This window comes from Schistocerca americana, chromosome 3, assembly GCF_021461395.2.
Source record: "Schistocerca americana isolate TAMUIC-IGC-003095 chromosome 3, iqSchAmer2.1, whole genome shotgun sequence".
Classification (NCBI taxonomy): Eukaryota; Metazoa; Arthropoda; class Insecta; order Orthoptera; family Acrididae; genus Schistocerca; species Schistocerca americana.
This window is the reverse complement of record NC_060121.1, coordinates 352,668,992-352,741,080: the sequence shown is the minus strand read 5'-3', so window position 1 is coordinate 352,741,080 and position 72,089 is coordinate 352,668,992.

Genomic DNA, 72,089 nt, shown 5'->3' with positions numbered 1-72,089 from the left:
TGAAAAAGAAATATTAGTTAATTCTGACATGTTGAGTCATCTCGATATGGCAAAAGCTTTTGCATCGGTCCGACGCATCGTCTACAGGGATCGTTGTGATGCTGTTTTAACCAAAAGTACTAAACAGTTAGGAAGATATCAGTATCGATTCAATCGCTACCCGCACCTTATCTGACTGTGAAATAGCTTAAACAACCACTTAGTGGGAAATTTTAGCAGTTTTACCGGTCCTGCGTAAATTCAGGTATTTTGCATATTGCAAGCGGATCATTGTATTAGGCGACCATAGGGATATCACAATTTTAATGACCTGTAAACTGTTACATGCAAGACTAATGAGCTGGAACAGCTATTGCAAGAATATCAGATAGATATTAGATACATTAAAGAGAAGGGTAATGTTGTAGCCGATGCACTAACTCGATTACCACAAGGAGTAACTGACTAAGACAATATAATAGAAAATAGCCAGAATTTTAGGGTAATGTTGTTGTAAAATGTGCCTTACCGAAAGGACTACCAATATATGTGCAAATCTTTGCAGTCTTACAAGAACAAGATATGAATAGGAATCGTATAATAAATGATTTAAAGACCGGTGAAAAGGATAATCGATTAGTAAATTATAAATTGCATTCAAGGGTTGTTTCAGCAAGCAAATATCAATAAAGGAAGTTGGAAAGTGTATATACCTGAAGCATACATCTCCAAATACATATGGTATACACATTACTCGTGTGGACCTTTAGTGCTACTAAGTGTAACGATAAGTTCAGACAATATCATTGTTTTCCTGAAATCAAACGGAAAATACAAAATATTCTTTAGGAGTGCACGCTATGTCAAAAGGTAAAAACCTATTAATTACAGCATAGGTTTGTACTACTCACATTAGAACCTTTAGCGATAGTATCTTGTGATGTGATCGGATCTCTTCCGACTGCAAGAGCTATATTTAAATATGTAACTGCCTTTTTTGCCTTGTTTTCAAAATACATTAAATTGTACGCAATAAGGTCCACTAACGTTAAGCCTATGTTGAACCACGTAATTAAAGACAACATACATAAGGTTGGTAAGCCGAGTGCTATTCTGTTAGATAATGCATCATACTATACCGGCAAGGACTGGAAGCAGTGTATGTTAAAATTAGACATAAAGGGTATCTTGACATCATATCACGATATGACGCAGAAGCGTTGCCAGTTGAACGTGTATTTTGAGGCTTTAACAGATTTATTCGCAATTACGCTGGAACACAAAAATATAAGTGGATAGAGTACGTGTCGGTCTTTGAAGAGATTTCCAATAACATGCCGTACTCATCCACCAGGTGTACTCCAGCGAAGATAATATATAACATTCCCGAGTCTAAAGATTGGATTTACCGATCATAGCTGAGCAAAACAAAGATAGGAAGTCGTAGTTGGACGACGTGCGTGAATCACTAAAGCCCCCTGCGCGACTGAGGAAGGCTAAATTCGATCGTAAATTGTGTAGAACTGTGACATATACCATAGGCGATAATGTCTAATTAAGAAATCAACCTAAGTCATCGGCTCTTAAGAGGTTAAAGAAGAAATGGCAACATGTTTATGCCAGACCTTACCGGATTATTCGCATTCCGCATGAAGGAAGCTATTTGTTAGCAAATGAAGACAATGGGGGAAAACCGAGGGTTTGTTACCTCACGAAGATTTGAAGAAATGTTATGGATAAATCTTTTAGTAACAATTAATGAAACACGGAATAAGAAGCTTCGCCAAATAGTTTTTATAGTTGAGTAGTATTACGATTTATTGTTTTAATAACGTTATGATCTGAGCGGGTATAAATGCATTGTTTGTTTAATAGTATAGTAATTAATGACAAAGCAATTTTATTCTGTAATTGTTTGAGAGCCTGACATGTAACTGTTAGTGAACAGCGGTCTAACATTAAGAACAAACACACTGAGATATGGAATTTACTTGCATATAAAATTGTCGCGGTGCTGGTTGCCCAGTGTCAATTATTTCAGTAGAGTTGCGCCCGGAACTGAATAGGACAGAATCTCGGCATAACCTGCGGAAATGAAGGTGATTTTAACATTAAGAATAACCATGAAGCAATAAAATACCAAATGTGCAAACACTTTGTATCTGTCATTAGGTGGAAAATGAATGCTATGAACTATTAGAAGGGCTGCAAGACTACATACATTAGTGAACAAGAAGACTGACAGCTGGGGATAAAATTTAATGAGTGACACTAATCGATGCTGCTTTTATATGTCATTACTATATGTCATGTCTGTATGTGTTCTTTATGTTCTATTTTCGTCATTCTGGAGCATGTGTGGGGACATCTTACCCGTCGCTGAGGTCGAAACCCAAACAACCGGAGGGATTGCTGCTGTAATCTGATGGGGCGAGTCATCTTTTGGCTGCACGGCTCCAGAAACGGTAACTACGAGCTACGAAATGTTCCATGGTGTAGGCGGAGGGCGTCGACGTCGGGAGTTAGCTCGCCTTTCAACCTATAGGCGGAAAGAGAACGAGAAAACAAAACCCAATCGCCTGAAGTTCATCACTCGAAGACTTTACACAAGAAGCGAGCTGCCTATTGCTGTCAATCGGAATTTCGAACGTCAGTTTAGTCAAGAACATCACGGAGATCTAGAAGCAGCATCGGTGTAAATCAGATGAAGAATTTGAAGAAGAAGACGGCCCTACCGAGGAAGATCGGCAGATATAGGCAATCCGAAGAGCGCATTACGAAGCTTAACAATACTGACGAAGAACTGGCAGATGGAAATTGAAGAGAACCAAAAATCTAAAATCACACGTGGTAGGGCATAGCAAACCAAGGAGCTCTACAATGTGGAGGCAAGAGGATCGACCGTTACGATGGGCATGTTGCAAACTATAAGAAGAGGCAACATGAGTCAAATAATGAAAACGTTGTGCTGCTTAACCACTCAATAGGCGACAAAACATACACAATCACGTTGCGAGCTATGAGAGGAGGCAACATGAGTCAAACAAAGAAATAGTCGTGTTGCTTAACCTCTGAAGAGGCGACACGACAAAAGATGATGTAGATTATCCACATGCCTATGTCCCTCTGTTGCAACCACACACATGGCCTGCAGAACGCGAACGATCAATCTGTGCAGTGGCATCAGGGACGACGAAATTAATGAACATCGTAGACCTCGAGAGGCAAAACAGCGGATAAGACTATATTCAAATCCTAAAATTGTTAATGAAATATTTAGGACTGTACATAGATCGGAATGTGTAACTAGTATAAACTGCTCTGTTTAGTAACAGACATAGAGTGAACATTTATGTTGTGTCTAGTATCTAAAATGAAATTTGTAGTTAAGTTTAAACTTATTCAGTATAGATATTAGATGAATGAAATATTTAATTACTGTTAAGGAAAATGGAAATATCTAAGATTTAGATACTACTTCGAAACACTTAAGTTAGTCCGTAATGAAGAATCTAGCACTTAAGTTAGTCCGTAATGAAGAATCTAGCATATAAGGAACATCTCAAAAACACATATTGTACAATTTTTGTATTCATGTGACATCGCCCCCGCCCCCTCCCCCCATCACACACACACACACACATACACACACACACACACACACACACACACACACAATATTAGTACAGAAAAAATATTAATATATTAATAATGTCACTGAATCATAAAAAGGAAAGAAGGAAAAAAAAGTAAGGTCCCAAGCAAAGATCCAAAATTCTACTCCTAAGTCAAACATAGCTAACGAAGAGCCCTAACCCTCTAAAAGACAATTTAAATAGGCTAATGTTAGCACATCTCGTGGTTAACTGAAAAGATGAGAACTTGATTAAAATAATCATCATTGGGGGCTGTGAAACCCTTAGTTTCATATGTGGCTTTTTTTCAAAATACAATTTGTTCGAACTGCCCATGAACATTTCCCATATTTCGTGTAAAATGACGATTTCACATTTTAAATTAGATAAAATTAAATCGAAGAATTATAAGAGGCAATGGAATAGAGTATTACATGCAAAGTAGCTAGGTGCTTTATGCAAATAGTTTCTGGTGAACGTCTCTTGTGTTGCATAACTACTATATATAGCCAAAGCACGTATTTATAACGTCTGTAGCGTCCGAGAGTCCTTAACGACTGGGAGTCTTTGCGTTAGAGATTTCAGAATCCGAGCTTTTAGGAGTATTAGCGTCTTAAGTTTATGAGGCAATGCTGAAATAGTTAAATTCATTGGAAGCCGGGATAATTACAAATTCTGTTCGTTTAATTTATTGTCAGAAGTACGAAAACTAACAGAACTGAGGAAACGCCAACAGCCAGTGAACATATCAATCGATAAAAGACTGATATCATTTGCTCCAATTTAAGAACTTCAGTTGTTGCCGAAGCTGATACTCAAACTTCGCGTCGCAACTTCACTTTCTATTACAGACCCTGTTTGGACATTTATGTCGGTATAAAGTGTGACCATTGATAGTAGTGAATCGTATCAAAGAAACTGTATTAAAGAAACTATAGTGTTCTATGATTTGGAACAGAGTATCATGAAAAGTGAAAATTGTATTGGATAATGATAACAATAATTGTTTATCCCACATTAATATTAAAGCGAATAATTTTCAACTCACACAGCATCGTGCTATTTTAAACGGACCCTGTGATTCGGTGTACGCGTGCTATGTAAATCAAAGATATAAGTTCATTTTGAAACGCGATTCGGCTGCGTAGTAATTGTTAATAAACATTCTTTGCTGGCAACCGCTAAACAACACAGCATGCGAAGAGTAATAATTTGAATCTGAGCTTATTAACGAAAGAATCTGACGAAAATTAGTCCAATGAGGGGACGTAATCAATAAATATTGAGTGCAATAACAGATAGTGTCATGTTGCTGCGATTTCACGTATCCCGATGAGGTGAAGAATACAGATTGGGCATAGAAACTGGACATCACACTTTTGCTGATTCTGTAAGTGCCAGTACAGAGCAATAGGAGGCGGCACAACGACTGTGGGAGAAACAGGAGCATCGTATACGAAAATTAAAGCCACCCTTTGAGGAAAAACAAGCAGCTGTGAGAATATAAAGAGCACAGGTGGCAAGCTCGTAGTGAGCAGAGAACGTGAGGCTGAAAAGTGGATGGTCAACGTTAGGGAAGCGAACATGAAGCCTGTATTATAGAAGGAGAAGAAGAAGTAAATGAAGTTAATATTGAATATATGATACTGGGGAAGAACTTGTCTGAAATCACAAAGACATAAGTGGAAACGATGCGCCCTGAACAGACCATTTTCCCTCAGAATTATTGAGAGCGTTGGGAAATACAGCCATTGCAGAAGTATTCTATCTTTTTATGTATGACGTACCAAACGGACGAAATATCCTCAGACTTGAAGATGAATATATCAATTCATACTCTGGAGAATACAGTAGTGATAAGTGCGAATATTAGCAATCTGCCAGCTTAATGAGTCATTGTTGTAAAATACTGACGAGTTATTTACAAATGAATGGAAAGACTGGTAGGATCCAACACCAGAGAAGATAAATTTGAGTGTCGTAGAAATAGAGGAAGATGCGAGGCCATACTGGCTCTACAGTTATCTTAGAAAGTTTAATGAACAAATTCACACCTAAATTTATAGCAGTTGTATAATATCTCTAACTCCCATATGTTTCCCACTTGTGTTTTTCGTCCTCTTCTAGAAGCTTATTTCATTTCTGACTTCGCCATAATCACTTCTTATGTTCGTTTTGACTTTGTAGATAGTTCACCATAAATCATCAACAAATGATCAACAAGTCCTACGGAAGTATTATAAAATGTCTTCCATTCCATCGTTGAAGCTGATACAGAAACAAGTGTAAGGTTTGAAATGAAAGTACAGTGGAGGTTTCTATTCTGAAACTACAGTGATGGATTTCGCCTATTGTAGGCATCTTCAGATTAAACTGGTCACGGTGAATGCCGTCCATAAAAATATTACACGATGCGAATACATCGATTGTGATTAGTATATCAAAAAGTATTTGGAGAACCCACTTTACAGGCACTGGGGATTTTCAACTTTTTAATGCTGTAATCCCATTCTGCAGACATGTTCGCATCGTGTAATCGTTTTTCTGGAAGGCGTGCACCGTGACCAGTTTCCTACAATCTGAAGATGCCTACCACAGGTGAAACACGTCACTGAAATTTGAGAATAAAAGCCTCCGCATCAAAAACTGCAGTTTTATCTAAAAGTATTACGAATTTTTTTATTCTTCCTCCATTACTAAATAAAGAATCGGTACCGGACCTCTGATACTTTTTCCATCATCGAAACCAGAATCATGTTCGTCTGTTAACTCATTAATTATAATTTATATTCTTCTCTCTTATTCTAACCACCTACGAAATAATTCGTTTTTCATTTCCTGAACATCTAACGGTAAGGCTTTGCTACGTACTTAGCCCCTAATATAAAATTATCTTTTAGTTTCTATAAGCTTCCTACACTCTCAATATTCCTAATTTTTTCACCATGGTTCTTCCTAGACAAAAAATGTATTGTATAAAATGATCATTTATAGTTCTTGAAGCACATTCGTTAGTTTTCAACTGTTGTGTTTCCAAATTCTGCGTCAAGTGAGCGATATTTAGCGCCTGAATCAGCTACAGCAAAAGATTTGGTTATAAATTTTACTTTAGAACTGTATTTATGATACTGATAATGACAGGAAGCAGCTGTGTACTAGTTTTGAATTTATTTGCGTTTACCTTCCCCGCTATTATGAAAAAAAAAGACACAGCCAATCAAAGTAAGAACGGAAACGGATACTACCGTTTTACGCTCAGTTTACATGAAACGTATAATCAAGCACTTCCGACGGTGCTTCCAGTATTTTGATATCAATCATTCGACATGATCTGCTTTAGTCAGACCTGTTTGACTATCTCATTGCCGAAGTCATAACATCTTTAATGGTACATATAGCGTACAGAGTAACACTTCACCGATTACGCAAATAACGGGTGGTCACACGAAAAGCAAATACTCTGGCGCTGTGTTCAGAGAGCGCATAGGAAACTACGTTAATCTAGATTATTGACACTAACTTTGTATGCAACGAGCACCAGGTTACAAAATTTCGTGTTTGCCGTAGCTAACGGAAAACACATCGAACCGCATACAATTACGTAATGGAGCAGCGTGCTGCCTCTCTCACTGCTACTCGAACTGACAAGCGGGACTTGTCCAGACTCTGTTTGAACTTGCTCACGCAGTGGGAGGAACACGTATCGGTTACTGCTTTAGCAGTGGACCACACCATACCCTCACAGGTATTAAAACTGCATATCACAACAATAACAACAAATGTTAGAGGGCTCTAGATGAGCCATAGACGTAACAACCTGATTGTGGGAAGCTGCGTCATTGTACCTGTTTAACTTACGTCGGGCTCATCATATTAATACTGCTGCATACTTCTTATGAAGCAGTTTCCTGAATTTCACAGGAGGCTGCACACTACGTATCATAGAACTACAGAAAGATCGGTGATGTCTGTCTGAACTTGATATGGACTGAAGTTTTTTTTAGGAATGACTGTGACACTGTATGAGCACTCGATTGTCTGACATTTTACGCACATTCGAACCAGATGATTGTGACAACTATCTGGTTGTTACACTGCTGAAAACTGGGTTGCATCGGTATTTACTGCTTATATATGCAGGGTGTTTAACCCTTTCTGTTACAGGTTTCTAGGTACTGTACAGCAGATTTAGTGAATAAGGCTTTCATAAGGAACCGAGAAGCGGTAAATTTGAAAGTGAAGCGATCATTATACTCATTTCACATCTAAAATGTACCTCTTCGGACATGGCTTCCTTATTTGTCTGCTACGTCACCTGTACAAGCTCTAGAAGCTCAGAATAGGAATTGTGAAATACACATCACGTTATTTTAATTTCAGTGAACGTCTATGATTATTAAAGTATTGATGGAAAAAACTAATCGAATCCTAGTATATCCATTACACTCTTTGTTTTACTATGATGTATGTATGAGAGACATAGTGCCCTTGCCTTCCTTTCACCTAATAACGTGCTTAATTACCTCATTTAACAGAACTTCTAGCGCAGTTTTGGTTTTCTAGCCATTAGACTCAAACCTTGTTGCTTGTTCGGACGATAGGGCGACCTCGGAAAATGATCTTGGCTGCACAGCGTAATGCAAACATCTGCCTTCCCCAAAAGCTGTATAAAAATTGTGTAGTTTGCGCAAGATACGGCGTCCGATTCACAGTGACCAATTTTCGTCCAAACCGCTGGCCGAGTTCATTCATTAGTTTGGAAGGGGCAGCCGATAAGTGTTTTCCATCTATCTGAGCCTACAATCTTTCTCAGACGATTTTAGAGAATCTATTAGGTAAAAAATTTCACCTTTGCTTTACTTTTAACTTTATATATCAGGTTCATGATGATGTGCCCATTATTTTGATAATGGTCATAGCTACTGTGATATTTCAATGAAAGTAAGACACTGCGTGCAATTCAGAAAAGCGTGCAATGAAACACAGAGGTCGCTATGATTTTGCGTTTGGTGAATATTACATAATATTTTGTTGAGTATGAAATTTAACGAACATATTGAATTATTTTTAGATTTTGGTAGAGGTATCTATCTGTCACCAACCCCGAGAAAATTGATCTGATGTAGCGCATTCATTTTCGATCGCACCACGTCAGCGACAAGGCCAGAGTGAAATATCCTAAATATTCCGAATATTTCACAAACTGTTTCAGATATCGAAATGAGATTTTGGCAAATGACAGCCCGCAAAGAGGACAGTATTTTGCCACGTCGTTGTTAGGTAAAACTGCATTATCTACCGTATTGTGCCAATAAATACAGAATTTTTCGGGGGAAGAATGTAATTTTTAAGTGCAATCGATGGGTGGTAAAACAAGAAATGCTATGGGTCTTGGAACAACGTAAGTGAAGACATTACGTGTTTATTTTGTACCAAGTATGTGCTTTTTCATAATCTACATACCATACTTCTCCTCAATTTCTCATTTAACAAACTTAATAATCCACTGTTTCAGAATTCTCTAGCAATTGCGTCTGCATGACGTGTTAGTGATGTGAAAAAGATCAAACTTTGCTGTATTTTGGTACAAGAATCAAATTCTGAGATGGTAACCAGAGAAATGTTTAGATTTCACTCAAAATTCGATACTCATGACGCTGATCTGAAAGTTACAAACGGTTAACAAGCCAAGCGAAAATAAATCGTTGAATTTTCGGGGGAATTCTTATTATATACTAACGAAAGCAGATCTTTTTGAATGGTGACTATACAAGTGTGAGCGTCAAGGGGCCCAACTAAATGGTTACAGAAAATGTGAGCGTAGGCTACAGTTTAGAGCGGCATTTTCCCCTTCTGCTCTCCTACAGTGCTCTGACGACCCCCCCGCCCCCCCCCCCCCACTACTTGCACCATTCTTGCTCTCCCAACACTTCCCCAGCCGACTGCGCATCTAGCGGCCACGGCATTTTGCGCGCTCTGTACAGCCCTGTTTCACTCAGCTGAGTGAAGGCAGTTATCTTACACTGCACAAGCACATTATCAGTTATAACTTTGTTTACCTTTGACCATATGCATCTCAAACTGAAATACATTAATTTTAAGGCGTTCGACTATTTCTTTACAAAGTGTAAGCTGGATATGTTGTTCGATCAGTAATCAACAACAGACACAAATATAACACTTCACTCTCTAGATTACTTAACCTTTAGGTTTCTTGTGTGTATATTCGTAACCGTGGTTTTGTTATAAGGCTGGTTGAAACTCCTATAACTCACCATATGATAATCGCCTTGAAATAAATATTAAACTAACTAAAAACGGACACCATTTTGCAAGGAGCAAAATTTAAATCAATTCTTCTGAATTTTACTTTAAGACTATGAAGCAAAATACATTTTATTGAACTTAAGCTACTTGAAAACAAAATGTATCCAAGCTGTATAGTTCTTACATAAGCTCGCATCATTTTAAACATCATGTTTTTAAAAGGCGACCACAGCCATTGGTAATCTTGAAATTATAGCTTCTTGAGCTAGTGAACGGCTTACGAAATTTTATTTCCTTCACATAATGAGACAATATTCCGATACGACATTTGAAATCGTATATTTGGCGCAAAACATCAAATATATGTATACGAGTATAATGACCAATGATTGAGAATAAGAAACGCCTTTAGGTAAATGAACAGTAGAAGCTACTGAAAATATAGAGCACCGTAGTCTTAAAATCGTGAGCATAGCTAACCCATGAAATACCAACACATTTTTCATAACGCAGGTTACTAGGGAACACTTGGGATATTTTACGCATGTCCTAAAAGACGTTAATTTCGTTTTACCGACTACTACTGACGCCCAACTTTTTAAAGAGGCATTGTTGTAAAGTATATTCCAGAGCGAGAAAATATCTTTTAGTGCACTCTTAAGAATACCATGAATTTTTGACAAAGTGTACTATCAAGATGGAAGGGTACTTTACGACAACCGCAAGAAAAATGTGAAAAATGCAGTTTTCATTATGGTTGTGGATTTTAACCTTCTGAGGATATACTGATGTCTAAATAACGCCCTGAGCCCGAAAATGCTGAATACGACATTAGATATGGAGAGTAATATCAAAAACTAAGACAAATTTTTATGTTAAGTTTAAATGAAAAATTCACCACATTTATGGAGGCTAGTACAAGAATTCACTACAAACAACAATTTTTTCCAAAGTTTTAAAATATAGAGTAACGGATTAGAATACATTTTCAAAAGGTGGATGTAAAGTAAGTCCACCCCGCATGATGTTGTGATAAACATGTGGTTGTATATGACTGTAAATTCCATCTGCACTATCAAGTAAATTGCTTGTAACAAAGTTCTTGCTTTGAAAGTTTCTGTACCATCAAAAGCTGTGGTGGCAAATGAATTTACACCAGTTCTTCACTTCTACGATTATTTGGATTAACAAAGCTCACCATGATGCCTGTAGAACCCGTTGTTCATACTGCAGCTATGGCTGACGCATTCCAAATAGTTATTATGACCAGAAAAACCTTGTTTCGCCATGTGTAATTTTCTGTGAATACTTCTTTAAGTACACTCCTGGAAATTGAAATAAGAACACCGTGAATTCATTGTCCCAGGAAGGGGAAACTTTATTGACACATTCCTGGGGTCAGATACATCACATGATCACACTGACAGAACCACAGGCACATAGACACAGGCAACAGAGCATGCACAATGTCGGCACTAGTACAGTGTATATCCACCTTTCGCAGCAATGCAGGCTGCTATTCTCCCATGGAGACGATCGTAGAGATGCTGGATGTAGTCCTGTGGAACGGCTTGCCATGCCATTTCCACCTGGCGCCTCAGTTGGACCAGCGTTCGTGCTGGACATGCAGACCGTGTGAGACGACGCTTCATCCAGTCCCAAACATGCTCAATGGGGGACAGATCCGGAGATCTTGCTGGCCAGGGTAGTTGACTTACACCTTCTAGAGCACGTTGGGTGGCACGGGATACATGCGGAAGTGCATTGTCCTGTTGGAACAGCAAGTTCCCTTGCCGGTCTAGGAATGGTAGAACGATGGGTTCGATGACGGTTTGGATGTACCGTGCACTATTCAGTGTCCCCTCGACGATCACCAGTGGTGTACGGCCAGTGTAGGAGATCGCTCCCCACACCATGATGCCGGGTGTTGGCCCTGTGTGCCTCGGTCGTATGCAGTCCTGATTGTGGCGCTCACCTGCACGGCGCCAAACACGCATACGACCATCATTGGCACCAAGGCAGAAGCGACTCTCATCGCTGAAGACGACACGTCTCCATTCGTCCCTCCATTCACGCCTGTCGCGACACCAGTGGAGGCGGGCTGCACGATGTTGGGGCGTGAGCGGAAGACGGCCTAACGGTGTGCGGGACCGTAGCCCAGCTTCATGGAGACGGTTGCGAATGGTCCTCGCCGATACCCCAGGAGCAACAGTGTCCCTAATTTGCTGGGAAGTGGCGGTGCGGTCCCCTACGGCACTGCGTAGGATCCTACGGTCTTGGCGTGCATCCGTGCGTCGCTGCGGTCCGGTCCCATGTCGACGGGCACGTGCACCTTCCGCCGACCACTGGCGACAACATCGATGTACTGTGGAGACCTCACGCCCCAAGTGTTGAGCAATTCGGCGGTGCGTCCACCCGGCCTCCCGCATGCCCACTATACGCCCTCGCTCAAAGTCCGTCAACTGCACATGCGGTTCACGTCCACGCTGTCGCAGCATGCTACCAGTGTTAAAGACTGCGATGGAGCTCCGTATGCCACGGCAAACTGGCTGACACTGACGGCGGCGGTGCACAAATGCTGCGCAGCTAGCGCCATTCGACGGCCAACACCGCGGTTCCTGGTGTGTCCGCTGTGCCGTGCGTGTGATCATTGCTTGTACAGCCCTCTCGCAGTGTCCGGAGCAAGTATGGTGGGTCTGACACACCGGTGTCAATGTGTTCTTTTTTCCATTTCCAGGAGTGTATAATCTGTAGCGACACCATTGTATCTGATTTGATACTATTTTCGCCCTTTTCAAATTCACATCTTCAGACGGAAACACTATGGCTAAGTAAACAATTTGTGCTACCCTGTCTGTGACTCTTTCCATTCTGTCAGCCATATGGTGCTACAGTGTTATACAAACAAGTAGGGAAGGAAAATCCAATTGTGGGTCCTCACCAAGCATGATGAAATATCTGCAAACTTAATTTAGAAAATATGTTCTCTAAGAATATTAGAAAAATTTAAAATAATATACACAGTCTGTTATCTTGATAGAACAACTATTTAATGCACATTGACATGCCTTCATTTAGGCGGCTCTAAGTATTTACAACATTGACAGTATATTAACGCTACTAATCCGTTACATAAAGTTTTGGCAAAAGATTTTACGTTTTTCGAGACGTTAATATCTTTATTGAAGCTCTTATGTTACATGTAAGCACATTTCTTTGAGTCATCGTATAAGTATAGCATCAACGAAGTGTACCCTAGCATAATGGAACTTTTGCGACATTAGCAGTGCAACACTGGTTATAGATTCATCCAGATTATCAAATGATGATATACACACAGACCCTTTACATAATACATACAAATTCTGAGGAGTTCTTGTCAATTGTTTTCAGTAAGGCTTGTTTAAACACATCATGTTACATACTGTAATTTAGTGTTGTACCTTAATCAATGAGTTAAAGTCCTTTGGTTGATTTCAGTATCACAATTCCTTAACTATTGGAAATTTGTGATAAGTCCTATGGGACCGAACTGCTGAGGTCACCGATCCCTCAGCTTACACACTACTTAATGTAACTGAAACTAACTCACGCTAAACACAACACACACATACACCCATGCCAGAGGGAGGACTCGAATCTCCGACGATGGCGGCAGCGCGAACCGTGACAAGGCGCCTGAGACTGCACTGCTACCCTGGGTAACCCCTTAACTGTTCTGAACAAATTTATATACAGGGTGAGTCACTAAATATTGCCACTACGTATAATTCCGGAAGTATGATAGGAGCTGAAAAGTTTGTGGAACAAAAGTTGCATGAGACAACGGGGGCCATAATACGACGTCGCTAGGTGGGGTGGCTTCAGAGATATGAAGGTCGACTCTTTCTTTTTTTTCTTTTTTTTAATGGGATCCTTAGTTTGGCAACTATTTTCTGATAGCGGTTATTGAGACGAATCCAATGATATGTAACAGTAAGGTCTTTGAAGGTCAATGAAGGTCACAAAGGTGGTTTAAACGTCCGTTCACAGAAGGACTTCGAAGTGATGAGCATTGATATCAATGCAGTGCTGCAATCTTATTATCGTGCATTGACTGGTATTCCTTACCACATCGGCACTTATCGAAGCACATGCTCTGACAATTCTCTCTCATACCTTCAGGTGTAGTGGAACGTCTCTATAACCAATGTCTTTTACAAATACTCCTGAAGGAAGGAATGTTGTGGAGACATGGGTTAGCCACAGCCTGAGGGATGTCCAAACAGTAAAGCTGTTTGGACGGGGTGTGAGTCATGCTTGGGTAGCTCAGACGGTAGAGCACTTGCCCGCGAAAGGCAAAGGTCCCGAGTTAGAGTCTCGGTCCAGCACACAGTTTTAATCTGCCAGGAAGTTTCATATCAGCTCACACTCCGCTGCAGAGTGAAAATCTCATTCTGAAATGTCTGTTACAAATCCCCTCAAGAAAAAATGCAGAGACATCAAGTCCGGCGAACGAGCCGGCCCCGACGCATCTCCTCCACGTCCAATACAACGATCTGGGAACTCATTTCTAGCCATGAGTTAAAAATGTGCCATCGTGCCATCATGTTGATACCAGATTCCGTTCCTTGTACCTAAAGGTATTTCTTCCAATAAAAAAACCTAATGTTTCTTGCAGGAATGTGATGTACTTCCTACCGTTAAGATTTCCTTTGATGAACTAAGGTCCTATAATTCTGTCGTTCAGAATCCCTCACTATACATCCACCGTCCACGGTTTCTGGTGTGCAACTTGCCACAGCCAACATTGATTTTCACTTGCCCAGTAATGCATGTTGTGCAAATTAACATTTCCATGATTCATGAATGTAGCCTCGTCAGTAAATAAAATCAAATTAATAAATGTGTCATCCCTCTGAATCTGTAGTTGAGCCCATCGGCAGAATACAGTGCGACACATACAATACGTACCAGTTAATTCTTGGTGGAGACTGATACGGTAAGGGTGATATTTATGGCGATTCATAACACGAATAACACTACTCTGGCTCATGCCAGATTCCCCTTGCAATTAGACGAGAACTAAAGAGAATCTCGAACCACAGCGGCAAGAGTACCAATTTCCGTTCCCTCGTTAGTAATTTTCCTTTGCCGGCTATATTTCCGATGCGTTAAAGATCCAGTTGTTCTCAGTGTATCATACACATATTTAAATGTACGACGTATAGGATGAGTACGTTGGGGATATCTTTCAGCTTATAAGTATCTATCTCTCACTGAATTTCTTGGAATTCTCCGTAACTGAAAAGCATATCGACTTGTTCTTCGAAGGATTACATCATTCACATTCGCTTGGTTCGACGATATTGGTCTTAACGTTCCTGTTAGTGGTGTATTGCGAAACCGACGAATGGTGTTTACATATCAATGGCACATTAGATGGATACGCCGTATTCGGCGAGTATTTAATGTTTGCACGATGTACGAGAGAGAATTGTCAGAGTACGCCTATGTGCTTGAATAGGTACCGCAGTGTTAAGTAATAGCACTCAATCCATGATAAGAAGATTGCAGTACTGCATTGATACGAATGGTCATCACTTGGTATACCTTCTGTAAATGGATGTCCAAGCCACCTTTTTGAGCTTCGCTGACCTTCAAAGACCTTACTGTTGCACACAATTGGATTCGTCTCGACAGCTGCTATCAGAAAATAGGTACCAAACTAAAGCATCCCATTTAAAATAACAAAGCTGATCTTCATATCTCTGAAACTACCCCACCTAGCAACGTCATATTGTGACCCGTTGTCCTGTGCAACTTTTGCTCCACAAACTTTTCAGCTCTTATCATACCTTTGGAATTATTCTTGGTGGCAATAGTTAGTGACTGACCCTGTATATCAATTTATAAGTACACACACAGATATGTAAAATTAGTTTTAGGATGTTTTATTAACTCACATTTCTAAACAGGACCTGTGTCCTAAAGTGTCTTTCCTTTTAACTAAATGTTCATACCTTTTCACTCTTTTTGTTTGTTTAATAAGTTCTTTCTCACTACAGTTATCTTTTGGCACTCCAATGCTCTGTGATGGATCTTTCACAAATTCCATTTTTATTTACTTTTACAACTCACGATGTTTGAAAACACTCTCTTCTACTTGGTTTGAATTTCTTACATATTATATTATGTATGTTTTTCTCTGATGTTTGAAGCTCATATTATTATAAAAGGATAGTTTCATACACACACTGAAACAATACAAGAATTACAAATGAAAAACAATTTTTTTATTTATTTATATACTTTCTTTCAAGGCTTCTTTTATGTCTGTGGACTGACATATTGAACCTTGGGTTTGTACCTTTTCAGACCTACAATCATTCTTACTCTAAGTAATTTTCCCAAAACAAGAAATGCCAAGAAGTATTCATTGGTATGTGATGTGTCTACTATATTAGACCACTGTATACAAATTTAAAGTCATATATTTCTTGGTTAGTTTTGCTTGATTTTTCCTAAGTCCAAGTTACCAACATTAAATTTTGGAATTTTAAATATGATTATTTCCATGGATTCTAGGTTAAGTTTGTTTGCTCATCTGGTATTTATGTAAATGCATCTACTCACCAATAGTACCCTCATTCCATGGAGGATATTCTGTTAAATCTCCTACCAGATTTCTAGATGTTATGTTGAGCAACATTTCTTCAGGAGTAACCATATGTTCATGGTTTAGTGTCCTCAGATTCTGTCATGTAGTTGCCCCAAAACCAACGGTTATCATGGCAATATGTATAGCATAACGTCCCTGTACCCTCATGCATCTTTCAGCAGGTCTCCTGGATGTATCATTTGCTGAAATGTGGATACCATGTACTTGATTACCACCCACTTCACCTTTCCATCGCTTTGAACATAAGTTGGGACCACTATCATGTTTTACCCCATTTCTAAAGTAATCCATAAACATATTATTGTACATCGATTTTTCATTTGATTTTTTCATGGATTACAGCTTTATGAGCTTGGAGAACAGTTTGACAACTACAACAATGCAATTAGAAGTACCAGATGTCTCTGGTAAAGGACCACAGTCATCCAAGTTCACTACTCTCATTATGTCATCTGGCTTGATAATTTGCTTTCGCTCCTCATTAGTGTCATTAGTTACTTTTTTGTTTTGGACAATTACAAAAAGTTTATTTCTTTGTGCTACTGTGCTTACTAAGTTATTGAATGTGATGCATTTTAAACTTTTGTCAGGACGTTTTCCTGCACTACACTGAGTATAAGCCAAATTTGAACAATCATTTATTTAATTACTGAACTACAAAGATCAACAGGTTCTCCATATTCCTGTATCTTTTTTTCTTTGCATATATTATAACTTGATAAATCTTCTGTGATGTTCCTTTATTTCCTGAGTCAGCATTATCAAACATTTAACTCTACTGACATTGTGTCATTGTCTGCATTTCGGTGTCACCTCTTAGTTTGACAAATATTCATGATTATTTCTTTCATTTCTAATGCTTTAAAGTAATTTAGTTGGAAGTTACTGACGGTTTCCTCTAACCTAATTTCAAACTCCCCATCATCTGATACTCTAGATGGGATTCCAGCACACAATTCTAGGTATCTTTGATTTGATCTGCATGCCACTCTATTAAAGAAACCACCCACTTTGTGGGTTTGTCATGAAAATGTAAGCAATATTGTCAGAAACTTAAAGCCATATGATCAGTAGATATAATTGTCTTTTGCCCCCATAAATAATTCCTATGTTTTCTAAATCTCCAAATTGTGGCTTAACTTTCTTTCTCAGATACTACAAAATTCTTTTTAAATTTTCTGAAAGTGTGATTAAAAAATGACAACGGTTTTTAAATGACATTTCCATCCATTTACTGTCTTTAAATACTGTAATCCTTAATCCACAATCTGAAATGTCTACAGCAATATGGAATGGTTCATTTAAATTTAAGTGGTGTAACTGCATATAATTGGCTAGACTTTCACTTAATTAGTTAAATAGCACTTTGGATTAATGAATCCATATCAATCAAATATTCTTTTTTAAGCAAGTCATTCACATATGAATCGCCCAATGGCTGGTCATCTACAAGTTCACAGTTGCGTGACAGTTTATTTCCGAATCACAGTCTATAATAAACTGGTGATATGTCAGTCAATCTATACTCGGCATTGTCCTGGGATTTAATTCTTCTATTACTAATAACACATAGCTACAATCTTGTTGTTGAATCTTAAATACAATCAATACTTATCTTTATTACCCAATGTAGGCATGATTTCTACATTTAGTAGCTCTACAATCATTTCAAACAAAGCATTCTGCATGGACTAGTCTGTGCACCAGTGTTCTAATAGGACATATAAATCATTTCCTAAACTTCAATAGGTATTATGGTTTGAATATGTGTAGCTTTTTGCCTATCATCCCCACTTTCCTAAAGCATTTGTTTTCTATTGAGAAATATTTCCAGCATATCTATCCAACTTAAAGGATTTTTCAGTTGCGAAGATGATCTTCGTTGTGGAAGTTGCTATACTGTCGAAAACTGGGGTAGAGTACCTGTAGAAGCGATTGTTCATTCTGCAGCAATGGCTCAAACGTTCTAACTTTTATAATGACTAGTAAAGTCTCGAAATCCATGAGCCTTAAACTTCAGTGACAATTTGTCTTTGTATACTAGATAGCCACACCACAATTACGTGATATGATATAATTTTTCCACTTTTCCAAATTCACATCTTCATACGTAGATACCATCTGAGCTGTGCATGGAAACAAGTGCTTGATGCAGAGAAGCAACAGAGACGTTCCTTCCAAGGTTTACGTTCCAACGGAAGCGGTAGCGCCACCGGCGCACACAGTGACACCGTCTGCGACAACAGAACGTAAACGCCGACCAACCATATGCCGACCAAACAGAAGCCGTCCACGGGCTGTAAAGAGGTTACCGCAGCAGCAGTGAAGACAGTCAGCTAGTGACGATGACGATGGACGTAATCGTCGAAAGCTCGAAATTTTATCTAGAACTGACACCGCAAGGATACTGAGAATGTTTTCTATATAAGTGCCGTCGCGAAAAACTTCGTTCCCGTATAGATACAGTGTCTATGTCTGCAGCCGATTCTACCCTGTGTGCAGCTATTTTATCCTGTCCTTCAAACAGCACTGGAATGTCATCCTAACAAGTGAGAAAGAGAAACCTGGCATGAGTAAATCTATGAAAACGGAATTTGAAAAATATATTGTCTAGAAATATAACTGTAATATCCGATGATATTTAGATTATATATAATGCATATTAACACAACTTCATTTAGTTGGTTCCAAAGATTCGCCACTTTAAAGGTAGGTCAATATCGATAATTCTTTACATAAATGTCTGGAAAAAGTTTTGTGACTTTGACAGTATTCGTATGGTAAATAAAGGTGCCACATTACGCAGGCACCACATTTCTATGAATTTTTCTACAAGTATTGCTACAAAAAAGTGCACCATTACACAATGTAACTTGTATAACTAGCAGTCTAACATGAGATGTACACGGCGATTTTTTCCACTGTGTACAAACTCTATGGATTGATCGACGAGAAGATACGCAACAAAAAGGTCTAATGAATTTACGTCCGGAAATGCATGGTTTCCATGACAGAGACCATTTATTCAGTCTTACTTTGTTACACAGACTGTAGTCTAATACGCGCTGTTCCGTGCAGCCACATTTGCAGTACGCATGGTCTCCTCCTAGAGGTTGGTATTTTTCTTCATAACTCATGCCGTAGAGCCATCCTATTGAGAGGTGAGGCCACCTTTACGTAAAGGGGTATCTTCAACTTTCATAAAAGTCATATATTGGATAGTATTCAGAACCTCCATGGTATGGAGACAGCGAATCATCAGCATCGGTGCAGCATCGGCTTTTTTCCACTGTGTACAAACTCTATGGATTGATCGACGAGAAGATGCGCAACAAAAAGGTCTAATGAATTTACGTCCGGAAATGCATAGTTTCCATGACAGAGACCATTTATTCAGTCTTACTTTGTTACACAGACTGTGGTCTAATACGCGCTGTTCCGTGCAGCCACATTTGCAGTATGCATGGTTTCCTCCTAGAGGTTGGTATTTTTCTTCATAACTCATGCCGTAGAGCCCTCCCCTGCCGTAGTAGTTCGTAATGTTTTGTCCGGTTAACTTCTCTTGCTGACACACTTTGTAGTGGATGTGATACAGCGTTGTGCACAATGGTACTCGAATCGAGGGCCTGCGCCATGGTATTTACTTACGGAAGTCAAACGGCAACTGGCGGCGGGCAAAAGGTTGTGTCAGGATACTTATTCCCGCCAACAACAACTATGGCATTCAATACGGTGTTTCGCCGTTTGTCCGAGATAGGGTCGTTTCAGGAAGCAGGAAATAATGAAGGACGTACCTGAAATGTTCAGACACCAGACTTGAAGGCAAACGTGATTAACCACCGTGTCAGCACCAGGCAGTTGGCCCGCCAGTACAGAGTAAAGCATACAACCGTGTAGAACATTCTCCATGACAGTCGTTACAACCGTTATCAGTTACAGCGCCTGCAGGGCTTACTAGCGACTATCTTTCCACATCAGGAACAGTTATGTCACTGGTTTCTTCATCAGGCAATCATGATTCCAGGATTTGTGTCAGCCATCCTATTGAGAGGTGAGGCCACCTTTACGTAAAGTGGTATCTTCAACTTTCATAAAAGTCATATATTGGATAGTATTCAGAACCTCCATGGTGTGGAGACAGCGAATCATCAGCATCGGTGCAGCCGCACTGTATATACTGGGATAAATAGCAGCCGTATTCTGGGACCAGTCTTCCTTCCAAGTCTCCTAACAGGCTGGAACATCGGCGTTTCTTGCGGGCGACATTACCTCCCCTGCTGGAAGAAAAGCAATTGAAGATTCGAAGGGTTATGTGGCTGCTATATGATGGTGCTCCAGCACACTTCGCCATTAACGTACGGACGCGTCTCAATCGTGGCTTTGCTGATCGATGGATCGAACGAGGTGGTCCTGATACATGGCCTGCTTGCTCTCGGGATCTCAAACAGTGCGATTTTTGGTTATGGAGCCATCTCAAAAGTATCGTGTATGCAAAGCCGATTCCAGGTGTGAGGACATTGGCGCAACTTATTCATGCTGCCTTTGACACTTTCCACATGCAGCCTGGCCGATGTGAACGTGTGAAATTTTGTTTGACTTTTCGTAAGTCTTCATGAGAATGAATTCAGTAATTTTAAATTTTTGCGATGTTCGAATTTTCGTCGTAATTACGAACGGTAAGTTTAACTTACTTACTCATCTTATTCTCGTGTAATTGCTTCTCCTCATCAATAGTACTCTCATTATGCTGAGAAAACTGTTAAATCTTCTACCAAACGTTTAGGTTTCTTGGTTACCAATATTTATTCAGGACTGGAACCTCTGCTCTTATGATTTTCAGTATTCAGGAGTTTCTCACTCATGTACTTGCCCCAAGACCATTGATACTCATGGCAATATACTGCATACTGCAAACCTGCCTATATTCCATAAGTATCTACAGCAGGACTACTGGATGTATGATGCGCTGATAAGTGGGTAACTTGTACTTGCTTAGCACTCATTCCATGTTTCCGTCTCTATGAACATGACTATTTGTCAGACAGTACACTACTACTTCTTTCTCCATTTTTAAAGTAATCCGTAGCCCTCATATTCGATTTTTCAGCTGTTTTTTGCAGTGAATTTTGAGAACAGTTCTGCTATTACTGAACAGCAAGTAAAATTACCAATTGGTTCTGGAACAGGATCACATAAATCCAAGGTCACAACATTCAATATGTTACCTGCTTTGATGGTTTGCATTCACCCTTCATTAATAGGCGTAGTTACATTTACTTTTTCACAAATGTCACAAGATTTAATTCTTTGTCCTACTATCCTCATTAACATATTGAATGTGATGCCTTCTAAAATTTTGTTAGTACCGTTTTTGGCACCACAGTGATTGTAGGCAAAAAGAAAATATACTATTTCATTAGTAAACTGATAAGGCTAACAGACTCTCTACAATCCTTGTTCTTTCTCTTTCTTTATGTGTAATACAACTTCATAAAAATTGTATGCTTATCTAAGTCTTATAATAACTGTGTTCGCATCATTAAATTTGAGTTTACCAACTTCAGAGCATCGTATGAATTTTGGTATCACCTCATGTTTTGCAGGTATCCATAATTACTTTTTTCAGTTACACTACTTTAAGGTAATTTAGCTGGAAGGTACTGTCATTTTCCCTAACGGATTGCTCGCTGTGAGATTGAATGCTCCCTCGTGGTGTGGTAAGCACGTGACATATATAATCGGTGCACAGGCAAAAGGAGAATAGTTCTATGGTATGATACGATTTGCAAATGGAGAAAACCACTGCTGTAACTGACTTTGCCATACGGTCCACTCCCTAGAAGTGAGCACCTCCGAAACAGAAGAGCTGCTTGGCTGTTTGTATGCTACATGCTGAGCATGTATGGGAAATGATTGGAGGTTCTCAATCACTTGAGTAGGTGACAAGGCGTTGGGCGTCCATGCCTGACCACTGGACGTGGAGGGATGGAAGTTTGCTCATCCTGTGGATCTGGATAGACATCTCTCTGTGGCAGATCAGTTGACGGAGTACAACGCTGGTGCAGTGTTGAACAATGGGCTTCACAGTAGACCGTGTTCCCATGTTGACCCACCAATATCATCAGCTGTGTCGTGGGCACATAATCATCGAGATTGTAACGTATATCAATGGAAATGTGTCGCCAGGTTATATGAATCACCTTTTTAACATTATATCGATGATCATGTCTAGATATTCTGTCAGCCAGGTGAACAGCAGGTTGAAAAAAACTTCATGCCATGATAGTTATCAAGAACACTAATGAACTTTTCCATGATAGCAGTGGTTGTAATCGAAGACTCCGTGACTGCTGTGGACGTCTCCTGCAACCCTTCATGCTTGATATGCTCCTGGAAGATGACGGAATCTTCCAGCAGAATAACTGTACATCTGACTAGGACAGAATCATGGTAGTGGATTGAGAAGCATGATGGCGGACTTATGCTGACGTCTTGGACACCAAATGCGTTTGATATTAACCTGATTTAACTCAGCTAGGGTGCCATCAAGTACCACTTCCTTGACAACAACTCATGGCCCAACTGTTTACGGTAACTGCAAAACCTGTGCGTAGATTTCAGGGGCCACGTAACCCTGAAAACGTACCAAGGAATTTTCGAATCTGCTTTGTAAATTTCGACCATCACACTATTTAACATGTGGTCATAATTTTTTAGCTCATCACTGTAGATATCTTTCCTTGTTTTTCACAAAAAATTACTTACAAGTAATGACTCAGCGTCGAACGTATACTGGAAGTGCCTGAGCGAGATCTCATAGCAAGAAAAGGAGAGAGCTTAGATCTGGATGATTAATGAAGAGCAACGACAGATGCTGTACCTCGGGGCTGTGGAGAAGATAGCAAGCTGCTTTTCATATACCCATGGGTGGAGCTTTCTTCCCCATGGCCCAGTTGCTGACATTCTATCCATCCACTGTGTGAGAGCACAGCCCGACAATATGTACCATACAAATTTCTCTTAAATGCTCTGTGTACCTCACATAGTTACTAGAAGAGTACTCAAGAAAAATCTGCCCAAGTGTAGAGAGCTGACGCAGCAACTGCTCGAACAGAACTGGATAAAGCAAAGAGAACGCGAGTTTCGCGTCCTCAGAAAAACAAATGCGTATCAAAGGGAGCAGTGGGTGGAGGGTGTGGAGGGGGAGGGGGGAGGGGGGTCGTATCCACCTACAAACTTCAACGCGACATCACAGAGCCAGATTAATGGGTTGGCTGTCAAAATATTCGCATGGAAATGGGAACAACAATTCTGCTGAACATGAGAAAGCACATCTCTAAAATAATAAACAGGAAGCACATTTTAATATATTGAAAATTAATATATGTTTGGTAACGAACTGGCTTATGGCTTCTTAGGTCAGCTTCAGATGACAACTCAATGTCGTAAACACATATAAAAAATGATTTTCGACTTACACACATATAATTTACACAGACGGTACGGAAGATACAAAGAAAATGACATGTCGAGTGTTTACACGGAAACAGTTGCACTAAAGGAAAGTAAACCAAAGTCTATATGGAACTACACTTAACAACTGATGAAAAATATTTAGAATTTACAATTTCAATCTACTATCTGTAATCAAAATGTATTTTAACAGTAGTAAAATGGGAAGTTGAGCTTGATGGTATAATACTAAACTGGCAATCGGTGTCATAGTGTTTGTTGATTTGTAGTGTTTCCAGCAGGGGCATCCTTATGTAATACACCACATTATACAGCGTATTAGTGGTTTTCAGTCAAAAGATGAAAGGCAAAACTTAAATCTTTCTTTCTGAACCTCTAGCTTCTCTCATATTCAGATACACTATTTGCCACGACTCTAGATTATGGATCGAGCACCACAATATTTGCAAGTGATTTTATGTGGTTGCAGATTGTCTCCACTGTTGGATAAAATCATGATCGGCTGTTAATATTATGAAATGTAGGTCTCCGGTTGCGAGACTTCAAGCTTGAAGCAAGGTAATTTGAAATTTTCGCAGTATATGGGATGATGTACCAATTTTTGTAACTTCTGATTTTTTCTTGTTGGCTATCGTACAGAAGCGGTGTAATTTTAAGTATTTTCTTTATTTTTAGTATATTACCAGTCACGAAGAGCTGTTGCAATTACTGGAAGAGATGTGTTTGATGGTCTGTAGTCCTGTTCGAAAGGTAGATTCAGCTAACGTAACACGTATGAGGCCACGCACCACTGAGTGGAAAGTTATTCATTGTAGTAGTGTAGTTTATTTCTCTATACTGTCACTCTTCAAAAATGCAATTTTATTTAATTTGTCGTACATGTAAAGACCTGCTAGCATATATTTTAAGACGCGGCATACGTTTTACAGTTTCCATCGTGTTATAACATACATTTTTCCGTATTAGAAGCAAAATTTAGTTTACTGCAAAGGAAAGTCGAACTAATAATAGCATCACATAGAAAATTCAACGAAAAACCAAACTGCAAAACGGTTAAACAAAACAAGAGGTTGTTGAGGAAATAAAAACGTTATTAATATAGATGATAATAAAGGAAGTGAGGAAGGGACAGTCAAGGTAATCTATCTTTCTTTTACTATGTTCTACATCGCTAACCAGCCATCGTGACTGGTCGGAAGGGATAGTCTCGGAATTGCAACGAGCCTTTGGTTTCGGTCGAAATTATATGTATAATTTTTGTGTGTATTAGTAGTTAGTTTCCTAAATTAAGAACACTATTTAAATGACTCTTCGGGAAGAATGACTGGTCATTGTTTACAAAATTACTATACAACGCATTTCAAATGAAATTATCATTGTAGTTATTGCTGTCAGTACTTTATGTGGCTTGTCAGGAACGCAGATATTGAAACGTAGACGGTGACCCAAGAAGCCGTTAACATTTTAAAATTCGAATCTTCGCTGAGTAATACAGGTGGAGAGCTAAACATTGACATACATTTTTAAATGACTTGGGGTTCTATTTAAACCAAAGAAAAGTGTACAAAATGAGCAACAGACGCCGCTTACTATAATACAAAAGCAATAACTAGCGCAACAATTAATTTTTAGCAAACACGATATTCTTTATAACAAATGCCGGCCACCAGCCATCAATAATTGCTGTAGTCGATGGACAATGTTGTGAATAGCACTGTACTGCATATAAGTAGGTACGCTGAGAAATTTCCGTCGGATGTTGTCAGACGATCGTGGTAGACTTGCGACTTCAGGAAACCCCACAGCCAATAATCACGCGGACTGAAGTCTGGGAAGCTGGGAATCCAGGCATGACGGACGTCGCGACTAAGCAAGTGATCCTCACCAAACGATGTGCGCAGATCTTTCACACGTGTAGTGGCATGAGGTGGGGTGAGGTGGGGCGCCATCCTGCACAAAAGTCGTACCTACCAGAAGGTTTTTATCAGCCAGGCTTGGGGAGATATGACTCTTCCACTCACTGCAGCTCATTTTATACACGATTCACATGCAGCGTCACTGACTTGTTGCTGTCCAGGGCCATCTGCTGACCAGTTTTCACTCTCGTTTTTGGTTTCAGTAACACCTCATGTCATTTCAAACGTGTTGTAATATCCACGACACTATGTTTCAGCCACAAAATGTTAAAATGAACTAAGTGTTCAAACTTCAACAAATATTGTCGATACTACGTATAAAAAAGATTGCATCGTGTAAAAATGACGATAATAATTTCACTATCTCTGTAATAATTTAATTTCTGTGTGAATTAAAACTATTATCAGAGAACTCTACTAATGGACAACGACAATTATAAACTTTTTTTTTTGTTTATCTGTGACAATTGTGGCTCAGTAGTTCTTCCTGTGCTAACCGATGAAACTGTTCGGACGTGAGACGTGTGAGGTCTGTAAAGAGAAACCCTGTAACTATACTGTTAATTATTGTTTGAAACATGGAGTCGCTATTGTCTAGACGTGGATTTGTATTTATTTCAATTGTAATCCAATCTAATTAATGTTTTAAGTGTTAATTTTCAGCTCCGCAATTAGGAGCGCAGCCATTAGCGTTAGTAACTTACAGCGGAGTTTAATAGGAGACATAGTCAGTGCTGTGCACGGGTAGTATTTTGTGACTAAATGTTCCCTTTGCTGGAGAAAAGTTCTTCCGTCTTAAGTAATAGTTGTGTAAAATCTGATAAATGATATGCAATTAAGTGCCACTCACACGACTTTACAGACAACATTTCCACACAGCGTCAAGAGGAGATTTCTTTAGCAGAGTGACAAATATTAGCCGGGATAATCATTTTTGGGGTCAAACGAATTGTTACGCTGACAATAGGTAACTGGTTTTATATATTTTTTGATCTACCTGAAATATAATTTATAATTAATTAAAGTCACGAAATACTATAAACCGGTTCCGCCATAATGTTTGTTAATTTTCACCTCTCTATATACGTTATCATGTGAAGTAGGGAATTTTCAAACTTTATCTAACTTTTGGGTTCTCCTGTATAGCACTGGAGTATTTCACGAAAGCTAGAAATGCGAAAAGCTAGTAAGTAGTATTTAATGATCGTTCCAGGACCTTACCACTTCAGAAAATAGGTGTCCGCAACGGGGACGATAGGGGGTATTTGCTATTCCCCCCCCCCCCCCCCCCTCCCTCCTCACGAATCTGTTATTCGCTATAGAATTCTCAGGCCAGTAGTTTTCATTACTTGGATGGTCGCAGTGAGACCGTAGCATGGCTGTGTATCTTATGTTTGTTTGGTTGTCACAGTTTTCATTCGTTGCAAACCTGGCAGTTTACGGAAGTTGCCCCCTGCCCTTGGAAAACTTCGGCTGACACCCACGCTGCAGAACAGTGGTTTACCTTTCTCTAGAGCTAGTTGTGTACCTTTAAAGATGAAAAACTTGATTGTTTGCTATCGGTTTCCAATGGCTGGTGGTAGATAGATTTGACAGACGAATCCTCGCTCAGACCGTCACGGAGATTGCATACGAAACGCTGTACTAGTTGCCCGTCAATTTTTTCCGGATTAAATCAGCCGCACGTATCACATCCGCTTGCTTTGAGCTTACCGGCCGATAACAGTCACACAAAGCGACAATACCAGCTGTGGTTTTTTCCATGTTTTCTGTGTTTGTTTCCGCTAAGGCTGCCTCTTTTCAGTGACGCACGAATTTATTGCACGAATCGAACCGATCGCACGCAGAACATCTCATGCATTTTTCGTTATAGCCTGAGAGTACGTTTAATTACACGCAGAATCTGAGATTGATGCATCCTTCTGCTGTCTGAGCCGGCCGAGTTATGTGATCATGGTGTGTCAGGCAGAGAAATGTGAGCAGCTAGACTGTTCATTTAATTTATTTACCAATGAGTTATAGGTAAGGATCAGGCATTGAGGAAAGGGTGCTATAAACCCGGTTATAGGTACGACCAATATTTCTGCTGCATTGAAACATTCTCCTAGGAGAATAAATATACAGTAAAATGAAATCACAAAACGTATCCAAAAAGTTGTTGACATATTATAAAAAAAACGTGGGTCTCATATGTCACATGCCCGGATTTTCGGTAAACTCCACTCAGGTCAGTTCATATTTTTGTTGTGTTGTTCAAACATTATCAAACTGTCTAGACATCTGCATCCTAATCGTAAGAATATCCTACACTCCTATTAACCTATGCGGAAACGCTCGTAATTTGTCCAAACATATAGCCTTCCGCATTCTGCTATAATCGTAGCAAGGTCACTGGAACTGGAGAAAAGTGAGATCAAGCCACTGGCCCCAACCGTTTCCAAGAAACCATCCCGAAATGTTATTGAAGTGGCGTAGGTAAATTCGGAATATGTAAATAAGATTTATCAACCCTTAAATGAACTCCGTTCTTGCCAAACACGTGTCTCTTCTCACCAACACTACGACACCTCAGGCGGTGATCGCAATCGAAGCCTCTGACTCATGATCTCTCTTCCCCCCCCCCGCTCCCCCCAGTTCCAAACAACTAAGGATAGAAACTTGAAATTAGGAGAGAGCGTTTGCCTTATACTGTAGCGTTCTTAAAAAAGAGATATTTCTAAATTTCACCAAAGAGGACGAAAGGTATTCTGAGAATATGTCGCCATTAAAGAAATTTTGAAGCTAAAACTACGAAAATGGTATTTCGTTCCTAAGCCAGAAATAAAGAAATACGTATTTCAGCATTTTTTGGAATTTTAACCCCTAACGGGGTGAAAGAGTGGGTGTAAGTTTGGGTTGGAAATAAACCGTTATTAAGGAACTACTAAAGCATTTTTAAATCTACATCTACGAAAATTGATGTTCGAGATTCATTGTTCATGGAAATTTTTCAACTAAGGGGGAAAAATATGGTACGGTATTTTTCTTTAAAATAATTCGCGTTATTAAGACATAGTTGAAGCCAAATCTATGAAAATTCGTATTTGGTTACTAAAGAAACGTATGTTAGCAAATGAAAGTTTTTATGGAAATATCACAACAAGAATTAAAAAGGCAGAGTTACGAAGTCTCCCAGCTCCAGCTACCAGAATCTCTGTTAGTTATAAATACGTTCTGAAAACACCATGCTTCTATGGCCTTAGTTAGCGTGGAAAGCTTAGAAGATGTTGCAACTTGTGAACAACAAAAAAAGTCTATTAAAGTGAAACAAAAAATGCTATGCAGAGCATAAAGTCTACGCGAGCGAGGCAACGGCTCTAAACTAGTAGCAAATAAATGGCTTCATAAAGTGAATAACACTCTCGTTTTCCTTCGTTAAGCGTCGGACTTTTTCACGGCGACTTCTACCATTAGGTTCCGTAGTTGTCTGGTAAATATTCACGTGGTCGTGAGGTCTTCCCTGACGCTATGGGAGAGAATTTAGTTCCTGTGATTAGAACATTTCCAGTCATTCAGCAAATCTGAATTAGTTCGTGCTACATTTACTCTCTGTTCTGTACGCAGTTGCCCTTTGGATTTTGTTCATTTTGTTCTCCTATAGTTGGCATGGTAGTGCTGAGATTCAGAGAGTGATGCAACGAGTAGGGGTAGACAGAGGATCATAAGCGCCTCAAGAAAATGGTTTAAATGGCTCTGAGCACTATGGGACTTAACTTCGGAGGTCATCAGTCCCCTAGAACGTAGAACTACTTACTCGTAAACCAAACTAACCTAAGGACATCACACACAGCCATGCCCGAGGCAGGATTCGAACCTGCGACCATAGCGGCCGCGCGGTTCCAGACTGCAGCACCTAGAACCGCTCGGCCACACTGGCCGGCCAAGCGCCTCACTCGCCGGCTGAAGACTCCAGGTCAATCTTAATGGAAGCAGTACGTTTTATTTAACTTCACCGCTGTCTGTTTAGTAATATTTTTGAGCCTCAGATATTTTAAATAATAGACTGAAATCAATGCACACCTAACGATAATGTGAATCTTCACTGAGGACATAGCAATTTCATTCAGACGACAAAAGAATGTATAATGGTTTTCCGTGATTCTGCAATTTAGTATCATATTCTTTCACCTAGGAACAAATTTGCAATTAAAGGGAGAAGAGACTTTTATATGAATATGTGGAAGCTGTTCTTTCCGACAGGTCCAACAGAACAGACACGACGCAGAATCTGCAGCTTATATACTGCAAATTAAAGACTAAGTTGTGTGGGTGTGGGCAGGGTTGGTGGAAGGGGGAGGAAAGGAACATGAAAGAGTTACCAATGTACCGGTGTTAGCTGCATCGGAACTTTATGCGGTTTCAACGGCGAGGACTGAAAGTGTATGCCGGACCAGGACTCCAACCCGAAATCTCCTGCTTCCTAGGCAGTTGTGTTAATCACTACACTCCCGTACACAGATGCCTCTCGCTGGGAGTGTGGCTTGGTAGAGTGGCGTGCCGAGATAGTCTGCACAATTGCGACAAACTCTGTGTCCGGATAGCTCAGTGGTTAACGTAACTGCCTTGCAAGCAGGAGATCCTGAGTTCGAGCTGCAGTCCGGCACTTATTTTCACTCGTCGCCCTCATTCTGCATAAAGTCTCGATGCAGATGACGCCAGTAACTCTTTGCCTTGCCTTTCCTTTCCTTTCTCGTTCTCCCTCCTCCTGTGCATGCGCCGATGTCGCACAAGCTTAGAACTTACCATCAACCTTTCCTTCTGGCGCCTTTGAGTCTCTCTATAACAGAAGGACATTTCCCCACCAAGCGTTAATTTTTTTTCTCTCGTTTGTCCTCGTAATGGAACCATCCGTTTCTATTCGTAATAGTAAAGCATGCGATATATGCACATAACCTTCAGGATTTATTACGAAATTTCTTGGCTCAGTCATCTACAACTTTCTATTACACGAAAAAGGCATCGAGAAACTTTCATAATACCTGTACAGTATATATGTTGCGCATTGTACCTGTACTTAACACGTCACACGTTTCAGTCATGTATCCTGTTATGAATCAAATCATCCTACCACACGCAACACTGTGCCATACGACTGGTTGCGAGTTGTTGTAAGACAAAATGTTTGTCTTCAGAAATGTAAATTTTTACAATTTTCTTTAAAAAAATTGTGAATTTACATTTTACTTAGAGCTTATATGCGTCTCCTTTATTCTCATGGAATATACAAGAAACAGAAAATCTTAAACAGCAATATAACAGTAACACAAAAATATTGGCATGTCAGGACATTCATTCATTTCTCTTGAAAGAAATTGCTATTTTCGCTATCAGTTACGTTAAAATTTCTCGAAATTTTACTATCGTTTTCTATATCAAAAGGTAATAAGTTACTTATAATTTTACTAATAATTAGCTACATCCTTTCTCACTGGAATGTTTCAGATCTCAGTAGCATCCTCTATATCTAATATCCTGCAACTTGTTAGAGATATTAAAATATCTTTTGTCAGTTGTAAATATTTTTAAACATATGTGAGTTAATTTTAACTAAATAGTGAAAACTCGAACTGTCCCAATAACAAAGCAAAACTCAGTCACTTCTGTTATTATTCTAAAAGGATTATTACACAGTTTTACTGTATCAATTTAATTTAGCACGTTTCAGTCATTTATAGGTAAGTATGTTTTAAGTGTACAAAATCTCTTAGTCAGAACTGCGTTCGAGATTTTCGATATCAGGTTTTAATAAAACAAAATCTAATATTTAAATTTTACCACTTTAAAAGTTCCAATATGGCATCTGATTCTAGCAACTGTTTTGTTTTATTAACATGTTGTTTTAACTTTTATTTCTGTCTAAGCCGCACTCCGTAATAGGCAGAAAATCAAGAATTTAATCCAGTTTGTTTTAGACTTCCCTCCAAAAAGAATTTCTTCAGCTGTGAATTCAGTGGATTCATGCACTGATGAGTTAATTACATTTTCAAAATCAGTTACATTTTAGCCCATACACACTGATTATGATGACAATATGTTCAACATAAGCAACTTAAATCATGTACATAGTTCTCAATGGGAGTACAAAACAATACCTCATATCTTATATGGCACGATAGTCTGTTTTGTCAATCTTTATATTCTCAGGACCTTTCCGAACCAAATCCTGGCCGACCATTAGAAAAGTGGTTGACTGCTAGGGCATTGTCTGCGGGCTATTTAAGGCTTCTGACGGACACATTTGAGTGACCATCATTTGGTGCTGAGCGTGCACTAAATGAGGCAGTAGTTAATTTTTCTTTGGTTCAGTTTCCATTTCCTGTTTTTGTGCTGATCAAACTCTGATTTCTTTTCCTTTCGTTCAGTCACGATTTCCTGTTTTTGTCTGTAGCTTTGTACACATAGACACTATTGGCAGGTATGCAAATGTATAGAGGTAGTACTATTGTGACATGTGGAATGGCCATCATAGTAGATTAGTATTGTTCGTGTTTAGCCTTGTTACTAGGCCATATAAGGTATGTAAGGGGAGCAGACAGGTCGGCGTTGAGAATATCTATGAAGCACACGGACGAACCACATGTTCATGTGAGACTACGTTATCAGTAACTGTGAGAGTTTGAAAGAGGCCTCATTGTGGGTCTCCATTGAGCTGGCTGGTCGAGTCACACAGCACAATATCCAGAGCTGTGGGGCATTCGGATTTGACATCGGCCTGATATCGGGCTGCGTGAGAACGTGAGGTAAGGTGCGGGAATATTGACAGTCAAGCTTCACCACCACGGGAGAAGACTGCTGTAAAGCGCATCAACCACATACTAATCATTTCCCGCCGGCGACTGCCATCTGGGATCTAGTAATGGACAGCATGCAACATTCTGTGTCATCCCACCATAATGATCGGAGACTAGAATGAGCTGGATCGGGTATTCTATGCGTAGGTGGTCGTTAACAGCAAAATACAAACAGCAGCGTTTCTAATGGTACTGTGATCGGGAAGCATGTGTTGCTAACGCATGAGGTGACACTGTGTTTAGCGATGTATCGCGGTTCTGCCCTATCCGGGATGACCGTTGTCGGCCAATATGGGAGTGACGTGGGGAGAAGTCCAATTCTTCCAATGGTTTCGAAAGACGTAGCAGTGTTACTCACGTAGCCATGATGTGGAGAGCCGTGGGGTGTGACTTCAGGTTATTGGTGACAGTGACTGACGGAAATATGAATGGACAAATGGTTCAAATGGCTCTGAGCACTAAGGGACTTAACATCTGAAGTCATCGGTCCGCTAGAACTTAGAACTACTTAAACCTAACTAACCTAAGGACACCACACACATCCATGCCCGAGGCAGGAGTCGAACCTGGAACCGTAGCGGTCTCGCGGTTCCAGACTGTAGCGTCTAGAACCGCTCGGCCACCGCGGCCGGCTCTGAAGGGGCAATTATAAGTCACGGACATCCTGAATCCTCATGTGTTACATATAAGGCAAACGTATTGTGATTCCATTTTTCAGAAGGACAATGCTCGTCCACACGTGGCATTTATCGGTATGATACTGCGGTAATCCCATGCCCAACAAGTTCTACAGACCTGTCACGGGTCGAACACGTGTGGGACCAGCTCGGACTTCAATTCCGTCCCATTGCCAGTATTCAGAATATCACGGACCAGTTACATCAGTCGTTGATCAGATTGCCTGAGAAAACGAAAGCAACGCTTTTAATGAAGTCGTTCATAACTGAATCAGAGCATGCATCCAGGCCTGAGGCGATGAAAAGTCCTACTGATAAACGAGCTCTTTTTGCAAATTTCTTTGCAAATTTGACCAAATTTTGCAGTCACTGAAATAACATTCTCCCTATTCGAAAATTTTCGTTTCGACTCCTCTTCCCCTTCTGGGTTCTGCACTTTTTTTCATCAGACTGTGTTTATGTGCAACATCATCTGTAACTAAATCCCTGAGAAATTCCTCTTTTATTTATTCCACACGTGAGTTATTCACCATAAATACATTATTGACGTCTCTGCTAACATCAACAGCCGTTCGGAAATTTCCCGTGACATTCCTAAAATAGGAAATATGTGGTATGGTCTTATGAGACCAAACTGCTAAGGTCAGCGGTCCCTAAGCTTAGGCACTACTTAATGTAACTCAAACTAACTTACGCTAAGGACAACACACACACCCATACCCGAGGGAGGACTCGAACTTCCGACGGGGGGAGCTGCGCGGGCCGTGACAAGGTGACATTCCCTACTGCACACTAAATCACTGAAGTGACAAAAGTCATGGTCTAGCAATATGCATATATGCAGACGGCTTTATTTTTGGGCACACAAGGTATAGAAGGACAGTGCATTGTACTCAGGTGATTCACGTGAAGATGATTCCGACGTGTTTATGCTCGCACGACGAGAATTGAAGGCGGAGTGATAGTTGGAACCAAACGCATGGGACGCTTCATTTCGGAAATCGTTCGGCAATTCATTATTCCGATATACAAAGTGTCAAGAGTGTGCCGAAAATACCGAATTTTAGGAGTTACCTGTCACCACGGATAATGCAGTGGCTGATGTCCTCCACTTAACGACCGAGAGTGGCAGCGTCAGTCCTAATAAACAAGCAATAATGTGGGAAATGCCCGGAGAAATAATGTGGTATGTACGACGAACGTATCCTTTAATACAGTGCGGCGAAATCTCGTGTTAAAGGCTATGGCAGCAGACGACCGAAGCGAGTGCCTTTGTTAACAGCACGACTTCGCCTGCAGTGCCTCTGCTGGGCTCGCGACCATATACACTGAAGCGCCAAAGAAACTATTATAGGCATGCGTATTCAAATAGAGAGGTATGTGAACAGGCAGACAACGCCTGTACAATAAGTGTTTGGCGCGGTTGTTAGATCGGTTTCTGCTGCTACAATGGCAGGTTATCAAGATTTAAGTGAGTTTGAACGTGGTGGTGTAGTCAGCGCACGAGGGACGGGACACAGAATCCCCGAGGTAGTGATTGCCATTTAACGAGTGTGTAGTGAATATCAGGAATCCGGTAAAACATCAAATCTCCGACATCATTGCGCCCGGAAAAAGTGCTGCAAGAACGGGGCCGACGACGGCTGAAGAGAACCGCTCAACGTGACAGAAGGGCAACCCTTCCCCAAATTCCTGCAGATTTCAGATCTGGATCATCAACAAGAGTCAGTGTGCGAACCATTCAACGAAACATCATCGATATGGGCTTTCGGCCCGAAGGCCAACTCGTATACCCTTGATGACAGCATGACACAAAGCTTTACGCCTCTCCTGTGCCCCTCAACAGCGACATTCGTCTGTTGATGACTGGAAACATGTTGCCTGATAGGACGAGTCTCGCTTCAAATTGTATCGAGCGAATGGACGTGTACAGGTATGGGGACAACCTCATAAATCCATGGGCCGTGCATGTCAGCAGAGGACTGTTCAAGCAGGTGGAGGCTCTGTAATGGTGTGCGGTGTGTGCAGTTGGAATGATATGGGACCCCTGGTACGTCTAGAAACGACTCTGACGGTTGACACGTACATTAGCATCCCGCCTGATCACATGCATTAAATTGCCATGTTAACGGACAACATTTGTTTCCGATTAGTTTGAAGAACATTCTGGTCAATTCGAGCGAATGTTTTGGCCACCCATATTACCCGACATAAATATTTATGGGACAATTCGAGAGGTTTGTTGAGTCGCGCGGTTCCAGAATGTAGCTCCTAGAACCACTCGGCCACAAGGCCAGCCGTTATACATGAGTTTAAATGCAAAATTATCTACCTCAAGACAATACTATTTCAACATCCAACAGCATCTCAAGGGCCATTTAAGGGTTCATCCACTCACCACCTATCCTCTCACCTCCACAAAGGATGTACAGAGAGCTGTATGTGGAGACAAGGATATAGCAAAGAGCTTGGAATATCTGCGGTTGCTGCTGAGAACGATTTACTATGCACAGACTAAATTCAGAGTTGACCGTGTATTACAGATTAAAACCGTGCAAGAATTCGTGTTCTAATAGCGGCCAGCACACAGTTTCAGATTCTCACGTAAAATCAAGACGTTAATATTTCTTAACTACATCCGAAAGATATACAAAATTATCTGAGCGTCATTCAGTGTTGTCATAAATACCTTTCGAAAATTCTGAAAAAATAACAATCGATGAATCAGTTACCATGAATCCACTAACTTACCTCTGTCCTAATTTAATTACGCTGTTATAAATGGAAGCGATATCATGCAAGACTACATGCATTGCTTGATCATGTGGGTGAATATTACTTTCAGTTACACTAACTGTGTACTTTGCTAAATTATTAATGTTCGTCGGTAGTTTCCTGTCTTTACTAGTGTCGTTCTTTTATAATAATAGGTATTATGGTCAGTCTGCAATGGCGTCAAAGAAACATTATTTCAAAACTGTTTATGTACTTCAATAATAATTGCGACCTGTAACTTGCTGTTGTCTCGTAAAAAATCCAAAGAGACGATATGTTCAGTAAATCTGTAATACTGACACTACTAATTCAACAATCGTTTAATTAACATAAAGTGAAATAAATTGGAATTTGCATGCATTTTGTATTCGGTACAATCTGATTACTTCAGTAGTTAAAAAGGTGTTTTCTTGTTAGACAGATGAAGTTAATTTACTAATTTGCACCGTTAAACTGGCAACAGCTACATGTAATGTAAAACGCTGCACACGTCTGAGTGCGATTCTGCACTCGTTGCCACGAAAGTTGGTTATATTAGAATGAATACATCATTCATAAGTGACGTGTTGCGTGATTGCACCGAAATATCCATACCGTGTTCGAGAATTCTGAACCATAGGCATGGATTAATGTGTTCAATTTTAGTTATTGTATTATTTCTCAATAGAAGTTTATAAACTTGTAACCTTGTGTAAACATTTTAAAGAGGTTTTATTTTTAAATCTGCCAGAAAGTTTCATATCAGCGCACACTCCGCTGCAGAGTGAAAATCTCATTCTGGAAACATCCCCCAGGCTGTGGCTAAGCCATGTCTCCGCAGTATCCTTTCTTTCAGGAGTGCTAGTTCTGCAAGGTTTGCAGGAGAGCTTCTGTAAAGTTTGGAAGGTAGGAGACGAGATACTGGCAGAAGTACAGCTGTGAGGACCCGGCGTGAGTCGTGCTGCGGTAGCTCAGATGGTAGAGCCCTTGCCCGCGAAAGGCAAAGGTCCCGAGTTCGAGTCTCGGTCGGGCACACAGTTTTAATCTGCCAAGAAGTTTCATATCAGCGCACACTCCGCTGCAGAGTGAAAATCTCATTCAGGTTTTATTTTTAATATTCTAGTTAAGCCTACCGACATCGTCAACCTTTCCAGGAATTAGAGAAGCACCAACACAGGTTACCCTTATGGTTATCAGTCGGCCGGTGTGCCCGAGCGGTTGTAGGCGCTTCATACTAGAGCCGCGCGACCGCTACGGTCGCAGGTTAGAACCGTGCCTCTAGCTTGGATGTATGTGATGTCCTTAGGTCAGTTAGGTTTAAGTGGTTCTAATTCTACGGGACTGATGAGCTCAGATGTTAAGTTCCATAGTACTCAGAGCGATTTGAACCTAAATGTTTAGAGGAGATCTCACATATGTTTTCCAGCTTACGAGACCTTTTTCCTTTTCAGTTGAAAGTGCCCCTGTGCAAATGCAGATGTAAGTGATTAATCTACAATGTACCTCCCATTCTAAAGACAACTCCTTTTTGTTAAAACTGTCCAGGAGACCTGCAATGTATTCCTCAGGTAGAATTTCCACTTTGCATAATGAGTTTGTGAAGATGCTACAACGTATCGATCGGTAGATGGGTGTCAAAGACCTTTGTTTTAGATTATGAAACTAAGTAAGTGCATTCAGTGTGTGAAACATCTATCAAAATATCTGCATCTGTGCAAATGCCGACAATCAATACCACACAAAAATTTTATTATGTCACTGAGCGCCTATAATAATGAGTTTGTTTTTTTCTGATCTATGTTGTTGAGAAATGTGAAATATAGAGCCAAATTACACGCAGCGTGACTGCAATGCCGTTCATGTACGATGCGTTCGCTGTTTCCCCATCCCCTCCCCCCCCCCCCCCCCCCTCCTCTAGCTCAGACAGCGTGCCGTGGCAGTGGGGAAAATTTGCATGTAGGCTGAGGGCTATGGTACTCTCACGAGCCGAATTCTTGGCCACTTCTGGTTTAGAGCAGTGCCTTAGGAAGCTTGTTTAGCAAACAGCTTATGAGAATGGGTCTGGATGTGGTCTTCATCAAGCTCTGAAGACACTACAGGCTCAGACCCCACCTGTCGAAATATTGGCAATTATCTAAGATGTCACATGGACGCATTCTTGTAAGCTGTTCAGACGTTTACGCCCTTGGAGAAATTCAAATTGCCACATTGCTAGCATTCTCCACGCTCTTTACAGTATTACCACATACCAGCTGTAAGTCGTAGGCAAAAAAAAAAAAAAATAACAGCTAGTAACACTGTGAGTGGTGGACTACCCAACATTGATGAGCTATTTAACAGACTATAAGGAAATAATTTTCTCTACGGAGCTCAGCATTGGTTATGAAAATATCTGTTCTCAACTTGCGCTCTACAGTTGAGCAGAGATGAAGCATCTTCCAGGTGATATACTACCGTGGTGAGCTGCTGAGCACAACAACAGCATGTAAACAGCTTTTAGACAAATTAGAAAATTTCCTGACAGGCAGGACCAGAGCCTCAACCCAGGTCAGGTCTCCTTGGATACTGGTGTGCGCCGGGAAACTCTAGAAGACAGTTGCTGTTCTATGTACACAGTAACGAGTAAGTGCCAGTGAAAATCTATTGGGTAAAAATTACTTTAGCGTCCAGTTACATCTGGCTAAAAATATTGGTCTCGAGTATACGCTGACAGCGAGCTCTTAATGTAGAGAAATTAAAATTTATGCATTTCATGAAACTTAAACATCTGGTATGCTTTGAGTACAGAATGAATGCGTCGTAACTAGTTAACCATATTTTGGAGTACCAACATGTACAGATACGAAGTGGAACGACCACAAAGGATAAGTTAAACAGCAGCCCACAGTCCACTGCTTGAATGCCGGAAAATTGAAGTCTGTCCAGAAAAGAGAATCCTTACCAAAAGCTTGTATGGCGGAAACATGAAGTTATATGGTCTTTGCGCTCCCATTTCTCTTTAAACTATGAAAGATATTTCGCCTACTCAGTGTTAATTTAATACGTCTAGCAGTAAAATAAAGTAAATGTAAAATATTAATGAAATTATTTCATGAATTTTGAAATTGGGCTTTATAATCCATGATCTGATAAGGAATAACATTTTCATAAAGGAGCTAAAGAATTGTTTCCACAGGTACGTACAGACTGAAGCGATCGTTGCTAAAATTAACACTGGAAAAGCATAAGTGAAAAACTGGGACATTAATATAAGGATTCAGAAGAAGAGAAAGTTTACGATTTTAGAGCCTTCAGGAGGTTTTATTCGTTTAAATGGCATTACCAAGTCTCACACTACTCCAGGAACTAGAATGAGAGCATTAGTATTAGTATATGTGTTCCGTCCGTTCACACACACACACACACACACACACACACACACACACACACACACACACACACTGTAGTTCATTACTATGTATGCGCCTGTACTCGGTCTGTATTGCATTCTATCTCCAACGTCGTAAATATGCGTTTTTGTCCTGTAAGTAAACGTTCCCAGCTGTCTTCTGTCTCAGTTACTTCAAATAATATGATACGTCTGGGCAACGTCTACAATATAAAGCATCTGGGAACGCATGTCATTGCCATTTCTCCTTGTTTACATTGTAACAGAAATTCCTCGTGCCAAATATCGATAATCTGTAGTTTCTGACGTATATTGTGTCGTTACCTTGGCCGAGATTAAAGGCATCTGCGATCCATTGAGTAACTCAAGTCCGCTTTGTAATTAGACTGTAGAAGTATCTATCTGAGTAATTTTTTAATTAAGTCCCACTTTCCGACTCAATGTACACAAATTTTAACATTTACCTTTTCCGTTGTATTTGCGACACGAAATTTTGTGACTGTACAATGACTTCGTACGTTACACTGGACATAACATCTCACGATGCATTTAAATCTCCACGTCGAGTCTCCACATTCGAATACGAGATCGATGCATATTTAGACAAGTTATGAAGCCATCGCTAAACACTACTGAGTTTTGATGGTTTACCACGTAAATGTGACAGAAGTGCCAAAAGGATGGGCACTGTTCAAGTAGGAACATACTACAGGTGACATTCTAAGGCCATACACTAATGAGCCCAAACAATTTTGACCATGCTCTCCCCCAAGGTTGTATGCTGCGGGGTGGCGCTAAAGGCACGTGACGCGGTAAGGGAAGTGAATGACACGAGCAAAGACGAATGGGGAATCATTCCAGCGAAGGTAAGTGGTGCGAATGCGGAAATCCACCAACTTAAGAGACTTTGAGAAAAGCCAGATTGTTGTGGCCCAATGCCTGGGGGCGAGCATCTCGGCGGAGATGGTTGGCTGTTCGCGTGCTACTGTTGTGAGCAGCTAAGGAAAGTGGTTGAAGAATCCTGAAACCACGAGTAGGCGACATGAGTTTGGACGTCTGTATCTCATCACAAATCATAGGGATCAGAGGCTTGCCCACTCTCTAAAGCATGCTACGTGGCGATCTGTGGCGGATCTGACGACAGATTACGACACTGACGCAGGCAGAAGTGTTTCGGGGCACATCGTTCGGCGCACAGTGTTGAACATGACACAGCAGACGACCCCTACGCGTTTCCATGTTCACCCAACGACATCGTCAATTATGATTACAGTGTGCAAGGAGTCATCTAAACTGGACCGCTGATCAATGGAATTGCGTCAACATGTCGGATGCATCCCGTTTATTGTTAAACCAAGTCGATGGTCGTGTCCAGATAAGCCATCATCCAGGCGAACGGTTGCTCGAATCATGCTCCGCACTACGGACGCAGGCCAGTGGGAGCTGTATTATCTTACGAGGAAGATTCATCTGGGCTTCCATGGGACCTGCGGTAGTAATCGAAAGCACCATGACACCTGTGGACTACGTGAACACTATTAGGGACCACCTGAAACCCCTTATGCCTTATGTATATCTCAATAGCGTTGGCATCTTCCAGCAGGACAACTGTCCGTGTCACAAGGCGAGAATCATGCTACAACGGTTTGATGAGCATGATAGTGAATTCACGTTGATGTCTGGCCCATCAAATCCGGATTATCTGAATCTGTTGAAACCCAGCCGGGAAGTTATCGGCCGCCAGCTCTGTGCCCGCAATCCATCCGCCTATAAATTACGAGAAGTGCACAGATATCGGGTGCCACAAACATCTGGAAACCTATCAAGTACTTGCAGAATCCGTGGCACGCAGAATCACTGCTGAATTATGTTAAAGAAGTGGACCAACACGCATTTAAATAGGTGGTCATAATATTTTGGCTCACCATTGTATCATCTCTACGATGGGCCGTTGTATCAGCGCACTCTGTTTCGCTTTGGTTTGGCGAGCAAATTGGTAACCGTTGGCGTTAAGAGTAACGAGGCTAAATCAGTAGTCGTTAAGATTGCATGGTTGCCTGGTTCACGTGACGGAGCTGCGGAAATAATCTTCTGGCGAAAGGACCTTAATTTTGTGATAAATTTGCGTTCGTACGTACACCTCATGCAATAGTAGTATAAAGCTGAATCGAATCGTGAGAGATAAGAGCTGATGTCCGCATATAACCCCCGTGTCGCCTGAAGGGACTAGTTGGATTAACTATCGTGCCCACAAACAGAAATCTGTTGTTGTGCAAATGTGTGTGAAATCTTATGGGACTTAACTGCTAAGGTCATCAGTCCCTAAGCTTACACACTACTTAAATTATCCTAAGGACAAGCACACACGCCCATGCCCGAGGGAGGAGTGGAACCTCCGCCGGGACCAGCCGCACAGTCCATGACTGCAGCGCCTCAGACCGCTCGGCTAATCCTGCGCGGCTCTGTTGGTGTGACTCAGTGTGAGTGTGACCTCAAGGAGTGTAAATAATTTAGTGTGTAAACAGTGCAGACGTGTGAAATAATTTTGAACTATATGCTAAAGATCTGTCAGAATCATGTTGCATCAATCTATATTCTAGCACCTTATAAATGTTTCTTATAGCAACCTTCCAGAGATATTCGAATTCAGTAGTGCAGAGGAAGAAGTGAAGGTGAAGTGAACGTGTGCGGGTGAGTGTGGCCAAGCATCATAGTAAAATATATATCCCGTCTATACCAAACAGCCCTCCCCCAAACGTCAGGCAGGTTCACTTACAAGCCGCTGTTCTGCAAATTGATCCGCTGTCGCACTTCTAGCACTCGATCGTCCTCTGACCACGTGACGATTTTCTACATGGGTGACGACAAAAACGTGGTGCCGGTACACGCAATACCAAAGAAGAGGCAGCCCCATCACCCAGCAGCTACTGGACTCTGACACTCGCACGAGCTATCATTAACAGCTTATCGCAGTGAGACCACTGGCCCCTTGAGCTCGATAACATATCTTTCTGGGTATTTTCCTAGTTAATCAAATAAGTGTGTGTTACTCGTACTCGCTCCATGGTGGCTGTAGACTGAATATCACTATATACGAGGGTTGGAACTTTAATAGTGTCAACTATTTCTTTACAGCTCGTACAAAATAGATACGAGTTTCAAAGTTTTACTGACCTTCAAAGTAGTCACCATCATTGTGACCCGTTGCCAGCGATGTGGAAGTCGTAGGATACTCTTAGCAGTGCCAGTTGTGTTGACAGTTTGAGCGGAACGGTCTATTGCCCGACGAATTTGTAGCAGTTGTGAAACGAATGCCGTGAAGTGTTTTTTCAGTTTAGAAATCGAGTTGAACTTACGAGGACTTAGATCAGGGGAGTGCTGTAGGTTGTATAGCACTTGCCAGCCCCATCAGTCAAACAAATCAGTAGCAGCTTGCACTGTATGTGCTTGAGCATTGTTCTGCAAAATGATGGTCAGGTCCTGCAGAAAGTGTCATCACTTCTGTCCCTATAGTGTTCATTTTAGGAACACAACCTACGATCAGCTTAGAGACAGAAGTGATGACACTTTCTGCAGGACCTCACCATCATTTTGCAGGACAATGCTCATGCACGTACAATGCAAGCTGTTACGGATTTGTTCGACTGATGGGGCTGCTAAGTGCTGTACCACCTACTGCACTCCCCTGACTTAATCCCTAGTAAGTTCAACTAGATTTCTTAACTGAAGGAGACACTTCACTGCATTCGCTTCAGAAATGCTACAAATTCGTCGGGCAATAGACCGCGCCACTCGAACTGTCAACGCAACTGGCACTGCTAAAAGTATCCTACGACTTCCACATCGATGGCAACGGGTTATACACAATGATGGTGACTACTTTGAAGGTCAGTGAAACTTTGAAACACGTATCTATTTTGCCTCTATTAAAGTCCCAACCCTCGTATCACTACTCGTAACTCAGTGTTACGAGTCCATTCCTTCCAACCTAGCTCTCAGTTCCAAACGCTGTCGTTCTCAGTAAATTACACTTACCGAGGGAGTTAAAAATAATTAATCTCGTGTCGTAATACTGTTTCTATAGATCGCTTTCTTACGCTAGATATGTCATCAGATATACTACCTAACTGCATCCAACATCTCCTTGGTTTCGTATGAAAATCTGGTGTTAATTATTGTATTTCTAAATGTTTCTATGTTGGTGTTTCGAGTAAATCACTTGTTTCGACAGTTTCTGTAACTGCAGTCTACATTCTGCCCTACATTTTGATTCACTATACGCATATTACGATGCTCGCCTTCATCTTGTTTGTGAATCCTAATTTGATTCATCGAAAAGCGGTCTTGGATCAATTAATCTTAGTACTGTAGGCAGTGTAAAGGGTGTCCCAGGAAAAGCAGTCAATATTCATGGATATATCAGGAATGATTATTTGAAGCAGTAAAGTTCGTATTCCGAATGATTTCCGAGATACAGTACACTCTTAATGTAAAACATTTTTTGTTTTCTGTATTATTCAGTGTGAAAAAATAATTTTTAAAGAGGGATTTAACGAACCTTTTAGATGGAGCAATCCCAGATTAGTCTGTATCAGCTGTTATTCGCAACTCAGCTTATTTACTAAGGTAGTCAAGTTAATAAGATGAATACTTTCAGTTGAATGAAATACCCATCAAGAATAACGAATGTGGATCTGCTGGAACCAGCTTTCCTGATGGAGTTAGACTTTCGACTACTTGGTGAGTCATATAAAAAGACATTCGTGTAAGAAAACAACGAAGAAACATAGATTATCAGCGTCAACGTGATGGAATCGCCCACCTTCACCGAGATGGCGCTGTTGTTGGTGAAACAGATTGCAATTTCCGTTTCTGGAATGGAAATTCGTATATTTTACTATATTTTCATAATCTACGAAATAGAATGTATCAGTATGTACCGAAGATCTTTTTCCCTTGAGACGCAAAGCCGAAATTACAAGAACGAACACATAAGCAGAATTTCAATGGATTCTATACGTTTTCCCATTTAGAGTACCCCAAACACAATTAGAGCCATATATTAGCTGAAACCTGTGACTCCTTAATGTTTTGGTAAGTCTAAGATATTTTAGAGTCACGTAGTAATGGCGCAACCGCCTGGTTTGAACAACCAATTACCAGTCAATTCTTTTTGTGATTAGTCGGTGTGTTCGATCACATTCAACAACCGAATGAAACTAATCTCTACGGCCACGTGAGCTATATGAATGTCTTTCATCCACTCTCTGGGTTTCAGAGGTGTCACTCAGTGTGAGACAACTGAATGAGAATTCTCTGAGGGTTACGTCAGTTGCAAGAATATTTTCACGTAGTCACCGGCTAGGAGTTCTCAAGCTTACAAACTTGTTAAACCAGTTCTATTACATATGAACTGTGGATGGATGCCTACACTTTTCGATATGTAACTTATCATACTTCAACGAGAAGTAAACAAAAGGTATATTTCTATAAATAATTTTAATGATTTCTGTATTTATTTACCTAATTCCAGCGTTAAATATGAATTTTTGTTTGGCCCTCAAAGTCTAATAATCGCTGCTACATTATATATGTATATTTAGGTAAATCAAAAATTACTTTGGTAATTTAAATTTATTCAATCTCTATCTCTATCTTATCGCCAGTTGTCACCCATCATCGATAAATCTATTCCGAGAAATGGTCAATTGAGGTGAACATAAAGTATATGAGAGACTAATTTTGGATTGTTTGGTGACTTGATCTTTTGCTTTTTAAGTATATATACCACTTTTCAGCAGTACGTTTTTGCGAAATATAATTTGGAATCATTTGTTGATATTATTAACGAGACTAGACGAGTGTGGAGAAACCACGTAAATGTCACACTCAGGCTGGCTAACAGAACTTAAACTACTAATACACGTCAGAAACAATCACATAACAAGATAATCGGAAAGGACTAATGGAAGTTTGCGTGGTGAAAGTGTGACGTGAAATCTATGGTTCTAGCCGTAGCAGCCGCGAAGAAATTATGCAGAACGTCAGCCATATAGTCTTTGTCTCCTGTAGATACAGTAACAGTCCAGATTGTCTGCTTACGGAGCTGGTCAAAATTGAAGCAAGACTTCCCATTCCATGGTGACGTTCTTGACAGCTGTGGATGTAATCAATTATATGCTGCTCATGGACTTATTGTAACAAAATTACATTGAAATATAAACTATTAGTTTTGTGTGTGTGTGTGTGTGTGTGTGTGTGTGTGTGTGTGTGTGTGTGTGTGTGTGTGTGTGTGTAGTCTGAAATTAGTCTTTAGTACTTGAACAGTGGTCTGGCTGACACAAGAATATCTATAATTTCTTTTTTCTTTTACATGCTGCGAACCCCTATTAGACAGTGATTTCTGTAGATTTAAATCGATGTTTTCCATATTTTTAATAGAGATAACATTGCGAAAACAAGACAAAAGCTCTAAAAATGTATGTCTGGAAAGAATGGCTGGTGAGATAGGGGCCAGACCTGTGTTCTGGAGCCTACTTTTCTGTTGAGGTCATTGTCCATTTCCTTTTGATTGTATGTGCAGCCACAAGGTATGGTGCTCGTGTCGATCTTAGTGGCATCAAGGGCCTCTTACATCACATATTTTGTTTTTAGCTTCTTGATGTTGTAGTGGTCTCAGAATACATTAGTTATTGCGTGTACTGTAAAGAACTACAAAAAAAATTCTCTTATTCCAATGGCTAATATGGTACCGTGCTATTGTTCAGTTAAAGATATCAATAGTCAGTCTCGTGTAGTAAACGCCGGGGAGTGGGGAGCGAGTGGAGTGACGAGTAGACTGTGACGTGGATGCAAGTGCACGAAAAGTTTTAAAATCGATCTTACGTAGTCAACACCACGTTGAGCAATTTTTTAGGACAGTACACGATCAAGACCGTTTACAGTTGTTTTGTATGCTTCTAAAACAGCGTGATGACGATCCGCAGTTCACATCACACATTTTATTCACAGACGAAAATGGATTCACACAGATTAATAAATTACCACTCTAACATTAAGTGGATGTGAACGGCCGCGAATCCCCTGTCGAACTTGGAAGCAAAGCACTATGATACCGTCTCCGCCACTGTATTATCATAGTCACAGAGATGTACGTTTTACTTCTCCATTGTCAGCTGCTCTTTACGAAGAATTTCTGCTTAACAAGTAGGCATCTTTGTTGGAGAACGTGAAACCCCTACCAGACAGAGATATGGATCTCAGAGCTATTTCCGTACCATGCGAGGATCTCGATATTCACCAAACACCTGTCTCATCGCTTCCCTCTTAACTGTGGTCAGCAAATAAAGGTGTCCATTCCTTTTTCAGCCTCTCGGGAGCGTCTACTGTACAATATTAATAAGTAACACAAAAGCCAACATTATCATTTCAGAATTACTATGAACGGTCTTTATGCATGGCGGGATACCATCTCAGATTCAGCATCAAGTGTGGATACACTTACCTCATTCGTATAGTAAGTGGTGAGTGAGTTTTGATCTCGATGATATTGATGCTAATATTTGAATTATTGCAATAAGAGATCCAGAGTACGAAAATTAAAGGATGTTTCAGTTCGCATGTTATAAGCACCTCATAAAAAAGAATGATGAACTGATCGAGCAGATTCTGTCCACACATCTGCTTACTTCTTGGAATTCAAAGTTACGGAGCCTTTTGAAAACTCTGTAATGTTTTATATCATTTGTAAGAGTACCCTGATAAATATGCGTTTCCTTCCACAGGACCACTGAAGGATATAATGTCATGCGTAGTTACGGCATGGAACACATACAGGTAGATGGTGATCAACGGCCACGTTTTAGTTTCCATATGTATTTTCACAGGTCCGTTCTTTTTCGGCCACTGTTCTTTTCTGTAAGAATGTAGGACATTTAAAACATCTTGAATATCTCCTTGTCGCCATTAGAGTTAATATGCTAAAGCAATGAGTTTGTTTTGTGCAAAACGCAACGTACAGAAGTTACTAACGTAACTCATTACGCTCTATGGCGTATACGCCCGATGACGGCATAAAACATTATCAATTATGTCGGCGTAATAAAGAGATTCCACTTGCGACTCACTTGACGTATTGACAGTATTTTCCGAGGTTATAAGCTGTTGGCGGAGCATACATACTCTCGGACTGAAGAGAATGGAGTTTTCAGTATAATATCGAAATTTCAAATCATTGTCACACCTGCGTCCCCGCCGATCTTGCGAGTTAAGATTTTTTAAATAGCACTTTCTTCGCAGTTTTTACCTAGTACCTCGAGGAAATTGAACACCTCTCCATCTGGTACCTAATCCACTCTCCAAACCAGAATTCTGATGTGTGTCGCCCATCTTCGGAAGTTATTCCACTGTGAGAATCCACGTCCATAAAACATCGTGTATAAGGCACGTTTCCGAGCGTCTTCCTTAGTTTCGATAATAAGTGAACGAACGATCTTTGAAATAAGTAGCAGTGGCGTAAATTTACTGTCAGCGGAGCACTTCACCTTTCAGTTGAGTGTGTCATTAGAATGTCGTCTTCACAGTGTCATCCTCCAGCGTGACCTGTTCCTTCGAAGAGGCGATACGTAATTCGTGCCTTGCCTCTTTAAAAAGCGCCTGCTGCTTCGTCTCACAAGTGGCTAGTGTTCACGTCAAATGAACTACACTATTTTAACGAAGTAGTGACTCCTAGTATTCCTTTTTGCATGTTCCAAAGCTAAAGTTTCATCGAGTAAGACGAAAGAAGAAATCAATAACTTCAGCCGATGTCCACTCTAAAACAAACTTCTTTGTGCGCTTAATGAACTGGTCATAAAAGTTATTCCCTTCGTACATTTATTTCTGCTCTGTGTTAGCTCCTTTTGAGAAATTAAGCAATGAAACCTCTTGACCGTTTTATCTTAGCAGAATGAAGATGGAGGCAACTGTCTTGGTTGTGTCTATTCTCTGTCCTCAATATTCTCGCTGTACATATTCTACGAAGATATTTGTTTCACATAAGCAAAAAGATAAAATACACCACAGCCACTTGCGACAGCGTACCCAGAGTTCGACAATAAGGTAGAACACCTATCTGGAGATTCTCATCACAGCAAAAAAAAGAGCTGTGTGTGAACCACTTTGAATCATCATGTTAGAGGAATGTTCAAACTTCCTCATTGCCCTTTAATTACCAGTCGGCAGCACAAAAATGATTTCTACAAAAGCAGCAGAATAGTATATCATTCTGCTACGTGCCAGGACACGCTGGTCCAAGAAAACTACAAGGTTGACGTAGCCCATATATCGTGTAGAGGCCATACGGGTGTTACATCTGAGTGTGCATGTCCTGTGCGATGGAATGAAGAATGGCAGGTATTACACGAAAGCAGAATACATTGTAACTGACATTAAAATTTCTGTCCTCTAGGACTTGTTTTTAGGCTGTCATGGGAAACTAAACTTGGCTCTACTTTACACTCTTGGCCTTATTAGAGGGTCCACGTGTATGTTTGGTCTGCACCGCGCATACAGTATGCGACCGGATATCCCTGGACAGCAAATGATGCTTTCCCCAACACTCCAGCGCTGTAACTAGTAGTGGATTGAGATGATATTATAACGTTTGTTTTCCAGAAAGTCTTTCCACTGCTCTAAGACACTAAAGGTATAATTTCTTTCCTTTATTCCGGAATCACCCAGTTCTGGGTATTTGAGTGAACGGATATGACCTAGCTTATCCAAAAGAAATTCAAAGCTACATAATCTTTGGCCTGAACAGCCACCTGATTCTTTTCGAAGCATGATGCAGCGCCCATAGCTTCATTTTGGAGAGCGTTGTGTTTCACCGTTAGTGACAAGGGCACGCCGATGGTCTGTAATGGCCATTGTATGAAAATGAAAAATTAAGTGGATCTAGCATTAATTAAGAGTGCTTAAATTGCTGATATAAAAATTAAACGTCGCATACACAAGAATTTTTGTGCTAGCTCGGAAAAGCGATAAAGAAAAGGTATAATAAATATTTTATTGTTGTTTCCAAACATTATTAACCCCATTTATAGATATGTTCCCAGATACCGTCTCAGCTTTGCAGTCCAAATAAATTTTATAAGATCTACTCCACATGCAGTTTTCTTTTCTGACGTGGTAGGATCGTGAATTACAAAATCAGGGGTGGACCTTATATGAGTATCATTAATACGTAATTGACAAGGATCGCTCCACAGGTCGTCATAGTTGCGTTACATCAGGCGATATACATTTCTTGGGCCATGTGAGTAGAAATGTCTGGCATATGGAAAGAAGTCAAAAACTTAAATTTCATAGAATTTCATTCGAACAAATCGATTCAAATTTATGAAAAATTATAGCTGTGCCATGCCAATTTCAACTGTATTATAAAGTAATGAAGTAATTTATACAATAATTGTGATGTCAGTCTTCAGAGGAATGGAAGGAATAATTCCGTGAAAATAATTTTCAAACAGCATAGCCTCAGTCTTCATGATTTTGCTCGCAAGAGACTTAAACCTTTGAAACTCACTAAAAATTCAAATTTCCCAATCATAACCATTTATTCAGCATGAAACAGTTCCAAACAATTGTGGGTAATACTTTTGTGAAAATTGCATGGGCATTACACGTTACTTACGCCAAAGTTACGTTGTGAAACCACAGGGAAATTTGACTATAGAGCACATACCATGTCATTTACGCTATTTGTATATTTTCAGCCCTTTCCCATACATCATTTTGTGTTACATAAATATTTTCCCATAGATTATTTGAGATAATTTTTTTCGACAACATCGCAGTTTACAGACGTCCAGTTTGTGCGGTGAAGTCCTGCGGCTGAACTGTTGTGTGTAATTCATAGGTACACGATAATGACAAGTAAGCGATCTTTTACTGCGAAACGTGAATCTTGAACTGTGTCTCTTTGTCGCTGGACAATGCTGAAGATACTACACTGGATGTTAATGAGAGTCGAAAATTTTTAAGTGTATTATAAAATGTGGAGCTGAATGTCTAAAAATCTACGCCTTCTACAAATTCTTCGTTAAATACAGAATATCATCAACCGAGTATCAGCAGTTTCGTCTAAATTAGGCATCGCTTCATCCGTGAAATACTCCATTATGTTAATCAAAACATCGGTCTGTCATACATTATTACTGACTCTGTGACTGGCGACGAGGTCCAGTGTAGGGGCTTTCTCGGTCACCCACCTTCCTCCAGGGGTCTTCTGGTTGTGGGGACACATACACTACTGGCCATTAAAATTGCTCCACCAAGGAGAAATGCAGATGATAAACGGGTATTCATTGGACAAATATATTATACTAGAACGGACGTGTAATTACATTTTCACGCAATTTGGGTGCATAGATCCTGAGAGATCAGTACCTAGAACAACCACCTCTGGTCGTAATTACGGCCTTGATACGCCTGGACATTGAGTTCAACGGAGCTTGGATGGTGTGTACAGGTACAGCTGCCCATGCAACTTCAACACGACACCACAGTTCATCAGGGGTAGTGACTGGCGTATCGTTACGAGCCAGTTACTCGGCCACCATTGACCAGACGTTTCCAGTTGGTGAGCGATCTGCAGAATGTGCTGGCCAGGCCAGCAGTCGAACATTTTCTGTATCCAGAAAGGTCCGTAGAGGACCTGCAACATGCGGTCGTGCATTATCCTGCTGAAATGTAGCGTTTCGCAGGGATCGAATTAAGGGTAGAGCCACGGGTCGTTGCACATCTGAAATGCAACGTCCACTGTTCAAAGTGCCGTCAATGCGAACAAGAGGTGACCGAGACGTGTAACCAATGGCACCCCATACCATCACGCCGGGTGACGCGCCAGTAATGCGATTACGAATACACGCTTCCAATGTGCGTTCACCGCGATGTCGCCAAACACGGATGTGACCATCATGACGCTGTAAACAGAACCTGGATTCACCCGAAAAAATGACGCTTTGCCATTCCTGCTCCCAGGTTCGTCGTTGAGTACACCGTCGCAGGCGCTCCTGTCTGTGATGAAGCGTCAAGGGTAACCGCAGCCACGGTCTCCAAGCTGATAGTCTATGCTGCTGCAAGCGTCGTCGAACTGTTCGTGCAGATGGTTGTCGTCTTGCAAACGTTCCCATCTGTTGACTCACGGATCGAGACGTGGCTGCACGATACGTTACAGCCACGCGGATAAGATGCCTGTCATCTCGACTGCTAGTGATACTAGGCCGTTGGGATCCAGCACGGTGTTGCGTATTACCCTCCTGAACCCACCGATTCCATGTTCTGCCAACAGTCATTGGATCTCGACCAACGCGAACAGCAATGTCTCGATACGATAAACCGCAATCGCGACAGGCTACAATCCGACCTTTGTCAAGTCGGAAACGTGATGGTACGCATTTCTACTCCTTACACGAGGCATCACAAGAACGTTTCACCAAGCAACGCAGGTCAACTGCTGTTTGTGTATGAGAAATAGGTTTGGAAACTTTCCCCATGTCAGCACGTTTTAGGTGTCGGAACCGGCGCCAACATTGTGTGAATGCTCTGAAAAGCTAATCATTTTCATATCACAGCGTTTTCTTCCTGCCGGTTAAATTTCGCTTCTGTAGCACGTCATCTTCGTGGTGTAGCAATTGTAATGGCCAGTAGTGTATAAAGCGTGACGTACACTCGTCCGGTTAAGTACATCAACTGTCAGATTGGGCGCAGTGGTAATGGGTTTGACTCATGCATACATTACGAGTCTTTAGGTGTCCAGAGAAGTTTGAATACTCAGGATGATTCATCACAGCGGAGTTTAGTGGTGTACGTATTTAATCAATGAAAGAGCAGCTATAAAAAAATCATCTGCCTAGTTATCAGGAGACCCAGGTTCGAATCCCGGTCCGGCACAAATTTCTAACTTTCTCTGTTGATATGAATCAGTTCCCACTGGCAGCTTTGTGCCTTGAAAAAGAAAACTATTATCTGTTGTAACAGACGATTACCTGAAAATTGTGTGTATATTACGTGATTTTTTTCCCATTCACCCATCTCGGTCCTTTTGGTAATTTACAGTTTCATCACATGCATTTAACTAGAAGACTTTGAGAATATAGTATCGATTTCTGTTAAGAAGACTGCATGGGTTGTAGTCAAAGACCTTAAATGTCGCAAAGTAAAAATGGTTCAAATGGCTCTGAGCACTATGGGACTCAACTGCTGAGGTCATTAGTCCCCTAGAACTTAGAACTAGTTAAAGCTAACTAACCTAAGGACATCACAAACATCCATGCCCGAGGCAGGATTCGAACCTGCGACCGTAGCGGTCTTGCGGTTCCAGACTGCAGCGCCTTTAACCGCACGGCCACTTCGGCCGGCGTGTCGCAAAGTAGGAAGTCTCCAAACACATATTCTGTACACAGCGTATTTGCAGTGACTGCTGACGGACTGCTACGAAAATATTCTGTCTAGCTTCACATACTGTGTAGTAATAGTAACATTATACCCCTCTACGGCATTGCTGGAGGGAGTGTGATGAGGTACTTTGCTACTTCGTCAAAAGAAAGTTCCAGTCTAGGTAGGCGGGATTTGATCCGCCCGCATGAAGAGCAAGACTTCTAATGCATAACTGGATCGATATCCTAGTGGTTATGTTCGAGTATAATGACTTTCCTGGAGACTAGAAATCTACTCTGTAGGAATCAGCATGGGTTTCGAAAAAGACAGTCGTGTGAAACCCAGCTCGCGCTATTCGTCCACGAGACTCAGAGGGCCATAGATACGGGTTCACAGGTAGATGCCGTGTTTCTTGACTTCCGCAAGGCTTTCGATACAGTTCCCCACAGCCGTTTAATGAACAAGGTAAGAGTATATAGACTATCAGACCAATTGTGTGATTGGATTGAGGAGTTCCTAGATAACAGAACGCAGCATGTCATTCTCAATGGAGAGAAGTCTTCCGAAGTAAGAGTGAGTTCAGGTGTGCCGCAGGGGAGTGACATAGGACCGTTGCTATTCGCAATATACATAAATGACCTGGTGGATGACATCGGAAGTACACTTGGGCTTTTTGCAGATGATGCTGTAGTGTATCGAGAGGTTGTAACAGTGGAAAATTGTACTGAAATGCAGGAGGAACTGCAGCGAATTGACGCATGGTGCAGGGAATGGCAATTGAATCTCAATGTAGACAAGTATAATGTGCTGCGAATACATAGAAAGATAGATCCCTTATCATTTAGCCACAAAATAGCCGGTCAGCAACTTGAAGCAGTTAATTCCATTAATTATCTGGGAGTACGCATTAGGAGTGATTTAAAATGCAATGATCATATAAAGTTGATCGTCGGTAAAGCAGATGCCAGACTGAGATTCATTGGAAGAATCCTAAGGAAATGTAATCCGAAAACAAAGGAAGTAGGTTAGAGTACGCTTGTTCGCCCAATGCTTGAATACTGCTCAGTGGTGTGGGATCCGTGCCAGATAGGGTTGATAGAAGTAATAGAGAAGATCCAACGGAGAGCAGCGCGCTTCGTTACAGGATCATTTAGTAATCGCGAAAGCGTTACGGAGATGATAGATAAACTCCAGTGGAAGACTCTGCAGGAGAGGCGCTCAGTAGCTCGGTACGGGCTTTTGTTAAAGTTTCGAGAACATACCTTCACCGAAGAGTCCAGCAGTATATTGCTCCCTCCCACGTACATCTCGCGAAGAGACCATGAGGATAAAATCAGAGAGATTAGAACCCACACAGAAGCATACAGACAATCCTTCTTTCCACGAACAATACGAGACTGGAATAGAAGGGAGAACCGATAGAGGTACTCAGGGTACCCTCCGCCACACACCGTCAGGTGGCTTGCGGAGTATGGATGTAGATGTAGAATCCAGCTGGGTTGTAATGCAGGGTGCATCTGAGGTGGCAGAAATGTCGTACATTCGGATATTGTACATTTAGACAGTTATGTCATTATAATAAGGAATCGTCTGATACAGAAAACACATATATCATTTGAAATATTTTTAAAGACTACAATAATGTCCCATTGTGACTATTTCGGATGCTACACGCACTGCATAAATTAAAAATGATTCATACAACAACATTGGAATACCACAAAAACACTAAAATTAAAGCGACTGAGGAATTCTTTCATATAATCTCAGAACCTGTACAATGCACACTGATATATACCCTCCAGAGACTGAAGTCCACTCCTGTTTCCAACAAAGAACTCTCCATTGTGTTCCTTGAACCACTCCATCACAATCCTGGCCTTGCGACATGGCACATGCCGAAAAATGTCACTGCCGTCGGGAAATATTATCGCCATGAACGGTGGTACGTGTACGGTTCTGCTTGGCCGTCATGGTGCCCTGCATGAGCTCCACTGAGCCCATGGGTGCCTAAGTGAATGTTCCCAGAGCATAAAAGAGTCAACGCCAGCTTGTCTCTGTCCAGTAGTACAGGTGTCAAGGAGCTGTTCCGCAGGAAGACGATGGATTCGCGCCATCCCATCAGGGTGTAATGAAGAAGATATCGCGATTCATCAGTCCATGCAACGCTACGCCACTGCACGAACGTCCAGTGCCGATTTTCACGTGCCCATTTCAGTCGTAGTTGCCCGTATCGTGGTGTTACCGTTGACACATGCATGGGTTGTCAGCTGCGGAGGCCCATCATTAGGAATGTTCGCTGCACTGTGTGTTTGGACACACTTGTACTCCGCGCAATATGAACGTCTGATTTGCCACAGTTCGCCGCCTGTCCTGTTTTACAAGTTTTCCCTGCCGATGACGTCCGACATGTGTTATGAGCGATGGCCGCCCAACCTCGGTTTCGCTACATGTTGAAGGCATTCACCACAGCACTCCTCGAACACCCGTTTCCGAAATGCTCGTGCCATCACTATCTGTCCTCGGTCAAACTCAGATATATTGCGCGCCTTCCCCATTTTACACACTGACAACAATCTTACTGATACTACATGCACCGTGCGTGTGTCTGACTAGCAGTCATTCCCCGCCAGATGACGCTGCTATCGCCTGGACGGCTGTATATCGATAGTAGGTTGGTGGTCGTAATGTTCTGGCTGATCAGTTGACATAAATACATACATACATTATCACAGCACGTACTAGCTGACAAACCCGGCATTACCCGGGTGTCTATTTTGCCATTTTACTACTAAAAACGAAAAAAAATGACTGTGTTCTATTGTAATCTCCGTATAAGTTTCAGTTTGCTGGGTGCAGCGATTTTGTAATGACTCTGTGTCAACGCCTCTTCAGAGCTGTACAAATAGCCACTGTTTTCCAGTGCAGCCGTTTGCGCCTCGTAGTTTCAAAACCACATCCACGTGCCAGGGATTTCCTTAAATTGACTCGGCTTTAGGAGAGTCTTAGCAGTAAGGAAGAAATATATTCAAATTTCATGGATTGTGCGACATTTTTTCAAGCATCTCAGTGTTTGTCACGCTGTATCTCTTGAACTGCATGTCGCACAGTGATATATTTGTATAGATAAATTCAGCAGCGTATGTGGATATTGTTGCAAAATGTTCTACGAATATAGTTAGTACCACAGAATCAATAAATCACAGAACTAATAAATTTAAACGTCATACTTGGTGCTGCAGTTTTTTCACGCATCTCATTGTTTATGACGTCATATCTGCTGAAATATGCATCTAGGTGGATCTAAATCTCAACAGCGATTATCGTTTGTCAGTAAGGTATATGCATACCAAGTTTGGTTGAAATCGGTCCAGTGGTTCAGAAGGAGATGTGGAACATACATACATACACACACACACACACACACACACACACACACACACACACACACACGTATAGTCACATTTATAATATGGCTGGGTGAATAAATTTTTCTTCCGTGATGCGATTTTGATGAAATGAGGCCTATTCGATGCCCCAAAACTATGCTCAAATTACCTGCGAAAACCCCATGAACACCTGTTTAGTAGTTTAGGAGATTAACATGTTCAAAGACGAATAGATAGACGCGACGTTTAAATACATTCATTAGTAGTGTATCTTTGCCTCATCACTTTTTGCAGTGATGCGGTTAGCATCATAAGTCTGTGGTAGCAGAATACCTTCTAGTTTTTTGGGATACAAACCAGTTATCTACAAAGAGAGACACATAACTTTCTTATTCTCCTGACTAATGTCAAATTTGGCTAGCCCGGTTAGCCGAGCGGTCTAACGCACGGCTTTCCGGAGTGGGAAGGAGCGCCTTGTCCCCGGTACGAATCCGCCCGGCGGACTTGTGTCGAAATCCGGTGAACCGGCCAGTTTGTGGATGGTTTTTAGGTGGTCTTCCATCTGCCTCTGCGAATGCGGGCTGGTTCCCCTTATTCCGCCTCAGCTACACTACGTCGGTGATTGCTGCGCAAACAAGTTCTCCACGTACGCATACACACCATTACTCTACCACACAAACACAGGGGTTACACTCGTCTGGTGTGAGGCTGCCACTTGAGTTTGCTGAACATCTCCGTAACATTATCACGCTTACCAAATAACCCTGTGACGAAACGCGTCGCTCTTCTTTGGATCTTCTCTAACTCCTTTGTCAACCCGACCTGGTACGGATCCCACTCTGATTAGCAATACTCAAGTCTAGGTCGAACGAGTGTTTTGTAAGCCATCTCCTTTGTTGATTAACTACATTTTGTAAGGACTCTCCCAATGATTCGCGACCTGGTACCCGCGTTACCAAGAATTAATTTTATACGATCATTGCACTTCAAATCGTTCCGCAGGCGCACTCCCAGATATTTTGCAGAAGTAACTGCGACCAGTGTTTGTTCCGCTATCATATAATCATACAATAAAGGATCCTTCTTTCTATGTATTCGCAATATATTACATTTGTCTATGTATTTTGCAACTGTGATTTATTAAACTGATCGTTCGGTAATTTTCACATCTGTCGACACTTGCTTTCTTTTGGATTGGAATTATTATATTCTTCTTGAAGTCTGAGGGTATTTCGCCTGTCTCATACATCTTGCTCGCCAGATTGTTCATAATAATGAAATATGTTTTCTCAGCATGATTGAAGCTAAAGTAGAGCCAAAACAAGCGGTTCCGAGGCTAGTCAGAATACAAGCAAGCTAGACAGAAGGTACATTACACGAAGAGCAGAATGAACAGAATGTCCGAAAATGGAGTGAGCCTGGGCTTCGTAAAGACCCGCTCCAGGACATTATTGGACTTTTTCAATTGATAATAGTTTAAAATTCTTTAGGTCATGAAGTTCATCTCTTATTGGCTATTGATTATTCATTGTATTTTGTTGTACATTATTTCTCACGTGCAGCAATTATCAAAGTATGTAACACTAATTTATGCCTAAAGAATAGGAACAACGGGTTATTGAAAATTTAGTAATTTTCCATGACGGACCTTTGCTCATTAATATGGCTGTCAATATATTTAACAAAGTGAGGCAATCAAAAGTATATCAACAGGTCCCGGAAGTTTACAATGGATGGTCTATAACTGGTACTCAAAGTTTGGACTTTTAAGCAAATTAAGTTTGAGTTAATGTAAATATGTTATTGAACAGAGGAAAAATATCTCTTTAATTCGAAAGAGGTCTCACCTTAAGAATCTATTAGCGCAAAGGGCTTTCCCTATGGCTACATATACGAAATTTTGTAACTGCAGTAATTTGTGATTGCCATCATTTGTGATGGAACTAATTAACTCATTGCAACCAGGACAACAAACTGAATGAACTGGCGCCAGTCAGATTGGCCGAGCGGCTCTAGGCGCTACAGTCTGGAACAACGCGACCGCTATGCTTGCAAGTTCGAATCCTGCTTCGGGCATGGATGTGTGTGATGTCCTTACGTTAGATAGTTTTAAGTAGTTCTAAGTTCTAGGGGACTGATGACCTCAGAATTCAAGTCCCATAGTGCTCAGAGCCATTTAAACTATTTTTTTTTAATGAACTGAATAATAAAAATTTTGTGGGGGGGGGGGGACTTATTTCTACCATTTTGATAGTAGGCGTAGTATGAGCATAACGTAGAAACTTTAACATCGCAGTTTTGAAAAATAAATTAGCGAAAATATAATGTAGACTCAGATCACAATATAGTAGTGATGAAGAGTAGGCTAAGGTTCAAGACATTAGTCAGGAAGAATCAATACGCAAAGAAGTGGGATACGGAAGTACTAAGGAATGACGAGATACGTTTGAAGTTCTCTAACGCTATAGATACAGCAATAAGGAAAAGCGCAGTAGGCAGTACAGTTGAAGAGGAATGGAAATCTCTAAAAAGGGCCATCACAGAAGCTGGGAAGGAAAACATAGGTACAAAGAAGGTAGCTGCGAAGGAACCATGGGTAACAGAAGAAATACTTCAGTTGATCGATGAAAGGAGGAAGTACAAACACGTTCCGGGAAAATCAGGAATACAGAAATACAAGTCGCTGAGGAATGAAATAAATAGGAAGTGCAGGGAAGCTAAGACGAAATGGCTGCAGGAAGAATGTGAAGACATCGAAAAAAATATGATTGTCGGAAGGACAGAATCAGCATACAGGAAAGTCAAAACAACCTTTGGTGACATTAAAAGCAACGGTGCTAACATTAAGAGTGCAACGGGTATTCCACTATTAAATGCAGAGTATAGAGCAGATAGGTGGAAAGAATACATTGAAAGCCTCTACGAGGGTGAAGATTTGTCTGATGTGATAGAAGAAGAAACAGGAGTCGATTAAGAAGAGATAGGGGATCCAGTATTAGAATCGGAATTCATAAGAGCTTTGGAGGACTTACGGTCAAATAAGGCAGAAGGGATAGATAACATTCCATCAGAATTTCTAAAATCATTGGGGGAAGTGGCAACAAAACGACTATTCACGTTGGTGTGTAGAATATATGATTCTGGCGACATACCATCTGACTTTCGGAAAAGTATCATCCACACAATTCCGAAGACGGCAAGAGCTGACAAGTGCGAGAATTATCGCACAATCAGCTTAACAGCTCATGCATCGAAGCTGCTTACAAGAATAATATACAGAAGAATGGAAAAGAAAATTGAGAATGCGCTAGGTGACGATCAGTTTGACTTTAGGAAAAGTAAAGGGACGAGAGAGGCAATTCTGACGTTACGGCTAATAATGGAAGCAAGGCTAAAGAAAAATCAAGACACTTTCATAGGATTTGTCGACCTGGAAAAAGCGTTCGACAATATAAAATGGTGCATGCTGTTCGAGATTCTGAAAAAAGTAGGGGTAAGCTGTAGGGATATTCGGGTCATATACAATATGTACAACAACCAAGAGGGAATAATAAGAGTGGACACTCAAGAACGAAGTGTTCGTATTAAGAAGGGTGGTTAGACAAGGCTGTAGCCTTTCGCCCCTACTCTTCAATCTGTACACCGAGGAAGCAATGATGGAAATAAGGCCAAAAGGAATCTTCTAGGACAAAAAATAGTCCTTAATTTTGCGAAAACTGTATGGAAGGGAATCACAGTCTGTGGGAAATCCAGAAAAGAAGAAAATCGAAGCGTTTGAGAAGTGGTGCTACAGAAGCTGGGTGGACTGGTAAGACAAGGCATGAGGAATATGTCCGCAGAATCCTCAGTGACACGAACATTTGGAAAACTCTGACAAGGAGAGGGGGCAGATGAGAGAACATAGGACATCGAATAATTTCTGTGGTGATACAGGAAGCCGTAGGAGATACAAGCTGCAAATAAAAGAGAGACTGGAATACATCCAACAAATAACTAACGATGTAGGGTGCAAATTCTACTCTGAGATGCAGACTTTGATGCAAGAGAGGAATTCTTAGGGGGCTGCATCAAAGTAGTCAGAAGACCGACGATTTGAAAAACGCTACGTTTCTCTTACTTTTCAATTTTTTCATTTTTTCTTGGTCTATCTTTATCCCATATTCTGAACTATGTCAGGCATTCGATTCCACAAGTTTCTTCTGTATATCTGGGTGGGACAGACTCACATACGAAACGCTACAGCTGTCAGTGTTACGCCATTACCTAGATCATCTGTCTCAAGAAAATTTTGAAAGAAACCGTCGACAAAATATACACTATGGGCAAACGAGTCGCAACACCAAAATATAATTTATGTACACTAATAAAATTTCTGGGATACATTGGCCTAGGTAACATATTTAAATAATTAACACAGCAAGATTACAGGTTAGTGTAAGCACAGGATAATCCGTCGCAAATGAGAAGTGCTTGTACATTAATAACCGATTGAGCCGCTTGAATATTGAATGCAAGCATGCTAACGTGCATTCTCTATGTTGTACAGCTGAAAGATGTCAGTTTGTGTGATAGAATTCCATGACTGTTTCATTTGTTCAGTCAATACACGGATGGTTTTGTGTATAACAGTGGAGTTGTCATACGATTATGTCCCATATGTGATCGATTGGAGACAGATCTGGTGATCGAAGAGGCCAAGGAAACTTGTCGACTGTCTGTAGAGTTGTTGTTGTTGTTGTGGTCTTCAGTCCTGAGACTGGTTTGATGCAGCTCTCCATGCTACTCTATCCTGTGCAAGCTTCTTCATCTCCCAGTACCTACTGCAATCTACATCCTTCTGAATCTGCTTAGTGTATTCATCTCTTGGTCTCCCTCTACGATTTTTACCCTCCACGCTGCCCTCCAATACTAAATTGGTGATCCCTTGATGCCTCAGAACATGTCCTACCAACCGATCCCGTCTTCTGGTCAAGTTGTGCCACAAACTTCTCTTCTCCCCAATCCTATTCAATACTTCCTCATTAGTTATGTGATCTACCCATCTAATCTTCTGCATTCTTCTGTAGCACCACATTTTGAATATGTTGTCTTAAAGCAGCGGTAAGTGGGAGAGCATTATCCTACTGGATAAGCCCCTCTGGAATACTGTTAATGAATAGCAGCGCTACAGGTCAAATCACCAGATTAACGTACAGTTTTGCAGTCAGGGTGCGTAGGATAACCTCGAGAGCACTCCTGCTGTCATACGAAATCGCACTGCAGACCCTAACTCCAGGTGTAGGTCCAGTGTGTCTAGCACCCAGGCAGGTTGGTTGCAATGGCCTCCATCTAACCACACACTGCCATCACTCGCACCGAGGTAGAACAAGGTTACATCATAATATCCAGCAGAATTCCACCCTGCCCTCCAATGAGTCGCAAATGGCGGTGGTTGGTATCAGTGGAATGCACAATACGGGGGGGGGGGGGGGGGGGTCTGGCTCGGTGCTATCCTCGGTGTAACTGATTTCCAATAGTTCGTTATGTCACTATGGTGTCAACGCATGCTCAAAGCGCGGCTGCAAATACAGTACGATGTAGCAGAGTCATACGCCGAACACAATGGTCTTTCCTCTCGATAGTGCCACATGACTGCCCGGAGCCACGGTCTTCTTGTGGCCGTACATTCTCGTGACCACTGCTGCCAGCAGTCATGTACAATAACTACACTCCTATCAAGTCTTTCTGCAATATCACAGAAGGAACATGCAGCTTCTCGTAGTTCTTTTACACAACCTCGGTCAAACTCAGTGAGGTGTTGATTCCAGCGTCTTTGTCACCTTAAAGCCGTTTTCGAGTAATATCAACTCACCACGTCAAGTCTCAGAGAGAACTAACACTCATGGCCGTTATAACGTGTGTTTAAAGTAAACCTGATTTGCGTTCTCATAGTGCCGCTACCAGCCGGAGTCCTTGCGACTGGCTCTAAATGTAAATGTCTGCAGCTCGTGGTCTAGCGGCTAGCGTCGCTGCCTGTGGATCACGAGGTCCCTGGTTCGATTCCCGGCCTGGTTGGGGATTTTCTCTGCCCGGGGACGGGGTGTTTGTGTTGTTGTCATCATTTCATCATCATCATTCGTGACATAGGCTAGACGGAACTGTAAAAATGGGGACTTTTTACGTGCGCTGATGACCGCGCAGAGGAGCGCCACACAAACCAAACATCACCACCATCGAATTGTCCGCCCCGGTAGCTGAGTGGAAAGATTTGATGTTTTCCTGTGAAGATGAGAACTTCACTTTAATTTAATATGCTTGTCTCTCTATTCTCAGGAGGAAGACTGACATCCTTTAGTTAAAATTAAGAAGAAATATTTATCTTATTTATGTCAGCAAAAGTTGTCAAGGTTTATGGCTTACAGAAAAACTGGAAGCCGACCAGAAAAAAAGGCAGAGGTGAGGCAAAAAAGTAAGAAAAGTGAGGATCGGCTTCAAAACAAAAAAAAAAAAAAACAAAAAAGGTGGTGAGCTCAATGGAATGACATGCCCAGGGGCCCGGGATCGGAGATTTTCTCCGTTCCACCTCATCGACACTGAAGTCGCCGAAGTGGCGTCAACTCAAAATACACTCCTGGAAATTGAAATAAGAACACCGTGAATTCATTGTCCCAGGAAGGGGAAACTTTATTGACACATTCCTGGGGTCAGATACATCACATGATCACACTGACAGAACCACAGGCACATAGACACAGGCAACAGAGCATGCACAATGTCGGCACTAGTACAGTGTATATCCACCTTTCGCAACAATGCAGGCTGCTATTCTCCCATGGAGACGATCGTAGGGATGCTGGATGTAGTCCTGTGGAACGGCTTGCCATGCCATTTCCACCTGGCGCCTCAGTTGGACCAGCGTTCGTGCTGGACGTGCAGACTGGGTGAGACGACGCTTCATCCAGTCCCAAACATGCTCAATGGGGGACAGATCCGGAGATCTTGCTGGCCAGGGTAGTTGACTTACACCTTCTAGAGCACGTTGAGTGGCACGGGATACATGTGGACGTGCATTGTCCTGTTGGAACAGCAAGTTCCCTTGCCGGTCTAGGAATGGTAGAACGATGGGTTCGATGACGGTTTGGATGTACCGTGCACTATTCAGTGTCCCCTCGACGATCACCAGTGGTGTACGCCCAGTGTAGGAGATCGCTCCCCACACCATGATGCCGGGTGTGGGCCCTGTGTGCCTCGGTCGTATGCAGTCCTGATTGTGGCGCTCACCTGCACGGCGCCAAACACGCATACGACCATCATTGGCACAAAGGCAGAAGCGACTCTCATCGCTGAAGACGACACGTCTCCATTCGTCCCTCCATTCACGCCTGTCGCGACACCACTGGAGGCGGGCTGCACGATGTTGGGGCGTGAGCGGAAGACGGCCTAACGGTGTGCGGGACCGTAGCCCAGCTTCATGGAGACGGTTGCGAATGGTCCTCGCCGATACCCCAGGAGCAACAGTGTCCCTAATTTGCTGGGAAGTGGCGGTGCGGTCCCCTACGGCACTGCGCAGGATCCTACGGTCTTGGCGTGCATCCGTGCGTCGCTGCGGTCCGGTCCCAGGTCGACGGGCACGTGCACCTTCCGCCGACCACTGGCGACAACATCGATGTACTGTGGAGACCTCACGCCCCACGTGTTGAGCAATTCGGCGGTACGTCCACCCGGCCTCCCGCATGCCCACTATACGCCCTCGCTCAAAGTCCGTCAACTGCACATACGGTTCACGTCCACGCTGTCGCGGCATGCTACCAGTGTTAAAGACTGCGACGGAGCTCCGTATGCCACGGCAAACTGGCTGACACTGACGGCGGCGGTGCACAAATGCTGCGCAGCTAGCGCCATTCGACGGCCAACACCGCGGTTCCTGGTGTGTCCGCTGTGCCGTGCGTGTGATCATCGCTTGTACAGCCCTCTCGCAGTGTCCGGAGCAAGTATGGTGGGTCTGACACACCGGTGTCAATGTGTTCTTTTTTCCATTTCCAGGAGTGTAGTTGCACCAGACGAACGGTCTACCAACGGGAGGCCCTAGCAACACGACATTTATTTTTTCATCATCGGAAAGTACGCCCCCCGGTAGCTGAGTGGTCAGCGTGAAAGAATGTCAATCCTAAGGGGCCGGGTTCCATTCCCGGCTGGGTCGGAGGTTTTCTCCGCTCAGGGTCTGGGTGTTGTGTTGTCCTAATAATCGTCATTTCATCCTCATCGATGCGCAAGTCGCCGAAGTGGCGTCAAATCGAAAGACTTGCACCAGGCAAACGGTCTCCCCGGCGGGAGGCCCTAGTCACACGACCTTTTTTTTATCATCGAAAAGTAAACAGACATTACCTTTCAGATGCAGAAACACCCCTACCAACTTTAGTTTATGTCGCAAAATGCTTTGCTGTTGAGTTTTCTTTCAGTCAGTGTATTTGACCCTCACCAATAAATAACAGCAATTACTCCATACGAGGTCCCGACGTAGACCACTGCAATTGTGATCGATAGGTCAAAATACTCATGTACGGGCAGCTATTTAACAACATGAGGTGTCATGATATCCTACTTTTTTTTTATTTTTTTTTTATTAAGTAACAGATGCGTAGAAGCCTTCGTCGTGACACCGATGACTAGAGAATTTAATGCTAACGTAACGGCAGGAAAGGTATGAATTAGTAGCATTTTGCTACATGAACGGGAGTGCTTTAATTAAACGCAAAAGTCATTAAATGGTACAACAGGGGTTGGGCGGTGAGACAGACGCGGGCCAGAAGGAACAGGCAACGTCTCGGTAGAAGTTGCCTTGAATTATGCAGGGGGTTGCCCACCACGCCGCGCCTCCCGGCACAGCACTCCATCAGCGTAATTTGATTCCGGCCGGTGTCACCGGCTGCCAGCCGGGTGGATTTTTCTTCCCTCATTTCCGCGGCGTTCCCCACTCCGCCCGCTCCGCCTCTCGTGTGTCGCGCAAATAAAGCGCGTCGCGCATCGCACGGCCAGTCTCTGCTCTGACGGGTCCGCATTAAAATAAACTCGCTGCGCATTCCTTATGCATTAGCCTGTCGTGCGGCGCGGCTCTCCTCTCTGAATCAGACAGTCTCATACAGAAAGGCGAGTGCTTCTGTCTATCCTTCCACCATTTCGGAGTTTCATTGGGAGTTGGTATCCGTAGCTCAATGTCATCAGTAGGCACTGCGCGTTTGATATGAAATAATACGTCTTCTTTCTATTGGCACTCACTTTTTTTTCTAGACATTCGTCAAAAATTCATTTTTTGACGGTACATTTGGGGGGTTGGAAATTTGGAAATTTGTGGTAAGGTCTTATGGGACCAAACAGCTGAGGTCATCGGTCCCTACGCCTACACACTACTTAATCTAACTTAAACTAAGTTACGCTATGTACAACACACACACCCATGCCCGAGGAAGAACTCGAGCATCCGATGGGCCGGGTTCGATTCCTGGTGTTGTTAGGGAGGGACCTTTCCACGCTGGGAGGCCTCGAACGCGGTTCACCGAGCCTCGTAATGTCAGTTGAGGAACTAATTGACCGAATAGTAGCGGCTCTAGGTCACAAAAACTGACAACAGGTGGAAGAGCGCTGTGCTGATCCTTTCCGAGGTTGATGTCTGAAATACTCCTCTGTGATACAGACAAGAGGAAGACTGAGTCAATAATTAAATCACTGAAGACTAAGGACTCTCATGGTTATGATGGAGTGTCTAGCAGAATAATGAAGTACTGTGCTGCACATGTTAGCCCTGTATTTAGCCATATTTGTAAACTTTCCTTTAGAAATGGTCAGTTTCCTGAGCGATTAAAGTACCCAGCAGTAAAACCGCTTTATAAAAAGGGAGAAAGGGATAATGTAGATAATTTTAGACCAGTTTCTATGCCATCAGTGTTTGCAAAAGTTATTGAAAAGGCTGTGTATTTAAGGATGATTGATAATTTTATATCATATGATTTGTTATCAAATGTAGAGTTCGGCTTTAGAAGTCGTTTAACAACTGAAAAGGCTGAATTCTCTTTTCTCTGTGAGGTACTTGATGGGCTAAACAAAACGTTTCGAACGCTTGACGCATTTTTTTGATTTAACTGAGGCATTTGATTGTATCTATAATGAAATTTTCACTCTACAGCGGAGTGTGCGCTGATATGAAACTTCCTGGCAGATTAAAACTGTGTGCCGGGCCAAGACTCGAACTCGGGACCTTTGCCTTTCGCGGGCAAGTGCTCTACCAACTTTTTTTTTTTTTTAATTGAACAAACTGAGAGTACATATATATACACAAAGCAACAGTTCTTCAATGTACCAGTTAAACATATACAAATGAGTGTTAGGTAAACAAATTATTAGAATAACATTAAATACAACAAAATATGACATATCCTGTTTTCTTCCCTTTATTTTACAATCTTTATTAAACTAACTAAAAGTACATATATATTCACTATGCAAGAGTTCTTCAGGGTACCATATAAACATATACAAATGACTTAGTGCAAAAAAAAAAAATTAAAAAAACATTAAATACAACAAAATATAACATATTCTGTCTTCTTTCTTTTTTTATTTGTTTTTTTGGTCGATGCATGAGAACGTGGATAGGGGTGTTGCATCATGTGACAGGTAGGCATGGCACACCCCAACTTTGAGGGGGGTCAAGGAAGACGCTGCGGAGATAACCGGCAAAAGTTCGTCGGTAAGATGGTTTTCGGGTGAGAGTGCTATGTGCGGTCACAACTTTGTACCAGAAGCCAAGGACTGTATGCGGACCACTCTGAAAGAGGTATTCTAAAGCTTGTCCTCGAAACCAGATTAGGGTATGGTGCTTAGCAAGAGGGAAATGAAATGACTGGGGCAACAACAGGAAATCCGGGGTTACCGTCGTTGGCGGGGCACGGAGGTAAAAGTCCACGATTCGTTGGATGAGGAGCCATACGTTTTGTTTCAGGGGGCACGTAAGACGGTGCTCGTCGGTGTCTTCGAGCTGACAGTCAGGGCAGAGTGGGGGGGGGGGGGGTGGCCAGTCCTATGCGATAAAGTCGACTATTAGTCGGGAATTTTCCATAGACTAAAACGTACCAGAGTGCAGAGACAGACGACGGTAAAAAGGGTGCATGCACACACCCCCAAACCGTTCGCCAGTTAATATCAGGATGCTGTAGCACCATGGGGTCGCAAGGGTTGGACACCATAAACAAACGGTAGTAATCTTTAGTACGGGGAGGAAGGGTGACTGGAAGATCGGCCCGAACATAGCTGAGTTCTATGAAACAATTGGCGATGTGGTACAATAATGGAGGAATAGGTGCCACATTGATAGGTGGATCGAGAGAAGCTGGTCGGAGGATATCTAAGAGACTGCGTCTTAAGGACGGGACCGGCCCCTGCCAGTGCCGCAACAGAGTGTGGACAAAGAGTGCAGAAGATCGTGCCCGCACGTTGACGAGTCCGAGGCCACCTTTTGCAGGAGGCAGTGTTAGAGTGTTGTAGCGGACTTTGAAAAGTGCCCCTGCTGAACGAAATATCCAAAGGCTGATTGGATGCGGCGGCCAAGGAGTAATGGCATTGGGAGGATCTGGGCGACGTGTACCAGTTTAGGGGCGACATACATGTTGACATAGGACACACGTTGGAGTTGGTTTAAGTTACTGTGCACTTGACCGCGGACATGGTGCCGAATCGACTGCAAAAGCCGCCGGTAAGCCAGGGCCACTGTGCAGTGTGTGGAGCTCGTAAATTCGAGACCCAAGTAACGAAGGGTGGTACTGACTGGGAGTGGGGTCGGCACCATAGCCGGGAGGCCGCGCCCAATGTGCATCATAATCGATTTACGGACATTAAGAATGCTACCAGAAAGACGTCCATAATGGTGGATCCATTGGATGGCGTCATTGAGATACGTGGAGGAGCAAGTGAGAAAGAGGAAGTCGTCCGCATAAACCCTGCAGTGAAAGGTGTAGTCACGCAAAGTGAGATCCTGCAGCCTAAAGGTAAGACCAGTGATGAGGGGCTCAAGTGCAATGGCATATAGTAAAGTAGACATAGGGCATCCTTGACGCACAGAGCGGCGTGTAGGAATCGGTCCTACAAGCCCTCCCATTGACTTGTACCGCGGGAAGTAGTAACCGGCGAATGGCATCGACAAAAAGTAATGGGAACCCCATACGTGTCGCCACCATGAGGAGGAATGGGTGTCGAACGCGATCAAAGGCACTCGTGAAATCGACGGATAGCAGTGCTGCACGAAGGCGACAAACCGACGCCAGTGCGATGAGGTCTCGGAATTCTCCTAGGGTTGTTTGTAAGGTGGTCCCACAACCACGTGCAGTCTGCTCCGGTGAAAGGACCGTATGTAAGACGGTGCGTATGCGCGCTGCTAAGAGGCGTGCATAGATTTTATAGTCTGCATTCATTAATGTAAGGGGGCGATATGCAGAGACATGAGGCCCTCTCTTCGGCTTAGGCACAGGTATAAGAATGCCAGTGACGAATTTAGGTGGAATTGGGAAGGACGGAGTAAAGAGTTCCTGAAGCATTTCCGTCCAGCGAGGGAGCATTAACGTGGTGAACGCCCGGCAAAACTCCACTGGGAGACCATCTGGTCCTGGTGATTTGTTCTTGGCCCCTTTGTTGATCGCATCTACCACTTCTTCTGCGGTGATTGCAGACATCATGGACGTTGACTCCGCTACGGTGAGGGTCCTATCAGGGGAAGGACGGAGATCATCAGGAATTGGCGTCGCCATCGGTTCATCATCATAAAACTGGCGATAATGTTCAGCAAAGGCAGACACCACTGCCGCCTGTGTTGTGTGGTGAACACCATCGGAGGTCGTGATGTTGGGGACGAAAAGTCGACGTCGACGACAATGGTCGGATGCGGCATGGATTTTGGATGGGGTTTCGTCGTGGAGGAGGTCTTGTCGTCGGGAACGCACCACAACACCATGCAGTCGTGCACGTTGGAGAGAGAGGAGACGAGCTTAAGTACGCTGTCGTTCCCTATGGGTGTCAGGTGATGGAGGGAGCGCATCGAGCTCACGGAGGACGGCGTAGCGAAAATTTGTGGTGTCTCGATGCCATGCTGCTGCTTCCTTGCCACATTGCATGAAGACCTTTCTGATCGCAGGTTTGGCACATTTCAGCCACCAATGGAACGTGGATGTGTACTGCGGAAGGGGTCTTTCGCAAGACGCCCATGTAGTGGCAATACATTGTCGGCAGTGTGGATCATTAAGGAGCCAGGTATTAAGCTTCCAGTAACCTCTGCTGCGCCACACTTACTGAGGTGGCAGAGCCAGGGAGCAAATGCCGGCGCAGTGGTCCGAAAATTCAAGGGGCCATAGTTCAGCGTGGGCGACTTCATTGCCAAGGTGGGTAGAGACATAAAACCGGTCCAGTCTGCTCGCGGAATGTGCTGTATAATGGGTAAAACCGGTGGTATTGCCATGAATTTTCTCCCAAACGTCCACTAGATGAAAATCTTCGATTAAGGTGAGCAGCGCCGGGCATGGCGAATAACCAGGCATTTGGTCCTGCGGATGGAGGACGCAGTTGAAATGATAAGGCGATCATAGTGTCTCGAAAACAGGGGCGCCACGTCATGTCCGAAGAAAGTGGACCGCTGCCGACGGTTCGTGGAGCCAGACGGAGCGTAGATGCGCGTGTCGAAGATGGTAATAGCCATGCCCCTTCCACAGGGAAGGATTGTCGTGTCCTTGAGTGGGATTCCTTCGCGTATGTAGAAAGCCACTCCACACCCTGATGATCACATGCGGACGTGTATTTGTCGTAGCCGTAGACTGGTGGTAGTGTGGCAACGCGTACTTCCTGAAGAAGGGCGACGTCGACGTCGGAGGCCCGAAGCATGTCACATAGGAGTTGCAGCTTGGGAGCAGTGCCGATGATGTTGATGTTCAGTGTGGCGAACCGGTACGTTTGTTTCAGTGGTGGTGGTCGCTCATCTACCATCACCAAGGGAAGTATGAAGAGGGCACCGACAGGAAGTCCCGTCCCATCAGCTGCAGTGCCTCGCTTTTGATGTTAACAGGCAGCCTTGTCCGACGGAGGCAGTTCATCCGGAGGAGGGGGCGTATCTTCCTCAATGTCGTCGGCCCATGCTGCTGTGCCGTGGGTCTGTCCAATGTACAAGGGAATGGCGTTGTGGTGAGAGAGATCTGGAGTTGTCGGCGGGGAGACAGGCGTCTCAACCTGCGCACCGATCATTACGTTGTGCGTGGCGACCTCCATGGTGGTCCCGTCCTGCGAAACGTCTTGTTCACCGTGAAAGTTGTCCGCCGACCTCTGCGTGGAAATGTCGGCTGGTTGTGTGTCATCTTCGTCATCGCGGGTTGTGACGCTTTGAGAGCCCGAGGGTGAACGGCGACGGCGTTTACGCCTACGTGGCGAGCGTTGTTTGCGCACGTGTTCCTCAGTGTCGGAAGACGGCAAGGATGAGCGTCGACCCGGTTCGAAGGCTTCGGTGGGTGCAATGAAACTGTCAAACAGGTGTTGTGAAGAAGTACTGTTCTCCTCAGCGTCCGGTGCGGGAGCCTGTTCGGCGGCAAGGTTCCCAGGAGGGACGTCCGCACCGTCCATAGGTGACTGGGACGGTGGGACGCGCCGATCGGAATGACCGGGCGGCGGATTGGACGAAACTGTAGACGTGGCAAGGGCCGCTGCGTAAGTGACCGGTAGGGCGGTCATCGTGGGTGTGACGGACGCTTCCGACAACGGGAGCTGCGCGACACGTCGTTGAATGCATTCAGACCGTAGGTGACCTTCTTACCCGCAACCGGAACAGGTCCGAGGTTGGCCGTCGTACATTATAATGGCACGGCAGCCTCCGATACGTAGATAGGAAGGCACGTGTTTCTGCAACTCGATGCGGACCTGTCTAACACCGTTTAAAACTGGATAGGTCTGAAATTGTACCCATCGTTCGACAACATGTTCGAGAACGTAGCCATAGGGACGGAGCGCCTCGATGACGACGTCTCCAGGTAGTTCGAACGGCAGTTCGAAGATCCTTATCGTCCGTGTGCCGAGACCTGCGTGATTGACGGTAACGGGTCCGACGTTGCCGTAGGAATGACAGAAGCACAGTCCACGTTTTGCCTCTTGAAGCACCCTGTCGCACGCCGCATCGTTTATCATTTTGACGTAGACGGTACTGCTAACTATGGACAAGTGGATACCAATTAGATCCGTTGGTGGTATTTTAACTTCATCGCGAGTAAATCGTTCGACCTCCAGGGCCTTGGGTCGGGCGAACTCGGAACAAAAGATGAAACGTAATGTCTTCTTCCGATAGTTGTGCGCCATGGTGGTCTAGAAAGGAGAACGGTACTTACAGCGGCCGAAGTAAACACAAACACACCGTGCGCGCCTCGCCCGCAGCGCTCTGGCTTGTGATCGCCTCGCAGCACTGCCGGCGGCAGACTGCTACCCAAGCACGACTCACGTCCCGTCCTCACAGCCTTTCTTCTGCCAGTACCACGTCATCTACCTTCCAAACTTCACAGAAGCACTCCTGCGAACCTTGCAGAACTAGCACTCCTGAAAGAAAGGATATTGCGGAGTCTTGGCTTAGCTACAGCCTGGGGGATGTTTCTAGAATGAAAGCTGTGAGGACGGGGCATGAGTCGTGCTTGGGTAGCTCACTTGGTAGATCA